Here is a 64574-nt window from a genome sequence, read left to right on the forward strand (position 1 = left end):
TCATTACGAGGAAACAATGCATTGAAAAAGAGCCTTTTAAATACATTTCTCGCCATTAAGACGTCCAAATAAATACGAAAAAACACAAGATCGAAGATAACAGGTAATTAAACTAATACAATCCGACAGAAGGCACTTATCTTTTTTTTCATTTAATTTGACACGATAGGTCTTTTAACATTGTTCATTTGTACAGTATAATAAATATAATTACGTTATTTAATTATTGCATCTGTATAACTTGACACAACAATGTTATGCCTACTACAAGTAAGAAGAGTTCCTTGGATCAATTCATCTCCCATTTATCATATTATTTTCAATAAAATATTTCAAAACATATGCCCTTCATGTGTTATGACATTTGCCGCAATCATCATGCTTCTCGATATAAATATATAGTAATGAATTTATTAGCATTTCGACAGTTTGGTAATTTTCTTCAAAACTTGATGGAATCTGAGGGTTTGAATTTTAGGTATTCTAAGAGTATGGTGACGAAAAAGGTCGTAAAAATTAATGACAATGACATTGACTTTGAGGATTTTTGAGCATTGGGTGGTTTATGTCGTTTACAACCATGAGGGTTCTTAGTTTTTAAATGAGTGTTAAAAAGTCACGTAAAATTGGCCTCAGTATATTGGCACATTTTACTTTTGATGTTCACATTGCATGTAGCCGTATGGCATTGCAGTACCTAGCTCCTTAATCCAGTAATTACGTTTCCTGTAGAGAAGTCCAGAAGCTCAAACGATTTATTGTGTAATATGTTTTGCCTGTTAAATCACTTAAACAGTCCGGAGATGTAATAAATGTAACAGATTTTAATATGCACTATTTTAATCTGTTTTATGTTTGCTTGTATAGATGATTTCACATAATTCATGTGGATTTATAGAGCAAGATCTAGTAAGAATCGTCATTTATGCAGGAGAAACACGTATTTTGTAATTACATGTTATTATATACATATTGTATAGGTAATTGTATTAATTTTTTACGGTTTTAATAAACAGGTACTTTTGCTGTAATGTTTACATTTATGTATTACTTTTTTTTTATATCAAAAAGATGTGTAGACAGGACAAGTTCTTAGAATCTATAACAGTTAAAAGCCTTGTGTATTTGGGATATATGTCACTTTTGGAAATAATGATTCAGACAGGTCACTACTTATTATTGTTTGACAGATAGACAATCTAGTCACATTTATGTATAGCTGGATTAAATTGGTGATAAGGACAAATCTATTTTTCGCTTTAAATACACTCTTTGTTATATAATCTATTATAGGCTTTATTTTTCTCATCAAAAAGTATATATAGTACAATACAGAAGGATTCGTTATTATTTCTAGTGTTTGTACATGTACTTGTTATTTGTTTTCAAAAATGTCCTACAATTATAAACATGTCATCTTTCTTACACTTGAGAAATGCTATTAATCAGTCTAACAAGATTTGTTTTTGTTTTGAACGTAGAGGAGATTATCATAGATCAGCAAAATATGAAGTAATCAATTCCATTAAAAATACATATTGTGAGGACATTAATGGGCAAAATGAAACTAACCAGTTTTCTTCACTTAATATAATAATCATATGTTCTATATAACTAGAATGTCTTTCAACGTAAAACGCTTCGTTATAGGTTAAATGTATTGAATTCAGTTATCTTCGTGCAAGGCATCAAAACTTAGTAAAAAAGGCTGAAACAACTTTATACCCAATTGAATTTAATGTTATTGTTCATTGGACAATGCAGTTTTACATATCTTGATTTTGCTTACATATTAAACGGTCTTTTACATATCACAAGATCTACTAACTACATGCATTTATTAATACAGAATGCAATGTACCTCTACACAAGATAAGTTACATAACCTGGGTATGCATGACAATCCATACACCGTTTGATTCAAACCAAGATTGGAACCCTATGAGGTGAGTAATTTAATTTTGAAGATACCCAGTTAATAAATACTGACTTTGCAATACAGTTGAATATTTTTTCATCTTGATTCATGTACTGTTTATATGAAATATAGTAATAGATTTGCTTTGACTATTATGCTTAACCGGTACAACCAATTCTATATAAAATTCTGACTTTGATCTTTTAATCAGGAGTTTGACCAGGAATATGGCCAATTTTTTTCTTTTTTACCTTATAATCATAAAGTTCGGGGGATACATGTGGTCGTTTTTTATTAAGGTAGTAGACCTGGGGCACCCCAAAGTTTTCCCATGATTCAATTTTCTTTAAATTTGTACATGACATTACACTAACTGCATCACATGTCAGTTTTTTAAGAAATTTCACCGTGCAGATTTTGAGCAATGAAGACTAAAATATTGGGTTATTTTTAACTGTGAATCATTGGCAAACTGAACCATATCTGGTATTTAAGGATCATTTGACAATATATTTGAATGAATAACTGGATATTAAGTCAAATACACTTTAAAAGGATTAATATTTCAGATTTAAAATCAAATTTTATTCTTTCCATTTTGTAGAAGAGATACTAAGCATTCAATGTAACAAAATAACAAAAAGGTGGGGTCATTTTCAGCTGTTGGCTTATTTAAAAACCTCTATTTTGCAAAAAAATTCAAAATTCAATTTTCGTACAAAAACTGATAGTACATGGATTATTCATATGCGAATCAATAAACAAATGTTCAGAAAAGTTCAAAATGTAGTTTTTTTTAATGTTTCAATGATATTAGGGTAAGGCATTGAAATTTGTTTTGATGATTAATCATTATGGCTAAAATAATGTTAATATAGAATAAGGTTACGAAGTATCAAACTATGATGACTTATATTGATGAAAGGGCATTTCCAGCCACAGCTTGAGTCAACTACAGTTGCAAATTAATTTCAAAACACAAATATGTATACTTCTGCACGAAGGGACAAACATATATGCTAAACGTAGTTCAATGCTGGATAGAATCATATGCTGAACAAAGTAACAAATGAAAACAGAAAGCTTAACGTCTTATAAGGAATTAAAGGAAATGTATTTTATTAAACTCTTAAAGGTTAAGGAGTTATAAACTGACACTCTTATTGGTTAGCCGTACTGTCTCATGACAGAGATCACTTAATATTTCAATTTTTATATCATATCTAAAGGAATATTGATTTGCAGTCAAAGGTATAATTTCAAACGTTTTCCCACCTTATTACATTTATTCTTCAATGTACCCATTTGAAACATTAAATCAATACTAAGTTACTGGGGCTGGCATTTTTATTCTAGAAGTTGAACACTTTCTTGGATTTATTTCCCTTTAACATCAGTATCACTTTAAAGCTTGCATATTGGGAGTAATTCAAACGCTCTAGTGACTAAAATCAATTTGGATGACCTCCCTTACCCCAGGTCTACTACTTTAAATAACAATTACCTGAACATTAGGAAAATTTGACAATTGACAAGTGTTTTAATATATCTATCTTTTATTGATCTGTTCATTAAATTCATTAAATTCCCGCTGATCGAATTATTTTAAACCTTTTTATCTGATTGTGTATACTATATATGCCCAAACCTGTATATGCGTGAGGAGTAATAATACAATTACCAAAATGATAAAATCTAGGCGAAAGTCAACAGGCATTGTCAAAAAGAAAGTCCGTAAAGCAAATGGCAATATCAGGGTAAAACCAGGAAAGTTGGAAAACGCCGCAATGGTCATGATTTAGTACAGGCATTTCAAAATCAAAAGTTGGTAAAACCAGGTTTTATATAGCGCTAAACATCCCGCTTTGAATACGGTTCATTATTTCCTGGATATTTCTACACAAGTTGGCAGCAAGAGATTCCAGCCAGTCAAAATCGGTAAAATCAGTAGTCAAAACAGTGCAGAATATATGGACAATAAATAAGTCAAAATAAAAAGAACTAAATATATAAAAATTATCTAAATTCAAGCCACGAGATTGAACTTTAATTGGTGGGAAGGTGCGTCAAGTTCAAGAAGAAATTACAATATATAAGTAAAAACTACAGAAAGTTAATTTGTAGACAACCATCAGGTTTAATAAGTTTTTTAGAGACAGAGTATTTTTTGCAATAAGATATGGATATCGGAAATAAAACTTTCTTTTAGACAGCGAAGGAGATATTTTCTGATATCCATGACAACTATGATGCTAGATCATGGCAACCTTACCGATGTAGCTTTCAACATTGCATTTCATTGAACAAATGTGGTAGCAACAGTAAAATTTTGTACTCTATTTAGCGCAAAAGTGTACGGATAATTTTCAATAACTTGTATATTAAACATTTTTTTTATTAATTGAATAATTCGAAATAGTTTTCTTGTTGAAACAATAAAATTTCTGAAATATCAAACATAGTACAGTGATCACACAGTTCACCAAATAAATCAGACTGGATATAAAAAACAAGAATATGTGTCGGCTATTTTTTTAGAGATTAGGTTTAAGGTTACGGTGGAGTCTTAAGAAGACAGAATGGTCGCTATATATTTTATACTGAGATGACAACTTTTGTCAAATTGAGCGTATTAAAATGACGCGGAGGTGTAGCAACTTTTCCTAAACAATAGACTATGGCAATACATTTTCTTGCAGTTAAGTACCAGTCCATCTAACATTGCCTACGGTAGCGGTGATTCATTGTTAGAAAAAAACACCGAATAAATACTGACTTTTCAGTCTACGTATGCTAATTTTCAAATACAGATGGTCCTGTCTGTATTCAGATCTGTACTTTTGAAATAATCATACATTCATCCTCCACTTTGTTCAACCGAATCCAAATAAATAAAAAAGGAAAACTCGAAATAATTCCACATATACAATCTATATATTTGTTCTTCTAAAATATGTAACAACCAAATGACAATGTGATCAGTCACTGTATCTGAACAGGAAAAAAAATAATTCCGTGGGTTTTTGACATGCATGATTCGCCTCCTGTCTGATTTATGTAAAGACAGATAGTTAAATGCTATGCGGATGATGAATTTTTCCATGCGTTTCCAATTCATTTTGTGGCATTGTTGTATATAAAGTTGAATAGTCAAACGAGTAGAAGCCAGATTTAAGATTATTTAAAAGATCTTAAGAGTTTTCTTAGAATCCATGCATGATTAATACTAGTACGCGAGTAAACAGTTCTTCAGTATTTTTTTGTCTTCCTTGACTACGGACAAAATCTTGTTGAACCCTTCAGACAGCTCTTTCGTGACCAAGTAGATGATCCTGCTATGCACTTTTGCTGGTGTAGATTTTTATGTAATTTGGAAGCCAAAAAAAAGTTTAGTCCTCAGACAACTTCAGAATATTTAACGAGGGCTTGTAGTTATCTAGTTTTGTATCCTTGTTAAACGTTTTATATTTAGGAGTTCTTGAATTATATTTTATGCACAACTCTTTTATTTATCATTCGAAGCAATACGCTTAACATACAAAAATATTGTCATAGGCTTTAGCTGTAGAGACAACAACATATCTTCCATGAAGAGAGGAGAGGCATTTTGCAGCTTCTTCTTCTAATACTGATTTAGGTCATTCATGCAGTGTTTGAGGTTTGGAATGTGACGTTGTGCCAAAGACCTAACTGTTTTACCCAATCTGACAGTGAGTCAAATTTTGGTTCCTACAGTTGCGATCACTTCTAACCTCTCTTCGATCCTGTCAGGATTCACAGTCATAGAACAGGTCTAAACTGTCAGAATCTGTTCTGACCCGCGACACACCTTGTTAGGGTCTGTGAGGACTTCGCACAAGCTCTGTCATAATTTGTCAGGAACTGTTTCAAGTAGAACAGATACATGGATTAGAAGAGTTCCTGACAGATTCTGACAGTCATTAGCTCGGGAATACTTATCTGTCTGAATTGCATGCGATACTTGTACGTGATTACGAAAAAAGGCGTAGCACCCGAATCCCGATTTGTACGACGGGAAGAAAGAAGCTATGTTTAAACTTGATTTTTTTTTCAATTTTTTACCCGACTTTTAGGTATGGCATGCAGTACCAACAGAAATTATTGCCTGCCGTACTTGCTACGCCCCTGACTTTACAGAATTAGGACTGAATTTTTTTTGGTTAAAGATCTAGACACCGGTATGATACAGATTTCCTATATATATTGACATTTTTAAACAGTTATACAGAAATTTTAGATCTTTATGGAACTTTAAAGTGTTCACACTCATACAATTCGAAAGAGTAGGACAATTTGAGGAATTTTGATTGAAATATATTAGTCTCATGGAAATCAAAAGTGCTCGCATTCATACATTTTGCAAGAATATGATATTTTTGTCTTAAAATAATATGTTGCAGCCACCACATGATAGTTCTATTGAAACATTTAGCATTTTAGTCGATAATTTTAGACCCCGAAATTAGGATAGTTTAAAGATAATACGTCTTCTATATAAAAGAGCACAATTTGTTCCCATTGGAATACCGACTGTTTGTTGAAAAACACGTCCACCACACTGGACAAATATGTTGTCGATTAGAAATTCCAGCATTTTGTAACCATCTTCCTCTGTATATTTGATATTAGATGATTTTGAATTATTTCTTATAAAGTATGAGGAATCTCTACCAAGAACTATATATTTGTATCTAAGTGTACCATCTTTTTTGGAAAAACATCGATGTATAATGTTTTTAAGTCGGGATTTTAACTGAGTATGGGGAATAGAAGTATGCAGTGTTGAAAAATCATAGGCTTTAATGCTATTATATTCAGTCTTGAACTGATTGTCTCCAAAAGATCTTTCGAATTTTTCAGGATCCACATTGAATTAATACCACTACGGGAGTTACAAGTGTTGTGGTAGGACTGCAGACCCTCTTTGGCAGTTGTGAGTATAGACGTTAAATTTTTTGAAAGAGGTTCGGTGGTACATTTTGCAGATCCAGCTATGAAACATTGTTTGTATGGATTCTTGTGAAGTTTAGGAATCCAGTACATAAATCACAATCATCGTCCCTGGTAGAGAGACCAAAAGAGGAAAGCACAGATTTATGGTTTTCCACAATCTCTACTTTGGAGAGAGTGGTAGCAGTATAGGTCTTATCACTGCTTTTATTTTCTACGTCTACCTCTGATTATAAACATTGGATATAAAACGTTTTGCAGACAAAAACAATGTTGTTTTGGGCTTTGTATGTTGGTACGACAACATATTTGTCATGTATAGTAGAAAATGTTTTTGCTACATCGAGGTCTTTGAAAACTGATGTGCCTTGGCACTCATTGATCTACTTAAAACTTTCATTCGTTTCAAAATTAAAGACCTCACGGCCTTTAACCACTCTGACAGAGAATCAATGTCTTCTTGTTCTCGTTTTATCCATTTTCTTCCATAGTCCTCGACAGCATCCATAAGAACTTTAAATTTATGGAGTGTTGTTCACGGTACTTGGGACCTTTAGAAAGGATATTACGCAGAGATTCGTTTTCGATAATGGTTAAATCTCCCGTAACGACGTGACCAGAAGGACCATATTTGAATGGAGAGGTTTTGCAAGAACAGTCAGGTGGTTTAGCCTTGAAGTCTTCAATCTCGAGGTTCTGCAATAGCCTTTTGTAATTGAAAATTTTGGATGCGACGGGTGAAGTATAGGAATATGAAATAATTGGTATGGATTTGTCTTTGAAGTATGGGGGAATTTTGCTGGTAACATTTTTGTGATGGAGTATATTAGCCAAATTAATTGCATCTTACCTTTGTTGACAAACGGTAGTGGAAGAAATGATCGTTTTTCTTTATCTTGACTTTTCACACAAACTGGTTTAAAGAGTCTGTGGAAACCAATATCCAAAATGATGGCAACAAGTCTGTATAATGATGTAGGGTCAGAAACAGGAGTATCAAGACTTGTTTTGTAAAGGGAGTGTAGTAGAGTGAGAGGTATAGAGTAAAGGTTGGTTCTAATATGATGAAGTCTAAGAGGTTTTTGTATGAAAGGAAGGAGACCATCTATGGAGACATCATGTAACTTAGGTGACGTATAATGGCGATGGCCATGACTCCTTTCCCGTCTTGGATTTTTGTCAAATAAAGTCATCACATTTATGCTATTGTTATATTGCCTTGAAAGATTTCCTATACTTTTGATGTTGTCATTGCATCCGTAAGGTATTGCAGCACCTAGTCTGCGTATCCAGTATTCCTCTCTTTCCCTACGATAGTTTTTACTTAGAACGAGACTGTTCGTAGGATGGTAATTTTTTTCTAAAATACGAACTTACATGGAGAGGATTGAATGATCTTGTTGATTAAAGCGTTGATAAACTGTGGGGAATTTGGTGGAGTTAATTACCGAACGATGACCGCACATTATTTTATTTAATCGTTCTTGCGTTTCTCCGACATATAATAAACCAAATAAGTTGCATTCTAATCCATATATTAAGTTTGTTGATTTGCAACTTAAGTATATGGCATTTTAGTCAATAACTTTATACCCTCAAGCAAATTAAAAGTGTGCACACTCATACATTTTGCAAAAATACGACATTTGTAAAGAATTGTGACTCAAACTAATATGTTGAAGCCAACATATGATAGTTATAATGAAAAATTTAGCATTTCAGCCATTATTTTAAGACCCTGATGGAATTAAAAGTGCTCGCACTCATACATTTTGCAAAAATATTACTTTTGTGATGAATTTTGACTAGAATTTATATGTAACAGCCACTATATAAGATTTATAATGAAAAACTTAGCATTTTAATCAATAATTTTAAACCCTCATACCAATTGAAAGTGTGCAAACATATATTTTGCAATAATATGACATTTTTAAGGATTTTAACTAAAAAAATGGTGTTGCAGCCACTACATGAAAGTTATATTAAAAAAATTAGCATTTCAATCATCAGTTTTAAACACTCATGGAAATTAAAAGTGCTCGCGCTCATGCATTTTGCAAGAATATAAAAAAATATATTGACTCAAACTAATGGGTCGCAGCCACCACATGATATTTATATTGAAAAAAATTTGCATTTTAGTCATTAGTTTAAAACACTCATGGAAATACAAAAAGCGCTTGCATTTTTACATTTTGTAAGAATATGAACTTTTGAAAGAATTTTGATTCGAATAAATGTGTCTTAGCAACTATATGATAGTTATATTGAAAAAAGTAGCATTTTAGTCATTAAATTTAGACCATCATAGAAATTAAAAGATTGCGCACTCATACTTATGCTGGAATATGACATTTTTGTAGAATGTTGACAGAAATAAATGAGTCGCAGTCACCCACATGATAGTTTTATTAACAAAATAAGCATTTTAGTCAAAAGTTTTAGACCCTCGTGAAAAATAAAACTGCCTGCAATCATACCTTTTGTAGAATTTTACTAAAATAATGGTGTTACAGTCACTAATAAAATATGAAACTAACATTTCTAGATTCTACATTTATTCTACATATAAGACTATTGACTATTGTAAATTTTAACATTTTGAGAATGATTTGTGGCCCTTTGTTATCAAAAGTAGCGCTAGATTTCACTCAAAAAGTACTTTGTCAATTTTGGACTTCAAGAGAATTACCAAACATCTGAAAGTTATCTGTTACGAATTTTACACTTATAACAGAAGCATAGACCTTTAATTTTATAATTAAATAATTTGACTTAATCAATATCACAATTGTATGACAGAATGTAAAAAATATACATGTAAACAATGATAATTTTTGAACGATGAGTGACTGGACGGTGATCGACGAAAATTGGAACACGAGCAACGATCGAGCATGGAGTGATTGTGGGACGATGATCACGACGGTCTCTCTATATATAATTTGAAATTCAATGTAAATTTTGAAATCAAGATTTGTTTCCTAATCGGATTAACTAATTTACATTAGTCACACAGTATCATTCATTAATCGCGGACTTCCTGTTCTAAATTACGTCTCACAGAATAAAAGGATTTAGTGTCAGGAGCTGTCCAGGGCCATGACAGTTTAGAACACCTGTTCGTATTTTCTTTGTCATGACCCAGGACAGTTTCTGTCAGGATATGTCAGGGAATAGGGCAAAATGTGTCCTGACCCAGAAATCCTGACATATTCTGACAGAATTTAAGAGAGGTTAGAAGTGATCGGAACTGTATTTCTCCTCTTTATATATCCAAGCTCTTGCATTATCTTCAACTGCGTCCATTAAAATTTAAAAATTATGGACCAGCTTACTTGTTATAGTTTTTTTTTTAACTTTGATCAATGAGATATCACTTTTCGGTGATTCCCATTTAAAATAGTGTTCAAATCACCAGTGATGACATACAAAGAGAGGTTGTAATAAAAGACAATTTGGAACTGAAACAAATTAGAGAAACCTCAACATACGCCGCTACAACTCGTTGCTTGTTCATATTCAAAATGTTACGGTCATTGGTGTTAGTGTTACTATAGAAGTAAATAGAGACAATTTGACCATAACCTTCATTGGCAAATGGAATGTGCAGATATTTTCTGTTGTTGTTGTGAGCTCCGATCTAACAAGTTTGAAAAGTCGGAAAGAATCTACATCACAAACAGTACTTACCAATCTTTACATGGATAAAGAAGTATCTATGCCTACTATTGTATAATAAAACTACTGATTTATTACATACATTATTTGATCATATACACATGAAATGATTTAAGTTCATGTTTAGACTCATTAAAAATTAATTTCAATATCATTTTATATGACGACAGAAAACTCTCTCTTTAAATTTTGTTTGAAAAAGAAATAATTGGAAGAAAATGTTTTCAGAAAACCACTTTTAAGGAAGAATAGCGAGTAAAAACTGTTATCAAGAATGTAACAGGATATTTTGAAAATAACAAGACAAACACAAAAAAAAAATTAAAATATGTTAGATCAATAATCTTTCTTTATTATTATTTTTAAACGATTCAATAGACACGTATTTTTAACTAATAGGAAAATAGTGAAAGGTCCCCAAATTTTCTGTAACATCGGCTTTATTGTCCAAAATAAGTTCAGTTACATCTTTTTTTAGTTTCTTAGTACTCTTCATAATATATTGTCTCTGAGATAAAATAGGTAAATCTATCGACACAAATATTAATCATGATCTATCTTAAATTATACCTTAAGTTCGAATCGAAAGTATTTGGAATTGTGTACAACGATATTACTATCAGCGAACAATACTTACTGAAAGAATGTTTCTCTCTCGAAATTTTTCTTAGGGTTTATAATGGACAGACGATTCTTGCAAAACATAAAAAAAAGCCTGATTCATTGGACGAATGGTGAAAACCCAAGACTGGTACTGTCCACTATCGGAGATTCCAGCAGATTTGTACCAAAGCCATGGTTGACCCAAGTTCTCCAGTTAGGTTTGACAAATACCGCTAAAGGAGCAAACAGTAAGCATCATTCAAAGTTTCTAGTCAATCCTAATTGTCGTAATTTCCGATTGTATTATCTGATTGCTAGTATTATCTGGATGGTCGTTGTTTTCCATTCATTTCCATTGGGTTTTATAAATAGCTTTACAAACAAGTCTTCAATGCATTCAAAATATTATCCAACAAAAAAGGATACAAATTATTTTAAATAATTTAATTTCGATTCAGAACATTTAACAAAGACTAGTACTGCGCTGACATTAAAACATATGTATAAGCTTCTTATTTAGCATTTCTATATCTACGATAGTTTTGAATGTGATTATTTGTTTTAGAATGCCTGATCATTAGCTATGGATCAAATGGAAAAATAAGTCATGTAGTTAAGGAAGCAGTGAAAAATTATGAAGTATTGGAGGAAAAAAAGACAGAAAATATGAATGGGGATACAGGTAGTGAACAGAAAAATGATGAGACTACGGAAAAAAGCGGAGAAAAGAAACCCAATGAAACGGATGGAAATACTGAAAGCAGTGGAAAAAAGGAAACGATTTGGTTGGTTGAAATCAAATCTGTAAGTTCACTCTAAATAGTTATTTGTATTTTTGTAATCCAAATCTAATGTAAGTTAAGAGTAAATTATACCTATAAGCTTTGTTTTTATACTTTTCAATTAATGTAAACAAACAAACAAACAAACAAACACAAAAGAAAAGAAAAAAAAACTTTTACACTTTTTCTCAAATTTTGAGAAGAACTAACTAAATAATATTATCTGAAAAAAGTGGCGATATCTCCAATTGAATTTAGTTGCTTTAAATTAAACCATAAAAGTGCTATTGTTTGCTATTTCATCTTATGAAGCCTCGTTCTTGCAACATTTATTTTATCTATTTATGTTATTTTCTTGTAACATTTATTACAGCTTGTTTCACTCTCAAATAGAATTGCAGCATCTATAAACACTTATTTTAGATTTCACGAAAAAGACAAAAACTAAAATTCGGAACAGGGCTTTAACTTCAAACTCACAGAAATCAATACGATTAAAAACAAACACAGCTATAACTTTGTTTTAGTTAGAATATAAAAACTCAGCTGCATACTTGAAGTTTTCTAGTGTATTTTACCTAGATGCCTTTTTTTCAACAGTCAAATAAAAGAATAGATTATTTTAAAGTAAAGTTTAAGTAATAGTTTCTGATTTTATTGAAAATAAGGTATTTAGTTTTCAGATTTAATTCAAACTTCTATTTTTAAAATAACTTTGCAGAAAAGCCAAAAACTGATGATCTTACATGAACAACAAAGTCAGTATTATATAACAAATAGTATTATCCGGTATATGCACTTGAAAACTATTGTGTGAACTTGAAAACTGGATCAAATGTGCTAGAATTTGAAAATAGGAGAACAGAAATATTTTAAGCATTTGTTTCGTTCAATGTGTATGCTCAATATCAATTGATTTATTCATGGTCATTGTATTCTTCGCCATCTGATAGAAAAAAATAATCAATGGAACTAAGGTTATAACGGTAATCAAAAGAATGTAATCCAGGGACAAAGACCAGACATGGAAAACAAACCCAACAAACAACATAAAGTAACCAAAATCATACATACAAAGTAACAAAAATAAATGAGCAACTCGGACTCCACTAAAAAATGGGAGCATGGACCAAGTGCATCGGTAAAGTAAGCATCCTTTGCTTTTCTAGAAACACTCGCCGAGTTGCTCATAAAAAGTCATCAAGTCCGGGGTAGACGAAAGAGGAAAGGAAAACTATGATACGTTGAACAAATCAGTTTTCATGGCGCAGATGGATACATCGTAACGAACCACGAGTTCATGACGACCATAAATTTTTTTGTAGTGATGACTTCAATCTTGTAGCAACAAAACCGTGCACCAGGAGCCTATTTGATGGAATTCTAGCGTGATACAAAAAGTCTGCGTAGTCTCGGCAAGCTCTGGCATGACATATGAGTTGTGATTTGAACACTCCATACGCAGGTGCAGGGATGTTGCCACAGATGAAAGGAAAGTTGACAAATTTGAATTAAAAGTCATCACGTTTGTCGTAAAGTTTGGTCAATAGGTTTCCTTTCCCATCGATTTCTAAGTGTAGGTCAAGATATAAAGCTGACTTCACAGTGTCTGTAGTATTCTTTATCTCAAGTTCTTTTGGGAAGATGCGATGTATCAAAATTAGAATTGTTTAAAGATAATAGGTCAACTATATAGAGGAAACTGAGATCAAATGATCTAGCTAAACGATCTTTTTCTTTTGGATCAGATCAGCTATAAAGTCAGCCTCATAAGAGTGAAGGAATTGGTCAGCAAGTAAAGGAGCACAATTTGTTCCCATTGGAATGCCGACCGTTTGTTGAAAAACGCGTCCACCACACTGAACACATAAGATGTCGATTGAAAATTCCAGTATCTTCTGTATATTTGGAAGATGATTTGGAATTATTTCTTACAAAGTATAAGTAATATCTACCTAGATATATATATTTGTATCTAGGTGTACTATCTTTTTGGAAAAAACAACGATGTATAATGTTGATAAGTTGGTCTTGTAACTGAGGTTGTGGAATAGAAGTTTACAGTGTTGAAAAATCATAGGTTTTAATGTTATTATATTCTGATAATAGTCTTGAACTGATTGTCACCAAAAGATCTTTCGAATTTTTCAGGATCCACATTGAATTAATACCACTACGGAAGTAACAAGGGTTTTGGTAGGACTGCAAACCATCTTTGACAGCTGTGAGTATTTAAGTTAAAAGTTTTGAAAGAGGTTTGTTGGTCCAGCTATATAACGCTGTTTGTATGGATTCTTGTGTAGGATATGAATCCAATACATAGACGGTAAATCACAGTCATCGTCCTTGGTAGAGAGACTAAAAGAGGATAGCACAGATTTGTGGTTTTCCATAATTTCTTCTTTGGAGAATGTGGTAGCAGTGTAGGTCTTATCAATGCTATTATTTTCTACGTCTACCTCTGATAATAAATATTGAATATAAAACGGTTTGCAGACAAAAACAATGTTGTTTTGAGCTTTATCGGCTGGTTCGAAAACATGTCATGTATAGAAGACAATGTTTTTGCTACATCGAGGTCTTTGAAAACTTGGCACTCATTGGTCTACTTAACACTTTCATTTGTTTCAAAATTAAAGACCTCACGGCCTTTAATTCCTCTGACATGGAATCAATTTTTTTATCCATTTTCTTGCGAAGTCCGCAATGGCCTCCATAAGAACTTTAAAGTTGTAATTCCAATTGATGGAGTGCGATTTTTGGAACCTTTAGAAAGGACATTACGCAGAGATTCGTTTTCAAATCTCCTGTGACGACATTACCGGAAGGATCATATTTCAATGGAGAGTTTTTGCAAGAACAGTCGGGTGGTTTAGCCTCGAAGTCTTCAATCTCGAAGTTCTGCAATAGGCTTTTGTAATTGAAACTTTTGATGCAATGGGAAAAGTATAGGAATATGAAATAATTGGTATGAATTTGTCTTTGAAATATGGGGGAATTTTGTTGGTAACGTTTTTGTAATGGAAGATGTTAGCAAAATTAATTGCATCTATACCTTTGTTGACAAACGGTAGTGGAGGAAATGATCGTTTTTCTTCATCCTGACTTTTCACACAAACTGATTTAAAGAGTCTGTGGAAACCAATATTTAAAATGATGGCAACAAGTCTGTATAATGATGAGATAGGGTCGGTAACAGGAGTGTCTAGACTTGTTTTGTAAAGGGAGTGTAATAGAGTAAGAATAAAGCTTGGTTCTAATGCGATGAAGTCCACAAAGGTTTTGTATGAAGGGAAGGAGACCGTCTATTGAGACATCATGTAACTTAGGTGAGGTATAATGGCAATGGCCATGACTCCTTCCCGTCTTGGAGTTTGGTCAAATAAATTCATCATATTTATGCTTTTGTTATATTGGCTTGAAAGATTTCCTTTACTTTTGATGCTGTGATTGCACCCGTAAGGTATTGCAGTACCTAGTCTACGTATCCAGTATTCCTCTCTTTCCTTACGATAGTTTTTACTTAGAACGAGACTGTTCGTAGGATGGTAATTTTCTAAAATACGAACTTTCATGGAGAGGATTGAATGATCTTGTTGATTGAAATGTTGATAAACTGTGGGGAATTTTGTGGTATGTATTCCCAAAGGATGACCGCACATTCCTTTGTTTAGTCGGTCTTGTGTTTCACCGACATTCATTAGACTGCATAAGTTGCTTTCTAATCCATATACTAAGTTTGTTGATTTGCAACTTAAGTCATCGTGACTTTTTGTATAGAAGGTTTTGTTTGTAAGAGAACTAGAGAAGTAATTGTTGGTTATAAGAATGTTGCATGTTTTGCAATTTTTATTACCACATTTAGTAGTAGTACAATGTGGTTCGTCATTGTTGTAGTCAAATATATCATTTAAGATGATGGAACATGGTTTGATTATTTTTGAAATAGTCAGAATTTTTGTACTGGAATAGATGGTCTCCAGACTGAAGGTGTGATTGGATACTTTTTGTTCTTTAATTATATTATAATGAAAGTTATTAGAAAATAATCGTTTTCTCATTCTATAAATAGTTTCCACTTTAGGTTTAAAAATATATTATCTAATGGGATTCTGTCTGTTCTTCATTCAATATCACCCCTTCTACAAACAGGCGTACCTTAAAGTTCTGTCTTGACCCTTTGTGTTTTAATCTATGGAAGTGATGATGCAGATAACGTTCAAAACTTGACTATCTTTTTTGTAGAATACAAATGTCTTTAATGCACTTTTGAATATCCGCACATTTTACTGAAAGTCGAGAACTAGAGAAATTATTAGAGCTGTTATCGATTTATCTCTTTCTGCAGGTCGTGTACCAATTCACTTTGAAATTGGTCGTGGTCGTCTGAAAGAAAATAAATTTGGATCTCTTTCATAGGTTGACATTTGTTCGATTATTATCTGAAGTTATTTTATCGTGTGATTGTTACCTAATAAATGCTGATTCCTAATTTTCTTAAGGCGAAGACAATTGGCACCTGATATTGATGCAATGACATTTTTGATTTATCCACACTTTGAATTCGATGTAATATTTGAATAAATTTAAGTTAATTCCCCCAAGGATTCGAACCTCATGACATTCACAACAGCACAGACTGCACTGTCAGAGCTAAATATGTTTTAAAAATTTCGAAGGAATTCACTATTTTTGAACATTTGCAGTCTCGTATCGAATGACTAGACCATTGGTTTATCTAATATATAGGACGCTGTATTCACTTTACATGCGAGTGAAAGAATAGATTTTTTTAATTTGCAATTAAAGTGCATATCTTCTCCCTCCACTCCAATTAAAGAAAATTACATTTGTAGTTTTATCAGTAACCCAATCTACCACACTGAAATCATCAATGCTTTGGGCAAATGTACAAAAATTGTTACACCTCTTTCGATACAATATTACTACCTAGATAGAGGCAAAATGGGAAGGACTTTTTTGACAGCTTAAATTGGAGATGTACTAGTTAGGAGTAGAAATAAAGTTTTGTAAAGAAACTGTCAAACTGACTAATTCAATCCATTCATTTTACAAAGTCGATATATAATCAAAATTCTAAGTTGACACCAAAAAAAGGGCATTAAGGAAATTATGATTTACTGATAGATTAAAACACATTAGTGTTTGTTATGAGTATGACATAAATCCTTTTTACAAAAATAAAAGCAATTATAAGTTATTGTTATCATTAAGATTATTATATTGAACTTGTCAAGAGTTCTTTTTTAAAAATATATTTTAGAGCAACAACAATGAAAGGGATGAATTGACACATCAGAAGGAATGCAAACCAGGGGAACAATGTTGCAAAACTTGTTTAAAATATCTGAAACTAACTGACGATACATATATTGATTTGCTTCATGAAATATCTGAGGAGTATATGCCATTTGTGGAACTTGGACGAAAAAATAGTTAGTAGTTTATGCCAAACTATTTAGCCTTAACGGGTAAACCTACTTTCCGCTAAACTGCTATTGTACTTGAAACATTTTATGTGGCAAAGCACAAACCCATGACATGTTTATCTGTGCCTTCAACAACAAGAACGTAATGGCGGATCAAGGGTTGTTGGACATCATGCAATTTTTTGCTATTTGGTGAATGTTTGGGTAAACAATCAGGGCCTGAATCCACTATGGACCGAATTTTTAAAACCGCTAGGCCCCAATTAGAAAATGAAAACGTTTGTATCGATCAGGTCTAAAAAAACACGAAATAGCCAAAATAACATGAACAAAACATTAGTTAATGAGCAACCCCGGATCCACTAAAACCTGGAAGAATCGATTAAGAATTATTTTAATATAGCAACATTTGTAAAAGCAATTTATGTAAGAGCACAAACGAACAGGCCACTCATAAAAGACAAAATGGTCTACCATAAATTCCTGCGGTATCACAGAAAAGTAAGATTTTTTAAAATAATTAGGCGTAGAAAATCAGAGAACATGACTCTTAATTATGTCATATCTTGCTAAAAACAACCTGTGACGAAATTTATTAAAACTACAAAAATAAGAATCAATACAAAATATTATAATATTTCTAGGGAACCATGATTTGAGCGCAAATCAAAAGAAAATATTCTAAGGATAGAGACTAGACAAGGAAAATAAATTAGATTAAATTTAAATAAAAAAAAAATACACATAAAAAAAACAAAAAAAAAAAAAAAAAAAGCATGGTTTTAAGTTTATTATGTTATCTCCTACTGATAAGCCTTATCAAGAATTTGTATTCACAACGTATCAGAAAATGCATTAAATATGAAAGTGGTATTACTTTTCAAGTAATAAACATCGTACATCTTTAAAGTAAAACAGAAAAGAAAAAAAAAACCAATGTTCTAGATTGTCTTAATAATTTGTATCGTTATAATATTAGTTTTTTTTTTAATTATAAGCTTTAAAGTTAAAAAAAAATACGGAATTCTGAAATGTAAAAATTGAAAAAATTCAAGTCGATTCACAAATAACATTAACACAAATTGAATTTGAAGTTCATCCCCTGTCAGTGCTTTGGATTAAAAATATATTATCTAATGGGATGCTGTCCGTTCTTCATTCAATATTACCCCTTCTACAAACAGGCGTACCTTAAAGTTCTGTCTTGACCCTTTGTTTTTTAATCTATGGAAGTGATGATGCAGATAACGTTCAAAACTTGACTAACTTTTTGTAGAATACAAATGTCTTTAATGCACTTTTGAATATCCGCACATTTTACTGAAAGTCGAGAACTAGAGAAATTATTAGAGCTGTTATCGATTTATCTCTTTTTGCAGGTCGTGTACCAATTCACTTTGAAATTGGTCGTGGTCGTCTGAAAGAAAATAAATTTGGATCTCTTTCATAGGTTGACATTTGTTCGATTATTATCTGAAGTTATTTTATCGTGTGATTGTTACCTAATAAATGCTGATTTCTAATTTATTTAGAGAGAAGACAATTGGCACCTGATATTGATGCAATGACATTTTTTATTTATCCACACTTTGAAATCGATGTAACATTTGAATTAATTTAAGTTAATTCCGCCAAGGATTCGAACCTCATGACATTTACAACAGCACAGACTACACTGTCAGAGCTAAATAAATTTTACAAATTTCGAAGGAATTCACTATTTTTGAACATTTGCAGTCTCGTATCGAATGGCTAGACCATTGGTTTATTTAATATATAGGACGCTGTATTCACTTTACATGCGAGTGAACGAATAGATGTTTTTAAATCGCAATTAAAGTGCATAAAAAAAAACAAAAACAAGAAAAAAAGCATAGCTTTAAGTTTATTATGTTATCTCCTACTGATAAGCCTTATCAAGAATTTGTATTCACAACGTATCAGAAAATGCATTAAATATGAAAGTGGTATTACTTTTCAAGTAATAAACATCGTACATCTTTACAGTAAAACAGAAAAGAAAAAAAAACAATGTTCTAGATTGTCTTAATAATTTGTATCGTTAAAACATTAGTTTTTTTTTTAATTATAAGCTTTGAAGTTAAAAAAATACGGAATACTGAAATGTAAAAATTGAAAAAAATTCAAGTCGATTCACAAATAACATTAACACAAATTGAATTTGAAGTTCATCCCCTGTCAGTGCTTTGGATTAAGGGATTTCATTAGTGTTAACAATATTTAAAAATAATATCAAATATTTTTACATCAAGACATTAGTTCTATCCAATAAAAAGATTATTTGAGTGACACATGACTGAATACGGCGTCTTCAAACATAAACGTATAATTAACGATTTAAGCAAAAATGATCATTTTTCAATTAAATCTCATTCATATTGTTTATATTATTTTTCAATTTTTCTTTAAAATTTAAACATATAAATTAGAGAACACAATCCTTAGATCGACATACTTTCGTTACAGAGCTGAAAATGCCTGTTTTAGTGATCGTTGCTGAAGGTGGCCGTGAAACATCAACTCTCGTTGAAAAGATTCTAATTCATGAAATACCCATATTAGTTATTAAAGGATCTGGAAAACTGGCTGACCTCATATCCGATTGTTTGGACAACACCTATTACTTAAGTAAAGAAGAATGGTTGTAAGTATCTTAGGTCCGACTCAGTTAACGTATTTTCTCACTTATTAGTTATGTTTCTATTTATAAGAAATTCTCTGAAAACGCTAGAATTTCTAAGAAAATGTTAGAGGAACATACTAAATGAAACTTTTCGTCAAAATATATCGCTGATGTATTCAATTTCATCTATATATTTAAACATTGCTGTGTAAATTTACATATAATGTTTAGATAAATTAAAAAAATTACTTTTAGTATAGCAGAAAGGAAGAATGTAGGTTGGATTCGTTATAAACCCCTGAACGCAGTTCCCCTTTGATTAATTGTGGTCATAGATATTGATACTTATAATGTATAACGCATCAAGGGAACAACTTCAAAATAAAAAAAACAGTGTTCTTAACCAGAACAGCATATCCTTACTAATAAGAAAGAAAAGTCAAATAGGAATCATAATTATGTAATTGGTAAAAAAAACCCAAAAAAACTTTGACTGTCTGGTCTTTAACTGTAGTGGAGTCAAAGTTGCTCATTTAATTTTATTTCTTTAAACGTATTATTTTGATTAACTTAATGTTCTTTGTTATGTGTCTGTTTGCCTGGACTACATTCTTTTAATTTATGCCAGAATCTTGATTCCCTTGATTACTCTTTCGATTGTGCACTAGAAAAATTTATATTAGACTAAGATATCTGATCTTGGTTTATCTTTGGTTTTTATCAATAAGAGTCATTATCAATGACAAATGTAATTCTTCATGAAGCATTTTAAGCATAACGATCTAAATATATTATTCCAGGAGAAAGACATTAAGAGTGAAAGCATCACTTTTGTTTGGCATTAGCTTTGATTCTGAAGCTTCGGAAGGATTAAAGAGTTGTATGGAAACTGTAATAAAGAAACAACAATTTGTAAGTTAAAATTGTAACCCATACGATGTAAGACAAGTTAACAGTATAAACTTACTTTGCATTGCATCTAGAATGCAAAAAAAAACTAATCAACATTCAGTTTAATCACTTTTACGAATGAGAACGCGTCATGTAGCAATTTGATTGACCATTCAAGACAATACATATATTAATGACCAGTTTCCGTAATAATAACTTTTTTTCCTGCTGAAATGCACCACTCACTAACATTCATTAATGGGGTCCTCATATATTTAATATCAAGAACGTCTATTGAATATTGTTGACAGTTCTTTGTTTATCAAATCGAAAATAGGTTACAATGAGTAATCAAGGGAAATCAAGAGAATGTTACTCAGGGATAAAGACCAGACATGGAAAACCGACACACACAACAAAGAATATAAAATAATCAAAATGATACGTACAAAGTAAAAAAAGTAAACGAACAACTCAGACTCCACTAAAAGCTGGGAGCATGGACCTGGTGCACCGGTAGTGTAAACGTCCTCTGCTTTTCTAGAAACACTCGCCGATTTTCTCATAAAAAGTCAAGTAAATGGTAGAAAAAGGGGAAAGAATAACTATGACACGTTGCGCAAATAGGCAGTGAAGATGCAGATGGATCCACAATAATGATCCAAGAGTTCATGATGACGACCATAAACGTTCTGAAGGGATGTTGCCACAGATGAAAGGAAAGTTGACAATTCTGAATGAATAAACGTTTGTCGTAAAGTTTAGTCAATAGTTTTCCTCTACCATCGATTTCACAGTGTCTGTATTTTCCTTTATTTCAAGTTCTCTTGGGTAGATGTGATGTACTAAATCCCCAAATTAGATTGTTAGGATTGTTTAAAAATAATACGTCATCTATAAAGCGGAAACTGAAATTAAAGGATCTAGTTGAACGATATTCTCTCTTTCGTATCAGATCAGTTATAACGTCATCCTCATAATAGTGAAGAACTATGTCAGCAGGTAAAGGAGCACAATTTGTTCTCATTGGAATGCCTACCGTTTGAAAAACACGTCCATCACACTGGACAAATATGGTGTCGATTAAAAATTACAGCATTTTGTAAACATCTTCTTCCGTATATATGGTTTGGAATTATTTCAAACTATGAGAAATCTTGACCAAGAACTATATATTGATTTCTACGTGTACCATCTTTTTTTTAACTGAGTATGGGGAATAGAAGTATGAAGTGTTGAAAAATTAAAGGTGTTAATGCCATTGTATTCTGATAATAGTCTTGAACTGAATATCTCCAAAAGATCTTTCCAATTTTTCAAGATTCACAATGAATTAATACCACTACGGGAGTAACAAGTGTTGTGGTAGGACTACAAACCTTCTTTGACAGCTGTTAATATAAAAAATAAAAGTTTTGAAAAACGTTTTGTGGTACATTTTGCAGATTCAGCTTTGTAAAGTTGTTTGTATGGATTCTTGCGGAGTTTAAGAATCCAGTACATAGATGGTATATCACAATTATCATCCTTGGTAGAGAGACCAAAAGAGGATAGTACAGATTTATGGTTTTCCACAATCTCCTCTATGGAGAGACTGGTAGCAGTATAGGACTTATCACTGCAATTATTTTCTACGTCTACCTCTGATAATAAACATTGGATGTAAAACGGTTTGCAGACAAAAACAATGTTGTTTTTGGGCTTTGTCTGCTGGTACGACAATATATTTGTCATGTATAGTAGACAATGCTTTTACTACATTGCAATCTTTGAAAACTGGTGTAGCATTGCCACTCATTGACAAATGGCAACTGACCATTTAGTAAATAATGGTACAAAAATTAATAGTCATCACGCTCTTTATGGAAATGATTCCTATATATTATTTGGAAAGACAGTCACACGCACTGAAGGGAAAGCTTTGTCTGTTACTAGGTTGTTTACTACATGTCTGGGAATATAAGAGTCGGCTGCTTTTTTAGTAACATCCCAGAACTTACATAAAATGTCACGTCCTGGTAGACGAAATAGGAAAGGAAACTATGTGACGATGGACAACTCGGTTGAAATGGTGCAGATGTATAGTTATGAGTTGGGAAATAAAAACTCTGTATGCAGGTGCTGCAGGGATGTTTCCATAGATGGAAGGAAAATTGACGAAAATGAATGAAAAGCTATCGCGTTTTTTTTTTATACTTTTTGTATCCAGGTGTCCAATCTGTCTAAGTACTAGGGAACAGTGCCATCTTTAAACATGTAGATGGATTTAAGAATGGCCATTTTCTGATAAATAACTTTAGGTTGTCATACACCTTTCTCATGCTGTTTTGTATGAAATTCTAAGAGATGTCACACCATATTTATTTTCTCATCCGTGTTGTGCCGTAAACGTTTGTTTATGGACTAAGGAGGAGGCTCAGGCGAACTGTTTTAACAGATTTTTACGTAATCGAAATTCTCGAGAGTTCAGAAGTGCAAACATATTGACATTGGTCAACCCAAATCACATACTGTCATAGTTATTCAGTTTAAGGCCTTATAAAACTAATTAAACCCCACACCAGATTTCATATGCCTGTCCACAGACCTAAGACGTTGGGTATTAATGTGCCTTTCTATCGTTATATTACTTTTTAGTTTTATTTTTAAGAAGTGTCATCGTTCTCTCTCCGTGAATTGTTTTAATTTTGTTGTCGGGGTCTTGCAGAACTTACACAAAAATGTATTTATAGTTGCTGAGGGCATTTGGTGACCTCTGAATTTTTGTGTTTTTTTTATTATGAGATTATTCACTGGTGCGTTTTGTTTTTTGTTTTTTTTTTGCGTTCCACCATATCCGGTTTTTTTTTTATTTTGTCTTAGTTAATAATTAATAAAGTAAGAAAAAAAGAAATCATTAGAAATAACAAAAGTATTTTTTTAATTTCCTTGTATCATTAAGGTATTACAGCAATGTTCTAAAATTGTTAACACGTAAATAAATTTCTTTTGATATAGCAATTTTGTTGCAGGTCAATATCCTAGATATCAATACACACGACGAAACACACTTCCTGGGTGCAGTCAGTAATGCAATCATACGTGCATGGGCTCAAGGTGAAACTACTGAAAGACTTGTAACAGTTGACTATACTGTAAATGATGCTAAAAAAGAAAACAGCAGTTCATCAGGTAATTGCTATAAGAATCAAAATAATTCAATTCAATGAAATATGTCTTATTTCATATGAAGAGAAAGGTTTATGCATAAAGGTACATCTTCCCTCATGTTTACTTGCAATTGTACAATGTACTGTACTCAGAAATAACATTCCTGACTTTTGTTAAAATGGAAATAAATGTGGTGTGGGTCCAAAAATTATATTGCATGCAAATCTGAATAACAAGTGCTTGTCGCATTGTGAAATGTGGGAAATATGAGTTGGATGATATAACAGCCAAAACCAAACATTTCATAGTTCAAACTGAACTGGACTTATGGAAATCACTTTTCTATAATACCCCTCAGTGCGTTATAACAAAAAAGAACCAGCAATATTTTGGTATTATTGACTTGGTCAGACAAATCGAGCAACAAACATGGTGACCAAGTTTTAACACTGAGTTGAAACCACGTATTCCAAAAATAAAACAAAAAGCAATTGGAGAATAAAGCAACCTTCCTGTTTCGACTAAGTGTTTTTCCATAATGTGTCATTAGTTTGAAGTTGTAAAATGACTCCCTATTATTGTCATTCATGGAAGATGATACATGTCTTTTTTATGTTAGTACTTATTTTAAGTAAGATCAAATTATCTTTTTTTCATAATATCAACAAAGGTCTAAATGGATCGGGCTTCTAGGACGGCATCAAGTTTAAATGTTTGTTCCTTAACGATCTGTATTGCAGATTGTAGCTAATATCATAATTTTAATAGACAGGAAATAAGCTGTATGATAAGGCGTAGGCAAATTCCCTCTGTTGTTAACATTGGTCAAAGTAAATGTACTATAATTGAATAATTTTGTTCTGCTTGATCTAAGATACCAGATTTCTAACTTCCAGTTGAGCGATTCAGCCTATTTTTATAGTATTAATATTATGGTGTCCATCTTCAAGCACACACATATGCAGTGCAAATAAATGTTAAAAACAACATATTATTCTGCTCACTGAATTATATCCCTTTTTAATAACAGTCGTTCGGTAAAATATGGCATACTTTAATAAAATTTAAAAACGTAAGTGTTCGTGACGGGAAGTTGAATTGCAAGATTATTGTTACAAATAACGGGATTGATATCCAGGTACATTTTCAAAAAATGACCCACTGAAATAAGATGGATGATAATGCATTTTCGAGAAGGAACTTTTTTACGTGATTTTCCCATCATCATATAATTTTTTCATGACTAACATATTAGATACGAAATAATACTTGATTTCAATGAGTAAAGTAGCATGCCGTAGTGCAGACAATAACTGCGTGTCAGTTTTTCCAATAACGCTATCTTTCAGATGTTCTGTGCGGTCCACGTGGTCAATGTTACCTTTCGTTAAATTGGCCTTACATAATTTGTTCTATGATAACAAAAACAAAATATCAAATGTCGCTTGATCCATTCTCTCATTCAAAATTATAATTTTGATAAGGAATGGACAGGGCTTGTTAAAAATGTCAAAAAGTAGGTCATTTATTAATTTCGAACATTTCATTACATTAAATTGTAAATCAACAGCATACTTTACGCTACTGATGTTAAAATCATGAAGTTTCGTCTGGTTAAAAATATATTTTAGTGACTTGCACGCAAAATACCATTACTTCTAGCACATCAACCACCCGTCTAAATTTGGAATTTCTTTTCAATTATTGTACATCTACAGCCATCACGATATTTTTTAGTGATGCTGATATAAAAAAGTGACAAACATACTCTGAAGAAAAGTAACAAATACATACTTTTCGTACTAATATTGTTTTTTAGTATTTAGTGTTTATATAGTGCAATTTATAATATTTAGTGAAGGGCATAGATTATAGAAAAATATCGGAAAGTTCAAACAGAAGTAAGCCAGAGGTAGTAACTCCAGACAACATACAAGCTCGTAATTCAATGGACAATCACTGTAAAGTGTATCCTGCAATATCAGTCACGGCAAATAATGCAAAAATAGAAGGAGAGATGACCAAATTCATGACGACGTACCAGTAATCACTTACCCCTGCATCCTTGCCACTCTACTTTTACATTGCATACCAGTTTATACAGGAATTTCCTGAAGAGGAGAAAAAGAAGGTATGGCTGGATAAAACTAATTCTTCTCAAAGTATATGAACAATGTATCTGTTGTAAGACAGTTATTTAAAATGAAGGATTGTAACCACTTGCTGTCATGTATATATTATCTTTTATAGCGACAACTCAGATACATAAAAAGTTTCGTCAAGTACACTACCTGAACGTGAAAACATTACATTATGTATCAATGTCTTGAATGACTACATAGCAATATCTATATTCAGTTTTGCCATGAATAATACCTTTACTTTGAAACCTCTTTTAATCTGTTAAACATGTGTATCCGAAAGAACATGACCAAGTCTTAGAACAGCAGTATCAGTACAAGTTTTCTTGATTATGATAGTACACTAGAAAATAGCAGTCTTTATACTGTTGATAACAATATTGAGATAATTATGATTTTCCTATTGTTAAATGCACGTTTCTAGATGGTGACATTACTCCTATGGTATTTATAACTGTTCCGTTCTTCATATATATTAGAAAGTGGCAGTTATAGATTCATTACAGCAAAAATTGTGCGTCACAGATTGAGGTATAGATATTACCCATACAAATTTTTGATACAAAGAAAAAACACTGATTTGCAGGTTCTGAAATGAAATTGTGTTGCTCGGCCTGCATTCTACGACAAAATTCTTATAAAAGCACACTATTTCAAACAGAATCCGATGTTATTTCCAACTGCCCTTTACATGTTCAACTTCAGAAGGATACAACTGTCAATTGTCAGCAGAACTTTTTTTCGTAAATAGATATATTCAATTCCTGATTGCATATATACGTAAAAACACAATATTTTTAGCCCTTGACGTTATTACTCGAACTGTAGTGCCAACTATTTCTTATACTAGTAGGTTTTATGGTTTCTTTACACTTTGATATGTGTGTTCTACCTTTAGTTTAATAACTGTAAATATTCTTTAGGTGGACATCTTTTTTCGTCTATATGTTGTATGTTGAGATATTTCATGAAGGGAATTTAATGTATAATTATTCAAATTCATTTTTTCTGTTGGTTGTTTCGATTCTTGTTCGGCCTTACATTAATTGGGGATAATTAAAGCCTTAAAAACTGGTTTAAACCTGCACATCAGTTATCATGCGCGTTTCAGAACATTTTAAAAGTATGTTAACAATTGGTGAAGACTGTGAAGGTATTTTGTGTTTTGGATTAAGGTTATATCAATTTGTTGCGTTATACCATATCCATTCCTTCTACATTTAATAACAAATGTTACGTTTTGTGAAGTAGAAATAAGAAAAAATGTAATATTTCGTTCTATTTGTTTTATTGTAGAACTTCCAGATTCTTCTCACACAAGCCCTTGTTGCTGACAGAGTTGAATACGTAACAGTCTTACTACAGGAAGAGAATGTAGTATTTGATCAAAAACAGTTTCAATACATTTATAAAAAGGTATATCTATTTCACTTTCTGGTATTTTCCTTACGTTGTATGTGTAACTGTTTAACTGCATCATTTTTTTTTCTTTTATGGAAAGGCATTTGTTTCACGAAATCGAATAAAGCATGTAAATGTTAAAAATATACAATTAGGGAACAAATACTTTCCTTTCAGGGACTGGCATGCGATTGCACTGACAAAGGAATAGATTGCCAACACATATGGTCGATCTTACAGGTATTTTTTGTTTAATGCATCGTGCTTGTAGATATCACAAAATAATTGTATAGCAAGACTAAGTGTAAAACGTACTACCGAACACATAAATAATCGATTAATAAACTTCGATGTTCTTCTTTTTTAATTACAAATGTCTTGATCTTGGTATCGTCAATATCTGAACGTTAGCCATTAGAGATATTTATAATGATAATTGTTTAAAAACAAACATGTTAATTATAATTCTACTTGATTGTGTCAAAATATTTGCTGAATTAATTTAATTGTGTATTGTGATATGTTTCCTATAATGCTATTTTTTTACACAGGACAAATCTCAAAATTCGTCAAAAATGCTTAAAGAAGACATCCCGGAAAATGGTGGTAAGAAGAATAATATTTTGTCACCCGAACAAGCAGGACGACAGCTTTGTCAGATGTTTTTACATTATCCTAGGAGTATGTTTATAAATATACTGCCTGCAAATATATCACACGTGTTGTTTTATTTTATGTAGTACCTATCCTAATGTTTCGTTGTATGATATCTAGAATAATTCATTAACGTATCAGTTAACGATAAATTAAAATATCATTAAACGAACTCATAGACATTATCTAGATAAAGACAAAGTTGAATATGAACACAATTAAACTTTATTTGTGTTATAGTAGCATATACTCTATAAAGTCATCCATGTCAAAAAGAAAATCAATTTATAGGATTATTTTGCAAATGATAAACTTCAGAATCTTATGACAACAATAAAAAAGAAGAGCCAGACACCAACACTAACAACAGTCATGGAACCGACCCAAAAAACGCCAGCATCAACAACAGTCAGGGAACCGACCCAGAAAACGCACGCATCAACAACAGTCAGGGAACCGACCCAAAAAACGCCAGCATCAACAACAGTCAGGGAACCGACCCAAAAAACGCCAGCATCAACAACAGTCAGGGAACCGACCCAGAAAACGCCAGCATCAACAACAGTCAGGGAACCGACCCAAAAAAACGCCAGCATCAACAACAGTCAGGGAACCGACCCAAAAAACGCCAGCATCAACAACAGTCAGACCATCATACCAGGAGGAACGAACGGCAAACAAGGCCAAAATGAAAAAAGCAAAAATGATCGCGATATGTACCAAGACCTGTTAATTTGGCCTTTATTCTGCGAAAGAAGAGAACTCGCCACCTTATTTTGGTCAAAATGTCTAAACCAGCTAGGTAATAATGATTATTTCAATAAATTGTTTTTATTAATACTCCTGCTAAAAATAAATTTATTAAAACATCTTTACTATCCGTACTTTATTTTTGAAATGGACAGAATATTTTTAAAAGTACAGACACATCAGTGACTATATCTTTGTTTTAATAAGTAATGTAGTAATTCTAGTATTTGTGTATTTTTTTTGTAATTCAAAATTGTCTTTATTTTTCACGAAGTTCCAAACTGTCTGAAAATTTCTTAAGAATTTAACTAATGTCCCCGTCCGCTGGTTATTGTTAACAATGACAATCATTACATTAAAACTGTGAACCAAACAAAATTAGCCATGACTCAAGGGACGAAGAAAAGAATAGTAAAGCATCAATATAATATTTAACAAATGATATTGACCGCCACATCTAATTGAACTTAATTAGAATTCATTTTTAATATTGCTTATTTTGTTCATTTAAGTAAGACATGACGCATAACAAAGAAGATTTCTTTTAGATTAGAAATTGTCTATTATGAAATGTGCCCGAAACCATTTCAAGTACAAAGTATGGAGAATATAGTGTGTATTTATGATGAATGTGCTCTGAATAACTGTTAAGAGAACGAAAAAACATGATTTACTTGTGTGGCCTTTATATGCCCAATTACGTAATAAGCTTTTTAATCGTTGTTTTGACGCTGATTTTATGAATATATCAGAAGACGTAAAATTATTGTTTTTATTCAAAAATTCACACTGCCAAAATCTGCCATGATATTTTAATTCATAGAAAGAATGTTTTATTTGAAAAGTGAAGATTATTATGATCTAAATATTAGTCTCTCTTAACTGTTTAAAGGGTGGCTCTCGATTGTATGTAGTTTTATTACTTTAAATGTTCATTATATAATTTATTTCATATTTGTATATGAGAGGTGAGAATTAAATAAATGTTTTGTCTGTCTTTCCGTACAAATGAATTTAAAAACAAAACCTTAATCTGTAACAATATTTTTGGTCCTAAATGCATATCGTACCACCAGGTAATGATTAGCAATTCTGGTAGATTGATCACTCATGTTTTTTGTTTCACTTTTAATCACATTAATATTTTTTTTTGCTTAAAATCACTCTTTCTAGGCTACATGTATTTGTAGAGACAGCAGTAATGGCAAGTTGTTTGCTAAATAGAATAGCTGCAAAAGCAAGGCATGGGAAAGATCAGACATTGCACACTTCCATCAAAGAACACTCTGAGTATACAACTATGAATTTAAGATCAATGCTATAAAAATGTAACATCTTATACCTGATACAATATAAATGTTATCTGAATTTGGTTTCCAATCTCTTTGAAAAGTGAAAACAGGTATCCTTTTTGATTTATGCAAAACAAAACAGTTCTTTGAAAGTTTGGATGTAATATTATCGTATTGTTGTGAATCTAGTCTAAGAAAGAATTGTCCTTGCGTCTACGTTGAGTGTCAGCTGAAAAGCCCGATGACCTCTTTAAAGTAGTTAAAATGTTATATTTCACCAACCAGCAGTCAGATTTGCCTGATTCTTAATTATATATTATATATCAAAATTTGCAGTGTTGTTAATTTCAAAATCTTTTAAACAGTTTAACTTCATTACTTCATAATTGAACTCTCGGTTATGGATTTGTCTTCCTATTTCGATTGCATTGGTTTTGAATACTTCTTAAGTGTAATTACTTTCGGATTTAGATCTTCATATATATTTGATTCTAGTGCTGATGATTAGAGGTTACTCCTCGAAACACAGCATATCATATAATACTATAATTTGTAGTTTTGTATTTAAAACAAAAATTTAAAACTTTAAAAACCAATTTTATGAGTTAATACATAAAAAGCCAACACGTAACATTTCTCCTTTTTAATATGATAGAGATAATGCCTGCTTAATAACGTACATTCTGGTTCCACTACAAAGATTTACGTAGACGATTGACGTTTCGTGTCACATTAAAATAATGCTTAACTGTCTGTTATTTGCACTGTCAATTACAGTTTTGTAAAAAACACTAAATGCGTTTGATATGCAGTCTAAATGAATGTTCTTTATTCGAAAGAACATCTTTTTCATGGAAGTTATTCTTTTGTCCAAACGATCTTTTTCATATTATAACATCAAGTAGCTCAAAATGTATTTGTTGCAGAGTATTTGCACAGAGATCATTTGATCTTTTGACAATTTTATATGAAGAGAAACCAGAAGATGCTATGAAAATTATAGTAACAGAATGCACAGTATGGGATATTGATGTCATGCCATTAGAATGTGCGTATGATAATGTGATGTTAGATTTTATTTCTCATAGTTGTGTACAAAGGAGTCTAAACAAAATTTGGTATGAAGATATTGGAGCTACCTTAGGAGACTTTTGGTGGGTACGTTATTATTATTTTTCACATTACGTAATAACACACTAAGTCTGATCTGTATCACGTGCTATGAATCTCTATTTATTGCAACTAAACAAAGCCCGATTTCAAGATCAAGAAAGAAATTTAAATTTCATCTTTGTATATGTACCTTGTGTGAAGTTTGGAAAAAGCAAAAAATAAAACAAAAAACAAACAAACAAAAACAACAACAAAAACAACAACAGTAAAGGACGAATCACGCCTGTAATTTTAAAATTGATACTTATTGTTTTTTATAAATTCTATCGGCTACATTTTCATTTTTCCATTATTCTTAATGCCTGATAATTTCTATCTCAGGCTACCACTGCGACACTAAAAAAAATCGGCAAATTCCAACCACAATGTTGCCGCACATTGACTGGGCCGTCGACGATCAACATGATTACGTCAGTTTGAACGTTTCGACAGAAAATCACTTTTCTTATACTGTGATATTCCACAAAACTGTCGCTATTCTGTATTTAATACCACTTTTGTTTTTTTATATAAATCCTATTGATTTTGTTTTTGTCTTCCGAGACGCGTCGCGAGGGGACATGGAAATGCCGGGCATCCGTCCGCGTTTTCCGCATTTTTTTACGAATGCTTTTACCAATTGATTTCGTCTATTGTATGTAGTCTTACTATGCAAAGTTACAGATTAAGTTCGACTGTAGTTATGGTTGAATGATTTTTATAGAAGTTACGACCCCTTGACTTAGAAAATTTCAGTGAATTTAAAGATTTCTGCACCTTTTTGTAACTCTGATATCAATTAATTTTATCTTTTGTATGTAGTCACCCTTTAGAAATTATAGATTAAGTTCCACTTTGGTTATGGTTGAATGATTTTTACCGAAGTTACGACCCTTGAACTTAGGAAATTTCAGTTAATTTAATGTTTCCGCACTTATAGTTAAATTTAAACTTACGTTGGTACATTGGAACGCTGTTTTATTTATACAGAATGGACTTTTTTGTGGATGTAAAAAAGTATCCTCCAACACATCACAGAAGTTACCGAATTTTTTTAAGGCACCTCTTACTCGATTTCTCGTTCACTACGTAAGTTGTGTAAAATAGGTAATCCAGAGTACATATTGCGCACCATCTGCTGTTCTAGCGTGTTCATCGTTGTTATGTTTCCTTATTTTTATATATGTTTTGTTATATTTTCTTATATGACGTCTTCATATCGTCAAACAGTATATGTCGGTACAACCCCATCTTTAGAACCTGCGCACTGTTTCTTGTCTTTTGTTGTTGCTTCGAGACAAAGCACTCTTTTACAAAAACGTTTACGCAATGATTAATGGCTGAGAGGTTATCTTATTATATCTGATACTTATTCAATAGATGATTTTTCTTGGATTTGTGATTTATTTCTTAATTAATCCAACTTTCATACGAGGGAGGTTAAACGGAACAGTCGTTATTTTGACTACGCCTCGGGAATTTTTTGTCACAAAAATTACCGTATTTGTCATATTAGAAAAGAAATAATTCCTCACAGGGGGTAGATTTTTACTCATTTTAACATGAGTTTGCTGTCGCTGGGTGTTAAATAATCGAATATAAATGCCGTACCCATGTTAAAATGAGTACTAATCTACCCCCTCCATGAATTATTTCTTAAATAACTTATTCTTTCAATCCTATTCGAGAAATAATCATTTTGCTGTTCAAATATTATGCCGTTGGAAGGGCTAAACCTTCAATTGATTATCGCCTTTTCCAATAGTGCTAAATTATAAGGAATGCTTCCTTTATCTTAATATTTTTTTCTAGGATTTAGGACTTGCATGATATTCATTTTTATCTCGCAGCCTTTAACGGCTGTACATTGATTAGTGCATTTACATGTAAATTAATAAAATCTGGCTTCAACCTTAAACTTGACCAGTTTTAACCACGAACTTTTGTTTAAAGTTTGTTTTTATTCTGTTTTTTTTTATTTTTATATTGAGGGTTTGCATCTCATAAAATTCATTTCTAAATAGTTTGATTGACATACTTTAGGAGAAGTTTACTTTCAACACAAAAATATAAACAGTAAAAATATCCATAAAAATATAATAATTTTTATTTTGATTTGAATGGATAAGACCGACACATTAATAAATATTTTTTTTAGTTTTTTTTAGATTGTTTTTATGTCAAGTGTTCCTATTTTCTGGTAATATAATTGGCGTAAGTGTAACACGCAGATTGTTGTATTGGACAAATATATAGATTTTTTTACTTTTTACTGTGTACAACGAAAAATATTCTTTGTCTTGATTTTATGAACGGAAATTCGTACCGTTACATTTTTTCTTTCAAATTTGTAGATACTTTTTACTGCTGCACTAGTGGGCTATAGTACATTTTTGCTGTTTGAACTATCTGATTATGAGGATGCTAAGTCGATAAAGATATATGAATGGCTCATATACATTTGGTTGGTTGGTGATATCATAGAAGAATATAGAAGAGTAAGTTCACATCTTGTAACTATATGTTTAAAACTGAAATAACAATTTACAAAGCAAAGGAGGTAACCAACTATTTGATTGGGAAAAACATTCATTACATGTATTTGGAAAATAATGATCTATCGGCGATACCCCTTATACCAAATATAAGGTAAACAACATTTGCCTTTTGTTTAGATTACCACCCTCTATGCCAGAGGTTAGGTAAACAACATTTGCCTTTTGTTTAGATTACCACCCTCTATGCCAGAGATTAGGTAAACAAACTTGTCTTTTGTGCTGATGACCAGCATGACTAGCACGATATTAGGCTAGTAATACAAATCTGTTTGTTTGTTGGGGTTTAACGTCCGAGCAGCAATATTTCCCAGTTTTTAGTGGAGTCCGAGTTCCTCATTTGATTTTGTTACTTTGTATGTATGATTTAGTTACTTTATGTTCTTTGTTGTGTATGTCTGTTTTCCTTGTCTGGTCTTTGTCCCTGGATTACATTCTTTTGATTACCGCTATAGCATTGGTTCCTTTGATTACTCTTACAACGTCATTGTTGTGTCAAAATATACTAATATACTAAGCTTTAAGTTAAATAAACAAAACATCATTTTTTTCATTTATGACGGGTATCAATTGTATGTTTAGATGGACAAACATATTTTAAGGTCATAGTCAAAGTTTTTCAAAGACGCCAAATAGGACTAATGTAATACCACAAAATGATTGTAGGCACGTGGATTGCATGCATATTATAGTGAATTACGACAGAAATAGACACATACATTTTTTCCGATTGAATCAATATATCTTCTACTGAAAAGAAAATAGTGTTTAATTATGAACATCGCTGCACTCAACACGATAAAAAAGCAGATTTATCATGAAAGGAGGAGAATTTTAAGGTCTTCAGAAAAAAAAATCCTACTGGGATCTATATTTTCTTCTTTCATATGTAATTCTTCCTGTAGGTTATCCCTTGGAAAGAGCGGTTTAGTGTACTTTTAAGCAAGGAGAAGAAAGACGGTGCGGCACCATTGAGTCAAAATATGAAATATAAGCTTTTTAGATACTTTTATGATTTTTGGAATGCATTGGATGTTTGTTCTTATCTCGTAACATTAGCTGCGATTTTAGTACGCTTCTTCAAAGAAAGTTCTCGTGACGACAGTGGAACAGGTAGCTACATTGTTGGAGCAAGACTGGCGAGACGTTTATACAGTCTTAGTCTGTTTACAATGTACATGCGATTTCTGCATGCTTTATTGATGTCTAGAAAACTTGGCCCTAAAATTATTATGATAAAGGAAATGGTAAGTCTGCTACATGAATACCGAATGAAAACATTATAAACATAACATATTTTCTTGTAAATTATTACATGTTTTTGACAGTGGCATCATTTATTTAATCACAACACTTGTTAAATTGTGATCGAAATGTTCAAGCATGATTTCCGAAGGCGCAAGAAAAAAACCAATATAAAAAATACTAGTCTTCAAACTATTTCAATCTACTACAGTAATGTATGCTTTAAAGAAAATGAAAACATTGAAGATATACGGTGATTTAATCAACAAAATATATCAATAAATAATAAGTAAATATATACTTAAGATACTTATGGCAACCAAAAGTGTATAAAATGTGTTTATTTATATATTATATCTTGTAATCATTACAACAGTTAGCATTGTATTATTGGGAGCGATCTCATAGTTGCATCGTTCATGTTAAGACATAACTGTAGAATTTCTATTTGCACCTGAATTTTTTTTTCGTCTGAAAAAAACTTGTTAGATTAAATATCCAAAACCTTTGCTACTTCCTCACTGCCATTGTAAAAGCAGATGATCTATTTTGTTGTAGCTGAAAGATTTGTTCCGTTTTATTGGAATACTGTTTGTGTTTATGATTGGTGTTGGTGTTCTCTATCATGCCAATATGTATCCTGCTCATTATGATATGTGGAATAGGCAAGATTGGACATACTGGAGGATCTGGAAAATTATGTACATCCCATACTGGCAAATATATGGAGAATTGTTCCTTGAAGAGTTTCAAGGTATTCATTATCATTTGCCTACAATAAAGCTCCTCATTTTACATGCATCCAGATTAAGAAGTTAACATTACATATTTACGAAACCGTGTAATATTTTAGCAGTTTGAAGATGCTTTAAATTATAAGATTTACTTATTTATAACATCATTAATCCTGATGTATATACAAATAACAATGGTATAGTCAATTTGCTATCCACATTAAAATTGTTATGTACATGCAACACAAAAATGCATTAAGTTCCACACTAGGTTGTATTTCGCATGACTTCAAAAAAGTACCTAATATGCTTCAAACACTAGTAAGAAGGTAGTTACAAATTCAATGAAATATCGATTTATTTATATTTACAAGCTTGAATACGTTGCCCTTATTGTGCTCCACTGCTACATGCAAACATAAGGAAATAGATTATATATAAAGCTGAAGATAAAAAAACAAAACGTTACACAAAAACTTAAAGCACTAGCAGTATTAACTCCCATAAAAAAATGGGAGTGACATCAAATGCTTCAGAAGGGTAGGCATTTCCTGTTCCGCCAGTGGCAGCTCTTATATTGCAAGCGAGTTTAATCCGGTAATAGTCCAATTTTACGGAATGCAAGCCATATTAGTAATTTTTTTTTTAAAATGACATGTCACATCAAAATTAATTTACATTTTGGCGACATCATTCAATTATACAAAGAATAATGACGCTGTTAAAGTAAATAATGCGGAAATAGTCGAGATATATAAACAAAATCAGACAAATTAAATCAATAGAAATAAAAAAAAATAAAACTATTTCCTGCCGTCCACTATTCGATTGGGGAATAACCTTCCGATCGAAACGCGCAACTCCAGATCATTACATATCTTCAAAGCGCGATGATTCGAACGAGCACCGACGGCCAGTATATTATAATATTGGAAGCAGGCTAGGTCAGGTATTGCATATCTGGTTGCGAATGAACAATTGTTCACTCAACGAACACATGGTCAGGCGTAACCTCGTGTGTAGCCCAAACTGTATTTGCGGACAAATTGAGTCAAACTTTTTCTGAAGTTGCAATCCTATATTATAACAAGTAAACGATTTGTAAACGCTTAAAAATATAATTTATATACATGCTGTCTTGTGTGTGCATTATATCGAATTTTTTCTATCATTATTTTTCTTTCTCCTTATATTTTCCCCAACAAGTTAACCCTTTCCAATTTCATTACACATATAGTACATGTATTTGTAAAAATTCCAGAGCATCGGCTTAATGTATTGAGATATAATATTTTGTCCTTTATTTGGAGACGGATTAGCACAAGCCATATGACTTGTTTCCCAATCATGTTATGAATAATACTATTGTTTGGTTAAAATTGTTTGTTCACGAAAATGAAGACAGAATGATAAGGATTAAACGAGACTCGCTAAATATGTTTTAGCGTTTAAAAAAAAATGCATTTAATCTACTTCAACACATGAAAGACAGATCTGGTTCATATTAACCCCTCTCCGTTTTGATCCACCTATTATGTAATGGGGTTTCTATATACGTGGCTCCAACAATATTTCCTTAAACCTCCCCCGTTTTAAATATCGCTATATGCAGCTCCTGAAGCAGGTATGGGTATAAAGGAAAACCAATGCGAATGAACATGTAAAAGAAATATTCCACGATATCTTCAGCGTGCTGAATATTGTGTATATTCTTTATAAAATGGTTAAAAATGTTCAAATGAAAGCAATTTGTCTTTTATTGTCTGAAACATACACGTACTTCATAATTGCGTCAAGCATGGTACATGTACAGTATTTAGAAAGATGATGATTGTAGTAAACGTGGAGTATATTAGGATAACTGTATTATTTTATGAACTTCGAGTTTATTAAATGAAAAATTAAAAAAAAAAGAAAAACAGATAATTCGTTTTCAATGAAAATCTATGATATACTTGCACTTATATAATTACTTCTTTACTTGAAGCAAACAGTACAACTCCGTGCACCACTGTCCAGTCAGAGTGGGAAAGTAACCCGGATTTTGAACGTTGCAATGAGTATGACTGGGTACTTATAGTCATTGCTGCGTTATACCTTTTGATATCAAATCTACTTCTGGTAAACCTTGTTATTGCATTGTTCAGGTAAGTACATGGTAGTCCGTCCACGTTTGATTTAAGAGTTCAATCTATTAACTAATTTTTCACTTTACCTGCTGTAATAGTACACTATCAAAACCGCGTCTATTAATGAGTCGTGTGATTTTAATATTACACATACTCCCATGAAACTGCCCGTTAACAACTTATACAATGCGCAGTAAAAAGTTTTCATTAGATCAGAAAAAGTATACGAAGTTGTGAAAGCTTGCAATAACTCAAATAGGTATATTTCATTTGTATCTGTTTTTGCGTTGATTTAATCGAAAATATTTTCAACTCACGGACTTAGACATGATGTTTTAGTGTCAAGTAATGATTTTGACGTCGAAAAATTAAAGATTTCTTTCTTAAATAGTGGTAGAATGCCCCCTCCCCCACCCGTTTCACACTAAGATACACAATTGGATGTAAGAATCTTAATTAATTTCACATTTCAATTTCCTTTCCTGAAAACGCTTTTTGAATGTTGGAAATTTTAATATTTCAAAAAAAAAAAAAAATAAAATAAAATAAAATGAATAAATAAATAAATAAAATAAAATAAAATGATCGCCACTTTCGTCTAAGCTTCTGATTTTGATCACCTTATCGTAGACTGGTTCCAAGGGAAAGAGTGGTTAGTTAAAGATATTCAAATGATATCACTGTAATTCATATTTTGATTTTCATTTTCCGACATTCAAATATGTCATTTTAGTAGGATAACAGGCTATCGATTTTTGAAAGTTTAATGCACTTTACGGGTTCATTTTTACTTATCTATTATATTTTTTCAATTGTTAAATTATCAAAATTTATTTTTCAATATTTTTTTGTAAAAAACAGTTGTTTAAATTTTAGTACCCGCAACGAATTCAAATTTATAGATATGTGGTGATTGGTCGAGACTCTCTAAGCTTTGAAGGGGGCGATTCCGGTCGTCTTCCAGGTATACCGAGGTTTTCAAAGTGCTGATTTTTGGTCGATAAAATGTTTGTCCACTGTGTTGGACGCGTTATTCAACAGACAATCCACATTCTGGTGGGAGCAAATTGTGCTCCTCTGCTCCCTGACCTGTTCCTTCACTCTTATGAGGCTGACTTTATAACTATATAGATATAGTTTGAGATAGGGGATACTACACAACACTATGAAGTCGGCCTCATATCTTGATCTACACTTGAATATCTATGGTTAAGGAAATCTATTGACCAAACTGTACGACAAATCGATGACTTTTCATTCCGTATTGTCAGTTGTTCTTTTGTATTTGTCAGCGTCCCTTCAGTACCTACGTATGGAGTTTTCATATCACAACTCATACTTTGTGCCTGAGTTTGCCGTAACCACGCAGACTTTTTGTACCACGCGCTAGACTTCTTACAATTAGTTTATGAAACTGGGTTATGTTGCTACAAGATTGCTGGTATCACTGCAGAAGTGTTATAGTCGTCATCATGAACTCTTGGATCGTTACGATGTATCAATCTGCACCATGAGAACCGATTCGTTCAATGTGTCATAGTTCTCCTTTCTTCTTGTGCCTATCCTGGACTTGACTTTTTATGAGCAGCTCGGCTGATGTTTCTAGAAAAGCAGAGGCAATTACACTACCGGTGCAACTGGTCCTTGCTCCCATTTTTTTTTTTTTTTTTTGTGGAGTGCGAGTTACTGTTATACTTTTGTACTTTGTACGAATTAATTTTGGTTATCTAATGTAATTTGGTGTGTGTGTCTAGTCTGTTTTTCATTTTCATGTCCTTTTCCTTGATAACATTATTTTGATTTCCGCTAGAATCTTGGTTAACTTGATTACTCTTACACAAAGGCCTAAATTATACAGATTTATTTTGATACATCGAATTTACAGTTTAAGCAATAAAAACGGTTAAATGTGTAAAAAGAAATTGCTTGCATCTCGGGTTCGCGATTGTTACGAATTATAACATTATATTGTACTTCTACTACACAACATATATTCCAAACCTTCCTGCTCAAAATAGTGAGACTACACTGATCTCATTGATTTGATGGTGTAATATATTGTTCCTTACTATCACATTATTTAGTTGAGCTAATTGTTTTCCAGTTATCGATTTGAAATAGTTCAAGCTAATTCTGAGAAACTATGGAGGTATTGGCGTTACAGCGTTATTAAGGATTACAACACAAGAATTCCGGCACCACTAAACCTTGTCATCAGACCCTTTATAATTTTGTACAAATGCTTTAAGATGTGCCGTAACTGTTGTAATAGTAATGATGTTAACAGTAAGTTCAGAAGTTAGTTTTTGTAATACTATGATGCTATAAGTTGAATGATGGTTATTTCAAGATTTGTTGTTTTGCAAAATCAATATTTTCCCCTCTTGCAAAAATTAAACGATTAGATTATACATGTATAACTTTCCCAATGCTGAATAATATTTTGACCTACTATTATATCTATAAACTATAATTTAATCTCTTCTTGTCTTTTTGTGTTATACCACACCAATTTAATTTTCAGTTCCATGCATGTGCGTGTACATACTTTTTTCAAATGAAAAAAAATCGTTTTAACATCCATCTTTACACATGTAAAATGTCATATTATATCAGATATGCATGCACCGTAAGAACATTACTATATGACTGCCTAGAGGTGAATGTGAAGGGAAAACGAAAATGTTAATATGGAAGTTCTGCACCAAAGGAAACATTACTTAATAGGATAATTGATTTGAAGGAGTGAATAACCAACATATTATAACGAGTGCCGAAGAACGTCTACATTTAACGAGTGTGTGGAACTTGTTCCGTGCACGAGTTGAATCTTCAAGCGTTTTGGTACGAGTGTCTATATTTTGGTTATTCAGTATAACCAATTGATTATCCTATTTATCATATAGCTTTCTACATAATTTATGGATACTTTCAACATGAATTTTAAATTTTAAATTCTGTTATTGGCGGATTGATATCAAAGTTGTGACGTTTTGACGGGAGAAAGCCCGATAGTGAGCTACCGAATTAATTTCACAGTGTGAATTGTCGAAATTTATTACACTGGGAACATTCGATGAAACACTGCTATATAATAATGTATTAGTACTCAACATAGCTATCTTTATGTAGTACATGTATCAAAACTGTCAAACCCTTAACATACCATTTTAAGTAGCGAATACCGATATTTTGGTGAGGGGTTCTATATACAAAAGGGGCTTCAAGGCTATTATCAATTCTTTTTTGCCTACAGTTTGCAAAAAAAAAAAATAATAAACACAAACATCTTTTGAACAAAAGTAAAGCTCTACCTTAATCTTTCAATGGTTACGTGTTTTTTTCCTCTCAAATTTAGTCATAAACTTTTTTTATTTTTTAAATATGATAGAATCTAACTAAACAAATTCCAAAAGAAAATTTGTATGACCACATATAATTCAAAAGTTGAATGAACAATGTATGAAGTTTCTTTTATCTTTATTAAAGATAATGGAAGGGAAATTGAGCGAATGCAAACGCGTCAGGATATTTGTGTGAACAAGTGTATCCGTTTGACAGAGAAAACGAAGCAACGGCATTGAAATAACAGATAACTGCAAGAGATGCAAGAGATGCTATTTCAGAATCAAACGCTTCAATCCATCTGACACTGTTAATTCATAATTTACAATTTAAGTTTTCCGCTTTTCTTGTTTTGTTGCTTGGTGTATTTTTGTATCTAAAGATTTTTCCATGTTTTATTCTATTTCGCTGTTAGAATTCTTACTGATTTTAGCTAGCTTTATTCTATCACGTTAATAGCTAGAGAAACGTGTTTCGGGGGTTATCAAAATTATCATTAGTAATGTGTAAGCTATGTAAAAATACTTTTTAATACAAATAAGTTTTAATAATTTGTAGCGAACTACGGTACTGATAGTCATTATAAGTTCACGGCTGCATAAAAAGAAATAATTATCCGATATTTTAAAAAGAAAATATAATGATAACATGAAGAGAGTTTAATCGTTCTTTTATATTAATTACTTTTCTATTTACTAATGCGTGTTGTTTGTATGTTTGGTTTTTTTGCTTTGTTTTTGCTTTGTTTTATTTATTTATTTATTTATTTTATTTTATTTTATTATTATTATTATTTTTTTTTTTTTTTTTTTGGGGGGGGGGGTTGATTTACTCTAGTTCGTTTATATACATTTTTATCATAATTATTATTACTACTATTATTTGCTTTCAACTTGTAATTCCATGAAAGTTTTGTTGTCCTTAAACTGAACAATAGGAAAAAAACATGTTCACAATTTTGCTTTGTTCATGAACTAATAGTATTCTTTACACATTTCACAACAGTATTTGGAAGTTGTAGTCAGACAGTGTTTGTTTATATTTTTTTAATTGTACTATAAATCGAATTGATAAATATATAAACCTATTGTTGTATAACAATATAGCAAGACATACAGATGTGTTGAACTTAGAAATAAAGTATTATTATAATTGGGAAGTATTTTGGTATCTTATTGACTACGAAAATTATTTTATATGAATAATTCTCTATAATTTGTTTTTTTTTTGTCTACTACTTTGATGGCTAGATATTTTGCACTTATTATATGATTTGATTTGGTTGTTTTAGACAAAAATGTAGTTAAGAAATCTAACCTAGCTTTTGGTTAACTCATGTTCGTGCAAACTATTATAGTATTAATAAGTGTGTTATTCCGTAATGGACCAGTTATATGTTTAAGATATGTAATAATGGCACAGAGAAGACTGTAATGATCCGAGGCAACGCTATCTTCCTACTAGTCCGAATTTCCTCTGAACCTGCAACCCTCCTCTTTTTTATGTGGATATTAATATGTCGGGTTGGGGTCAGAACAATGTGTCATACAAAAAGTTGGAGATGTAGCGGTATTGCGGAGTACTGCCCTTCAACCACCTTGTAACGACTTTCAAGTTGAAATTGTGCATGTCACACGTACCTAGCCCCGGAATTATTTTCCTGTATGCTGATACCAAATTTTCTACAAAAGTTGCATTCATTATTGAAATTTCAATCATTTTCCATGAGAGACCCTGTTTTGTTGACATTTTGAATCGTAATAAAGAGCTTGTTACTTTTGGAACGGAAGGGTAGCGGACGCATAATTTTTCAGCGGAATTTTGAAATATTCTGTTAGATTCCGGTTTTAAAAATCGTTTCTGCTCCGTTCCGTTCCAAAAGTAACAAGCTCCACCTACTCTCTACTAGCGGTACCGCTAAATCTCAAATTTTTTGTATGGCACATCGTTATGACCCCAACCCGACATATCAATATCCAAATAAAAAAGAGGAGAGATGCAGGGTCAGAGGAAATTCAGACTATCTTCCTACTAATAAGTGGCGTCTACTCCGGCATCTTCCGCCGATGATTTCGCTTGAATCAGAGATCCAAACTATGAAGTTCCTGTCTGTCTCGACTGCCATATGATGTCATGATTTCTTTTTTTGTATTCAAAATGAAAAATAAGAAACATTTTTCTTTAAATTCAACAAGTGAAAATTTAATAAATGAACTCATTAAAATATACAGTATAACGAGAAAAGGTATGTTCTTATATCAAAGAGACAACAACCCCACGGGATGAAAATATCGGCCCAAGTCCACCCATTGGTCTTCAATGAACGACGAGGAAGTCATACCACAGGGCAGGCTGCAGCTGGGCCAAAATATCATTATGCACAGGTACAGCAAAAGAGTTGCCTTTATATAATCAGGTAACATAAATAATAAACGAAAGGTAAAAACGAAGCAAGACATACAGAGGCCATAAATTCTTCACTTCGGACAGGCGCAAAACATGTGGCGGGCTTCAAATAATTTGGCGTGATCACAGCCCTCCTCCTTTAAAATCTGGCCACTGTGGGAAACATATTACGCAATTAAACATACTTAAAAATAAGTTCAAAAAGGTCTGGGTCCCTTGTTACAACTAAAATGATTAAAATGAACATAAATTACGCAAATGTAAAAGCTAATGATTACTAGCAGTTAATTGACATGCCAGCTCCGGACCAGTTTAAAAATTCAACACTTTCACATCCCAGTCTCAATTTGTTTTGTTACTGAATTGCTTATTGCATCGAAGCTTTATATCTGGATGTTTGTCACAAGCTCCAATAATAAATGGTACTTCCTTTCTATTTGCATGCTTCATGCCTCCATTAATGGTACAGTCTTAAATGGCTTCTATTCTTTTCTCTGCAGTTGCAGCAACACTGTACTGTCCACATTTTTCTCTTTTCTTTTTCTTATAGTTGGATGTTATATTTCCAATTTTATGACGCACATAACTCTGGTCTCTGGTCCCTTTCCATGCTTTCTTCTTAAGTTTATACCCATTGTATTTAATCTTTAACTGAATCCCTTAACAATACTGCCAATAATTGATAGCAAAAAAGCAATTGGGACTTATTTGATAAAAAAATCAGTGAAAATATTGTAACGCTTTTTCACATTTAGATAGCTCACTACATCTTTGAAAATATCTTTATTCTGTTTGCAAACTGCGACACTGTTTCATCTCTGGTGTACCACCTCTAAATTTCTTTCTTAACCCTTTTCTTGTAAGCATTTATATTTTCATCTCATTTTCTTTACAATTGAAAGTAATAATTTTCATCTTGTTGCATGCTGATCTATATATTGAATCTCGCGTCCCTCGCCAATTAGCAGAGGACTCAAGTATACAGTCCAATCAGCTTCTTTTCAATTGTTTTCCTATGGCAATTCTTTCAAACCTTTCGAAGTATTCATCCTGTCATCAAACGAATCAATTCAGTTTTGGTGTTTAGCCTACAGAAACTCTTTCTTGGTCGTATCTTACATCACACCCAGCCTTGTGTTTCTTGTGTTACTGGTAACTTTAACATTCCTTGATTAGCTTCCTTAGTATTTTTTTTTTTTGCTTCTCTCTATTTCTGATGCTGCTCTGCTTTAATAAGCATTTTCCATTTTTTCCACTATCTCTTATCCTATCTCGTCCAGCAGCCCTTTCATTCTCTTATTTCTGTATCGCAGCAACAAACTCTCTGTTCTGTACCTGACAATTCAAAAGATTTTCCAATTTCTAAAACCCATATCCCATCTCCCCACAATTTGGGAAGTTTTCAAGTCTTTCTTCTTGTTGATTTGTGTCTGTGACTTGTGCAGAAAATTTCATTAATATGATACATGAAACACAGAACAAGTTCAACACTCTAACAGATGAACACTTTCATATTCTAAAAATATATACATAGATATTCACCACTTATTGTTTAAGTTGGTAGTTACTATTCATATTCAGTACAGACATTGTTCTCCTTATTATTGAATCTTATAAACACCATCATCAACAACTAACTGAAAACTAGCACAACCATCCTCACCAACCCGGATATAATATCTAACAAAAACCTTTTATTTCTTATGTACATAGTCATATATTAAACAATCAATCATAGCCCCATACATCATCACAAAATAAAATTTGATAAATCTGAATAAAAACCGTTTTGATGATATTGCTCCTGCTTTCACTAAATATTGCGTTTGTATTCAAGGATTTCTGTTTGACAGGGTAGTAATGATAATTGTTCTTTACTAGTATGATTTTCCATTGCCATTTTTTGTTAATATCTTGTTTTGGCGTAGAAATTGTGTTATTATTTAAAAAAGGACGTATTATGTAAATAGTGTTTCATTTTTGTACCGAATTTTGTCTGCAACTTTAAAATATAACTAATGTTTGAATACTTACAGATCAATGAGGGCTATTGATCCAGACAAACTGCACATGAACAGATCGTATCTTAAGTTACAAGTACATCAAATGTGTATACGTAGAGTGTAATATATAAAGAATGAATTATTGATGTATTTAATTATATCATTTTAATTTTTTCCCTTTATTTAAGCCTTACCCTATATATGACGAATTCGTGTATTTAACAAGTCTTAATATTAACATACGCTCTTTGATTTGATTATGCAAAATTTATGATTTATTATGATAAATTAAAATCTTGGCCTTACTTGAGAATTGACTAAGTGGCTCCATCAGGTGAGTTAATAGTTTGATGAAAAACTTACATATCTAAATAAAGTGTTGATACTTTTCAAAAAGGAAACTGATTTTATCCGTACAAACAGATCGGTAAGACTTTTCATGTGATTGATTCACTATCACTTCTTCATGCAGCTGTATAATTTTACGTAGCAGCAGTGAAATATTATTTTCGAAAAATCAGACTCTTTAAATACAAAAAACTGTGATAATGACATGATAATCTTTTTTTTTCAAGGAATTGATTTACTGTTTGCTTCAAAATAGGTTTTCATTAATTATTTCTTGTTAAAGCATGCAAAAACAACATACACATGGTTACTGAAAAAGTAATCAAGGGAAACATGATTCTAGAGGAAATCAAAAGAATGTAATCCAGAGACAAAGACAAGACATGGAAAATAGACAATCAAAATAGAGGAACATGAAGGTACTTAAATAATATATTCAAAGTAACAAAAGTAAATAAGTAACTCGAACTAATAACTGGGAGTATGGACCAGTGCACCCCGGTAGGGTAAGCGTCCTCTGCTTTTCTAGAAAAACTTGCCGTATTCCTTATTAAAAGCCAAGTCCGGGGTAGACGAAAGAGGAAAGGAAAACTATGACAGATTGGCCAGATTTAAAACAAATAAGAACATTTAACAGATGATAGTATTTAGTTGACACCCAACATTTGGTAGTCGTTAAGCATTAAAGAACAATCTTGTGCAGAACGACACTTACAAATATTTTTTTTAAAACTTAGTTCAATACTTCCTCGTTTGTCTACCCCGGACTTGACTTTTTATGAGCAACTCGGCGGGTGTTTCTAGAAAAGCAGAGGACGCTTACCCTACCGATGCACATGGTCTGTTTTCCATGTCTGGTCTTTGTCCCTGGATTACATTCTTTTGATTTCCGCATATATTGCATGAAACTTATAATGATGGTTCCTTAGAGTATCCTGCACAAAATGTCCGTTTAGATTTGCGATCGGTTGAAAAACATGGCCGTCGTTACTAAATATAGAACTTAGGGGTCAGACAACAGATTTTTGCATTAATCTCCAAAACCGTTGGGTTTAGCCAAATTCTGCCATAGGTTAAATTTTTTGTGATAATCTGTTGACCCATGTTGGAATTATTGCCCTTTTATGACGTTTGTTTTTGCTGTTTTTGATGCTATTACTTTACATAATCTTCCCCTCAAAAACTACTGTACAAAATTCAATAAAAGTAGGTATTTTAATTTTTTAGGGTATCCTTAACAAAAATGGCTGTTTGGATTTTTGATCAATTAAAACACATGGCCGCCGTTATTAAAATACAACATAGTGGCCAGCCAGCGGATTTTTGCATATATCTCCAAAATCGTTCGGTATTGCCAATTTCGGACAGGGTAAAAGTATTCACCATGATGAGATCTATCTGTGGTAAAATTTTGGTGAAAATCTATTGACCCATGTTAAAGTTTTTGCCTTTTTTGGACGTTTTTTGCTGTTTTTGATGTTATTATTTTCAAACTTTTCTCCTCAAAAACTACTGTACAGAATTTAATGAAAGTTGGTATTTTGTTTTTTAGGGTATCCTTAACAACATTTCGGTTTGGATTTTTGATCGGTAAAAAAAAATGGCCGCAGTTATTAAAAGTAGAACACAGGAGTCAGACTGCAGATTTTTTGCATATATCTCCAAAACCATTAGGTTTGGCCAATATATTTCAATTGCTTAAAAATCCTTATCATAAGGCCACATAAGTCTCTAGGGATCAAAGTTGTCAGACGACTCCATGTAAGGGTTATTTCCATTTAGATGTGAAAAATGACTTTTTTATACAGTTTTCTGCCTATATCTTGAAAACTATGATAGATAGAATGAAACTTTCAATTGCTGAAATGATTCTTATTATAAGGCCTACAAAGGTCTCAAGGGATCAAAGTTGTCAGACAACTCCATATAAGAATTACTGCCCTTGAAACGCAAAAAAATACGTTTTTTTGCAGTTTTCAATCAATAAAAACTGAAATAGATAGAATGAAACTTTCGATTGATAAAATGATCCTCATGATAAGTCTTCATGGAGTCAAAATAGTCGGACAACTTCTTGTTAGCATTATTGCCCTTGAAAAGAAAAAATGTAACCAAATGAGCGATTCAGGCTCCTGGAAGCCTCTTGTTTATATTTGTATACCCATCCTCTCACTGATTTATTGAATATTTTGTATTTGAACAAATGAGTTGCAAAACTATTATCTTTATAGCCCGTGAAGGTCCGGGTGTTAAAAGAATAGGCCTGCAGCAGCACTAAGCTTGTCGTAAAAGGCGACTAAATAGTGCTCAGAACCTTAGCCGGGGGCTAGTGCGCTCTGCCCACAGAGTAACTGAGATGTGTGCCCCAGGTGGTTGAATGGGGTACCCCTGGCTTGTTACATGCTGGGGTTGTCAGGCTATAATACGGAAAACCTGACCGCAAACCATAGTGGTGCACCGTGTTGGGAAAGATGCCATGTTCCTCGCACGTTAAAGAACCCTAATGTAGTATTCTCCCGGAGTAGGAACCATAGGGCTCCGCCACAGGAGGCTAAATTGCCCGACCCTACCTACCTCTCCCTATTTCCAGTGGCAATCAAAATTTGTCGACCCCATTGTCCTTGTGTCCCATCCCTTTTTCATTTCATCATATTTTCATGTTCATTTTATCCTCAATTTCATGTTTACATCGTCTGAATGTAGCTGAAATATTGCTGCTCGGACGTTAAACCCCAACAAACAAACAAACAAAAATTATCTTTATATAGACCCAATACTTATTTCTGCTAAAGGGTTATGGTTAAACGATAAAAGCATATTAATGTTTGGGCAGATGAGGACAACTTATATTAAATACATCACACCCATTACTTTATACCAATTCTCCTTTTTTTCCTAATAAAAGACTGAGTATCCATCCTGCTTTTAATTAATACATTATTACTAAAAAGAGTAAAATTTATCACCTCTATTTTCGAAATTATTTTTTTCTAATAAATAAATTATCAGCTTCCCTTTACTATTTATTAACATTGCCATCATCAATCCCTATTCCTCATAATAACTGAAATAAATAAAGACTGATAAATGACTTTTATAATGTCTGATGAGACGACTTTTTGGTGTATATGAAACCCATTGTTTCAACAACAACCCTTTTGTTCTACTGTTGCTGATGAGCTGAAACTCCTTCAAACACAGCATTCATCATTACATAATTCGCAGTATTTATGTACAATTGATTGTATTGTATTTAGATACAACTTGGATTATGTCTTTGCTGGAGAACAAATGGTCCCATAAGGTATTCATCAGCTATGTAGTCAGATTTGTATGACTTGAGTTATATCATAGATTATTTACGGAAGGGAGAAGGAAGAGGTACCAGTATCGTATTGCATATCCCTGAGCGGATGTACGTCAAAAAATAGATGCTATAAAAATATAGTGCATTTTCTTTTTTCCTCTCTACAAACTAATGTTTTTTTCAAAAGATATGAACAATGAATTATAAAATAGAGCAAACATCACACTGTAAGATGAAGATCTTTTGTTAAAAGAAAATCTAACATAATAACATAAAAATGTTCCACTGAAAATGTAGGGAAAATGGCAATTTAAAGTTCAAGCCTACTTTTCTGTCCGATCTTCGTGGACTAACCCTATTTTCTTTGCGGGAAATTATTTTTTTCACATGTCCTTAGAAATGCTACATAAGTGAAAGTTTTATTGAATCAATTTACATATTTTTTTAAAAAATCCTAAAAATATGCATTTCACCATAGAAGTCTATGGGAAAATTAATACGATACTGAGACCTAGTAAGCCAGTTTTTCAAGTAAAGTTGGATATTCAGCAAGTGGTCTTTACCAGGTGAAAAAGTAGTACCCCAATGCGGGTAACACTTTTAAGATGAATTAGCCAACTGTTGAACCTGATTTTTTATGGCAGCTCTGTTTTTTGCATTTATGGTTAATCTTTACCAAATTTGGAAATGCATTTTGTTTTCATGAATTTGTAGGATATCAGTTCAATAAAATTATTATCTTGACTATTTATGATGAGCATATCTATATTCAGGTAACCTGAAGCAAGTAATACTCCTGCATAAAGGATAGTTTTCAAGTTACAACACCTTTTAAGTTTGTGATTAGGACATGAAAATAGTCATTTTCCATACATTGCCTCTTATATATGAAAAAATGAATATTTTTTTTTCTTCAAATAAATAGCTAAAATGAGTTGCCATATAACTGTGTGGTTGATTTAAACACAGAAATGTTACAAAAGTCAACAGCCAATTTTTTAGTGGATTTTTTTTAGTGATTCAAATGGACAGATTCTAGTGCGGCAAGAAAAATAATGGTGTTTTTTTTTTCATTTAAAAACTGTTTTTTTTTTTAAAGTGTCTAAAGCAGACAAATGTTATTATAATATTTATACCAATTAACTATTTTTCTTGCATCATAGCTATCTGTTTTAAAGAAAAAAATTTTTTCCTGTCATATTGAGGTCCATTTGTATCTGCCTGGGGTACCAAAAATGGCTTAAAATCTGTATTTTCTGCATATGAAAAGCTATATTTTTTTTTAAAACTATGATATTGGTATAATTTTTTCTGGATTTATTATAATTGAAATGACCATATCTATAGTTTAAAACAGTTGGTTGTACCGGTACATATACTTTACTTTAACCAAGAGGCTCCCATGAGTTAAAGACAAAAAAGGAGGTTCGGATATTAATATTTCCATAAATGGAACTCACAAGTGGAGATTAAATAATGATTTGGAACTTATAGTACAGCTCATGTATCTAACATGTCAGAATAAGTCACAAATTTGCTTAGTTTGACTAATGCAGCAGCTTTTTATCAAAAGTAATGTTTTCTGGCTAACATTGAGATATTAGTCTTATGCCTGGAATAGGGTATCTATATAAACATTTTAATAGAAAACTCATGTTTGTAGCAGGGCAATGATATTCTGAATTTTCTGTATGAAAATGAATACCCTAGCAGAAAAAACAACAGCTTTTATGATTATACTGAAATGATTATTAGTAATAGGTACCACTATCGTATTGCATATCACTGAGCGGGTGTACGTCAAAACATGGATGGTATAAAAATATAGTGCATTTTCTTTTTGCCTCTCTACAAACTAATGTTTTGTCAAAAGATATGAACAATGACTTATAAAATAGAACCAACATCACACTGTAAGATAAAGATCTTATTTAAAAGAAAATCTAACATAATAAAATAAAAATGTTCCACTGAAAATGTGAAAGTGAAAGTAGGGAAAAAAGACTACTTTTCTGTCCGATCTTCGTGGACTAACCCTATTTTCTTTGCGGGAAATTATTTTTTCACATGTCCTTAGAAATGCTACATAAGTGAAAGTTTTATTGAATCAATTTACATATTTTTTTAAAAAATCCTAAAAATATGCACTTCACTATAGAAGTCTATGGGAGAATTAATACAATACTGAGACCAAGAGGCTCTTTTTGGCATAAAATACAACTTAAAATTAATCAGTGTGTTTTCAATGTGTTTATCGTGAATTTGAGGTCTTGAATCCAGTACAAATAAGAAAACATAAAGACTTCTGATAGTTCTTGCATATAAAGGCGGAAAGACATGTTTGACATTTACCATAGTTCAGATATTCTGTCATTTTTGTACTTTATGGTCATTTTCTGGTCATATTTTTGGTAAGGAAGTCATGTCCACACTCAATAAAAAAATTAATATTTAGTAAATAAATTCATTATTATTTGGTTTATCTTATGTGAAAATATAAAGTTGTTTCTCGAGTAAAAATATGTCAAAAGAAATTACAATTCTCGGGATTTTTTGTTAAATGACGTATTATTGTGGCACCATTGTGACGTCATTACATTGAATGAATGCTACAAAACAATCTTTTTATAATATTTAAATATTTTACTACATTGTGATCAATTTTTATGTCATTACAACAAAGTTGATATTTTTTCAGAAATATTGATAACCGAATGCCCCTAAACAAAACAAAATGTAATTCAAATTTCCTGACGCCCTGAGGCTTTTCCTTTGTGTTGCACGCGGTAGAATTTCTCTTTTCTAGGTTTGGTATTTTATCTCTAAATGTTTAGTATTAAGTACTTTTTGTGCACATTTTGTAAGATCCCGATCCTCCAATGTATTGGCAATACTTATATATGATTGGCATTATTGTAATAAAATTAAAATGGTTAAAGTAAAATAAATTGTACAATTTCGCGTTGTGTTGACCACTCATCGAAATAACCGAAGAAGCAATATGTACATGACGACAATTGATAGAAAATCCATTCGCATTTCATATATATTTTTGTAATATCAAAGAGTAATCAAGGAAACCAGGGTTATGGCGGGTGGTAATCAAAAGAATGCAATCCAGGGACAAAGGCCAGACATGGAAAACAGACATACCAATACAAGAACATAAAGTAACTAAAATCATACATACATAGTAACAAAAAACAAATGAGCAACTCGGACTCCACTAAAAACTGGGAGCATGGACCAAGTGTCCTCTGCTTTTCTAGAAACACCCGCCGAGTTGCTCATAAAAATTCAAGTCCGGGGTAGACAAATGAGGAAAGGAAAACTATGACCCGTTGAATAAATCAGTTTTCATGGTGCATATGGAAACACCGTAGCGATCCACGAGTTCATGATGACGACCATAAAACTTCTGTAGTGATGACTTCAATCTTGTAGCAACATAACCTTGTTCCAGAAGCCTATTTGTTACAGTTCTAGCGCGATACAATAAGTCTGCGTAGTTTAGGCAAGCTCTGGTATAACGTAGGTGCTGTAGGGATATTGCCACAGATGAAAGGGAAGTTGACAATTCGAAATGAAAAGTCATCACGTTTGTCGTAAAGTTTGGTCAATAGTTTTTCTTTACCATCGATTTCTAAGTGTACGTCAAGATATGAGGCTGACCACAGTGTCTCTAGTATTCTTTATCTCAAGTTCTTTGAGGTAGATGCAATGTATCAAATCTCCGAAATTAGGATTGTTTTAAGATAATACTTCACCTATATAGCGCGTAAACTAAGATTAAAGGATCTAGCCAAAAGATATTCTGTCTTTCAGATCAGATCAGCCTCATAAGAGTGAAGGAATAGGTCAGCAAGTAAAGAAGCACGATTTGTTCCCATTGGAATGCCGACCGTTTATTGAAAAACACGTCCACCACACTCGACAAATATGTTGCCGATTAAAAATTCCAACATTTTGTAAACATCTTCGTCTGTAAATTTGGAAGATGATTAGGAGTTATTTCTTACAAAGTATAAGAAATCTCTACCAAGAACTATATATTTTTATCTAGTGTTTTGGAAAAACAACGATGTATTATGTTTTTAAGTCGGATTTGAACTGAGTATGGGGTATAGAAGTATACAGTATTGAAATGATAGGTTTTAATGCAATTATATTCAGAAAAAAGTCTTGAACTGATAGCCTCCAAAGATCTTTCGAATTTTTCAGGATCCACATTAAATTAATACCATTACGGGAGTAACAAGTGTTGTGGTAGGACTGCAAACCCTGTTTGACAGTTGTGAGTATAAAAGTTAAAAGTTTTGAAAGGTTTGGTGGTACATTTTGCAGATCCAGCTATGAAACGTTGTTTGTATGGATTGTTGTGGAGTTTAGGAATCCAGTACATAGACGTTAAATCACAATCATCATCCTTGGTAGAGATACCAAAAGAGGATAGCACAGAGTTATGGTTTTCCATAACAAATGAACAATATGCAAATGACGGCCATAACAGGAAAATCCATCGACAAATATAAACAATAGTTGTAGAAACAGTCTAATATTTGCTAATTTGACATTGACGATGAGACTAATATAGCACAATCAATGAAGACGCCGCAAACCGTAAGTGTGCATTATCAAACAAGTTGACCCCAATGTTTTGACGCAGACAGTTATATCACATCACCGGCCAGTGTGTATATTTAAAACATTCAATTTGGACGCCAAAACAAAACTAAGTTTATGAAACGACAATGCAAGGACTAAATGACCTTAAATGCGTTTTCATTAAACACAATACATGATAAATTAACATTTTTTGTTCTAAATTTTGTGCAACCTAATTATACTGTAGTGTTATATAGAAATAAACACAATGAAGAGTAACAACAGATCAATAGGCGGGCTTGATTTACTTGTAACTGCCGTTAGAGATTTTACCTAATATAACAGGCGAAAGACTTCCAAAACACTCTGAAGAAATATAGTTCGATACAAAAATACAAATTATGTATTTCCATATAATATAGATCAGCAAAATCTCACATTAACGTTATAATGTTCCAATGTGACCTTCGGCTAACGCCTCACCCTCAACAGAATTTACTGACTGTCTGAATAACAAAAGACGGTTAACCTGGAACTTATAACTTATAATATCTGACTAAATGGTTACAGTGTCATCGACGTCCTACATAATCAGATCAACTTTGCAATTGAAATGTTATGTGTTCAAATACATATTGAAATGAAAAACAAATAACAAAATTCCTATTGCATGCTATGCTACATCAACAATCGATGAAATCGATGTCTCTTATTAATTCAATTTAGATTTGCTATACACTTTTTTTCATAAAAAAAGACTTGATTTATTATTTCATTTGTCGTGATAGTAATTGCAAGGACATTGTTTTAATGGTCGTATATTCCATTTTCATTTCTTTGTTTTAAATATAAGTGTTCATAATTAAGAGTCGTACCGTAAAGAGGATTTCACCTTTAAAGAAACTCACGACCCAGACAGGAAACGTGAAATGAAACGTTAAACATATCAGGACTTGCTGATTTGGACCATATTCTGCGGTAGAAAAGAACTGGCTTCGTTGTTTTGGTCCATATCAGCTAGGTAAATATGTTGTCTTTAAGAAATGATTAGTGTTGTTGATAGTTAAAAAAGAAAAGGCCAGTGTCTTTTTTCATAAGATATAACCTGTTATCATTATCTGACCATACGAGTAAGTGAACTTTTCGTAGTAAATAAATAATTACAAAAAGATTTCCCTTGAAATAAACATTCAAAAGGTGGTTTAGGCAAAATTATGAGAACTTTATAAATAAAAATATGCATGGAATGATAACAAAATCATATTTTTTTATTACATGGAACATTTTTTTATTCATTGAAAATATCTTCTTGAAATTTAATTACATGTATCATTCTCGAGTTTGCATATATGCCCCTCAGTAACGTTTTGTGTATTTCTCTGTGATGAAATCCGTATTTGTTCATTATGGAGAAGCTTCAGTACTTGAACTTGTAGAAACAGCAGTTTTGGCAAGTTGGTTGCTCCGGAAATTAGAAGCGAGTGCAAGAAGCGGAAAAAACTAGATATTGTACAATTCAATCAAGGAACATTTTGAGTAAGTAGTTTAAGAACAGTAATGGTTTAGAGTAGATCATACCTAATATTTCGAGTATATATATTTTCCTAGATTTTTTTCTCAAAAAACGGGAGTAATGGATAAGTGAACAGAAACCATGTTTTAAAGATAAGAAGGAACTACATACAGAGAAAATGCTAATAAAACCTCAATGAAACATGATTTGATGTTTTTCGTCCGTTTTGTTTCTTCTAACCACCCAGCAACCAAATATACCTTCAATAACACCCAGGAGAGCCTTTCCTTTCTTGACATCAATTTTAATATCTAAGATGGCAAAATTTCCTCATCAGTTTTTTTTTTTACAAACCCACGGATGAACCTTGTTACTCAAATGATAAATCCTTTCATCCCCAGTCATGCAAATAAGCCATTGCAAGTCATTATTTCTGAGAGACTTCGCCGTATTTGCAGCCATGATCAGTTTCAGGGCTCATTCTGATACAATGTAAACCTTTGTTGTCAAAAAAGGCTATCAGAACAACTTTGTAGATCGAGAGTTTGGATCGGTTAAGAGATCTGAGTCTCTGGTAAAGAAGTTGAGAAACACCAGTGACCGTGTTCCTTTGGTCTTGATATATCATCCACACAATGTTGTAACTTAGAATATCATGATTCGCAACTGTAAATTCATAGTTCTTAAAGTTGAACACATGTCACCAGTATTCACCGATTTGCTTCAATACTGCCTATTAAAAAGGAAAGAGTCTGAAAGCGCACTTCTTTACGAGTTCTTTCAAGGGTGCCACTAGACGCCCCTACCAGTTACAAGGGCACACTGTAAGCGCCCATGCCGTTCAATATGTCCTTTTACATGGGAAACTGACGAGGTTGTTGGGCCAGGCATCGTTTTTAGTTAAAGGACGGTTTCAACTCTACCTCAGAAATCCTCATTTACGCTGTGGTTTGCAAACGTTTTCGGAGGAGGGGGAGGGCAAACCACAATGTTGACGATATAGAAGTAACTGTCCTTTTGGAAACATGTTCAGGCGAAAAATAATGAAAGTTCCTCAAACAATGTATCATCAATTTATTGGGACTGCTCACCCTTTTGGAATGAATGTCAAAACCAGCATTATTTAGTCACCATAACACGGTTTGCAATTGCTTTTTCGTCAGCCACACTTACAATTTTTAATTTTTTCTCTTGAACTTGACACAACAATTAAGTTCAATATTGAAGGGCCTCTTGTCTCTGTCGTGTGGGTCAGCAGTTGACAGTCTTCTTTTCGTTACTTTTTGACCCTGATGAATGCCGTAAGGCCAACAATTTGGGCCCATATTGTTTAAATTTGTTATGTTTAATTTGTATGTAGTTGTTGTTTCCCTTTAAAGGTCAATACTCATTATTCTTATTTGCGTTTAAGTTAACCACTTTACAACATATATCATTCTTATGTTACAAAGATGACCTCGAATGAACACACTTATAAATTTTAATGTAAAAACATAGGTCACCAAACTTGATTTCGAAATAATTGAGCTTAGTATTGCATATGTAGGGAGACTTCACTATTCACCAACATTCTTTCATATTTCAAAAAGGAAAATAGGGGTCACCAAACTATTTCTTGTAATATTAAAACACTGAAATTTTAATTATTTCTATCGAAGTTTCCGAACAGTTATCTCTCCTAAAGAATTTTCCTGTCAAATATATCCCCTTGGAAGAGACTTTTGACAGTTAATGATCGTAATTTTACCATACAAACTTTAGCCCTTTGACTGCCCAGAGTTTTCTCTAAGAGAGTGCCAGATCTGTTTTTAAAAATGTTTTCTGAGCTGTTGTTCTATGACGTTTCGTCGTGCAACAATTGTACAACGTTACAATGCTGTCTCCGATAAGAGGCGTCAAGAGGTTGGAATGAATGCCACGCACTTGTTTCAGATTACCATTTTTTTTAAAATTACTTTTCCCTTGATGAGAAATCTGAAAAGATTGACAAGGCAGCTAAATATTAAACATTAAAAATCAATTACAAACTGTGAACATAAATGAACAAAAGCAAACGATACTGTCTACATGCAATGACCTTTTGAAAGAATTAAATAATCGAAAAAATATGCTACATTTACCTATATTTTTAGTAGGCTTTTAACTTATATTGTACATGTAATATTTTTTTCCCGATAAATTAACATAAAATGGGCAGTGAGTACTATTAGACAAAATGATTTCATGGAAAATGTTATTCACCCGATTTCACCCGATACATGTAAAATATTTAAGTCAGTTTGCATCCAATTGTCTTTCTATTCAAAGAAAATTTTAAGAGGAATTTCATTTAAGAGCTTCAAATAATATGAACACTTTTATCGAAAGATCCTTTTTTGCAGGCATACGTGGTCATAATTTTAGTGCATCATACACATACTCACATGTAATGCAGTATAAAAGGACTAGCGCAAACAAAACACTGGGTGACAGACATGAAACATGCATGGCGAGTCCTACCCATCACACCATATATATATATATATATATATATATATATTTACTTTTTTTGGGGGGGGTGGGAGGTAAGTGAGGTTCTATTGGCGAAAGCTCATATTTTCAAATGAATACATGTACACTGTTTATTGAATTGATGCAACTTCTTGTCTAGCACTGAAAGGTATATAAGCATTTCATAAAGATGATATGATGCCGTAAATGTTTTAATCATTATGATAGCCAGTACATGTAACATGTAACAGCATCAGAGAGAAACTAGTTGACGTTAGGCCCACCAGTCATCCAGCCGGGTAAATTAAAAAAAAAATATATAATTGATTGATAAAATGACTGACGGACCTCCAAAACTTTCTTTATGGACCCTTCCCTTTTTGCCTTTCAATGTCACGTTTCGTCGTCACAAAGGCCTTGCTACTGTGACGTCAAGAAAACAAAACGTTTTTGACGGGGCCGATGCAAAATATTTATTTGCGTTATTTAATTTCAGCCACACAACAAACGAACAGTAGATATTGTTTTGTTAATATCTTGAATTTAAATACATGTAACTTGAATTAATATTTTTGCAATATTCAACTTAAATAATGAAATATTTCAATATAAATATCATGTGTTTTACAACTCCTTTCGGTGCATTCATTTTGTTCATCCTATACGTGTATGTGTAAAGTGCTTGGCTGATATTGTGAACTCATTTTATTACGTCGCCGACCACGAAGTGGCGGTGACTTATTGTTTTTACTGTGTTTCTTATTATTATTAAGTCGCCAAACGAATATTTGTGACTTATTGCTTTTGATCCGTTTCTTATTCTTTTTCTTCTTATTATTATTATTATTACTATTATTATTATTATAATACTTTTTCTTCTGAACGTCCTTGCGATTTTTCAGAGACCATTTATTCGATTCATACCAAACTTGGCTCAAAAATCAAGCATGTTCAGGGGGTGGGCAAGGTACTTCCGGTATTTCAAAATGGTTGCCGATTTCAAAATGGCCAAAACAAAACTCGAAAAAATGATTAAAAATTCCATAAAAATAAGCTCATTAATTGTATGAGAGAAACTCAAAAAGCTGTTCTTGACTTGCTGACACCATAAGCGTAGACATTTTTTTTCTGGAATACCGCCATTTTTTTCAAAATGGCCGCCAAAATCGGCAAAATTTCAGCATTGTTCGATTTCAATGAAAATTGATATCTAGGGTAATCATGACGTTATAAATTCAATGGCGGCTTTAGAATTTGACTGAATTTTTTGACTGACTATTTGCCGGTTTTGGCGACTTTTGTGTTTTGCCTGCAAACACGGCATCACTTGTCATTATTATTATTATTTTAATTATCCTGTCATAAAAATTGATAAAAGTGTCCGCCTTTTTTCTCAAAAGTGGCTGAGCCGATTGGAATGAAACTTTTCAAGATGTTAGAACTACTCTTTGAAGAATGCAGAACCTCAAAAAAAATTTTCAGCTCCGCCATTTTTTCAAAATGGCCGTCGGACTAAAGGTACCATTTTTTTACACCGGAAATTGGAACAATATATATCTCGAAAACCGCTGTTCAGAATTTGACGAAACTTGGTGTATAAATTAAGCTCAAAATTAAGTCCAAACAAAATCACGAAAAAATAATCGCGTGCGTCTCGGCCACCATTTTTAAAAATGGCCACTAACACCCTCGAAAATTTCAATTTGTCAAATTTTGATGAAAATTGATATCTAAGTTCTTTGATTCGTCCCAAATAATAATCTGCGGCTGAATTGGCAATTTGAGCTAAGTGCCAGACGCCATTTTCAAAATAGCCGCCACTGCGTGCGAAAATTAAAATTTTTCCGATTTTTATGAAAATTGATATATAGGTTCTTTAAGACATCCTGATTAATAATTTGCGGCTCAATCGGCAATTTGAGCTACGTATAGGTTGCCATATTCAAAATGGCCGCCACTGCGCTCGGAAATTCAAAGTTGTCAGATTTTGACGAAAATTGATATCTAGGTTCTTTGGATGCCCCGATTAAGAATCTGCGGCTCAATCGATAATTTGATCTGCGTATCGACCGCCATTTTCGTCGATTTCGACGAAATTTGAAATCCAGGATTTTTACGCTGTCTCGATTAATAAAAAGCAGTTCATCTGTCGATATGTTTTTCAAAACACAGGTATGGAAACGGGAGGCGACTTCTAAACGTTTCGTGAAAATTAAATTTAAATTTTATTTGTTTTGCAAGAAATGATCTTTTTATTTGTAATAAATAAAATTATCATTGCACCTGTTTAAGCTTGTTCGCTCAACGGTCATTAGAACTACTGACAGTATTGTTTGAAGATAATCCTTAGTTTGCTATGAAAATTGTGACGGAAAATTGCACAGTTTGGGATATAATGGTTAATCCTTTAGAGTGTGCACATGATTATGCAATGTTGGATTTTATTGCTCATACCTGTGCTCAAAGGTGTCTAAACAAAAACTGGTATAGAAAAATATGAGCAACTCTGGGAGACTTTTGGAGGGTAAGTTTTTTTTTACAATTTGGCAGCTCAGTGCATGCAATATCATCATTTACGGAACACTTAAAGGAGATATTGTCCCACGACCATGGTTGAGGATAATATCTCTTTTCGTGTTCCATAAAATATGATATTGAATGCAGTAAGCTGACGTAATTGTTTTATTACTTTAATCTGTAAAAAAAATTAAGTGTTCCATTGAGTAAATATCTCTTTAAAAATATCTTTTGGAAAAGTATATTTAATTTGGTCAATCAAGAATGGCCACTTTTTGTATGTGTTTTGTCATGTCCCTTTTTTTAAAAGTGAGCAAATTCATGCAGATGACTAAATATATTTGATCAATTGATATTTACTGTGATAAATTTGCTACAAAAACACTGTTATTATTAATGAATCCTTCAATGTAAACCACTGACGTCAGCCGTGCAATATCACATGAAATAGAAGCGTCCAGTGTGCAATATCACAAAACTATGGATATGTCAGTATTACATAGAAAACTAAAATCACTATGCTGTAAAACAGACTTATACTGTACTTTTTTGTTACTTGCATTCGCCATTGTTGCTTTGGACTAGATAGATGTTAGTCTTTCTTATTTGATACATCGCATCTACCCCAAAGAACTTGAGATAAAGGATACTACAGACACTGTGAAGTCAGCCTCATATCTTGACCTACACTTAGATATGGATTGTAAAGGAAAACTATTGACCAAACTTTACGACAAACGTGATGACTTTTCATTCAAAATTGTCAACTTTCCTTTTATCTGTGGCAACATCCCTTCAGCACCTGCGTATGGAGTGTTCATATCACAACTCATACGTTATGCCAGAGCTTGCCGAGACTATGCAGACTTTTTGTATCGCGCTAGAATTCTAACAAATAGGCTTCTGGAGCAGGGTTATGTTGCTACAAGATTGAAGTCATCACTACAAAAGTTTTATGGTCGTCATCATGAACTCATGGATCGTTAAGGTGTATCCATTTGCGCCATGAAAACTGAATTGTTCAACGGGTCATAGTTTTCCTTTCCTCTTTCGTCTACCCCGGACTTGACTTTTTATGACTTTTTGTTCATTTAAATTGGTTTTCCCTATTCATGTTTTCTAAATTCTTGTTAATGTGTTATCTAGTATCTACTTCTATCTAGGATTGATCCCAGTATATGAACAATGTTCTAGTGAAATCTTGATTCTTCTAAACTTAATTTCACGAGTTATAATGTTTTCCTGTTAAAATGAAAATGGTTGGTATAAATATACAGAGTATAAAATTAAAAATCATTAAAGCATTGTAATGAAGCTTGCGCCACTGTTTCCAATGAACAATGTCTCTGGATCAATGGTATCAGATAAAACTGTTATTAACTTTTACTGAAAATTTTTTATGGTGTTTCGTTGTTTCGGAATCTTTAGTATATTAACCTTTGAGAATCTGTCCTTTTCAAATTACGAATTGTTTAATATGTTGTGTACTTTGTGGTCTAAAGTTTAATACTGTAATAATTAAAACATTTTGTCATAAATACTTCTTTGTGTTATTTAAAAAAGAAGGCGTAAAGATACAAGTACCCATCGTGGATTGTTGATTAAGAGTGACTGGAATTTTTTCAAGTCCAGTTTCCTGTTGTCTTTCAACAATTGAAACAATTTAGTTGTTCCGTTCATAGTTTATTCATATACACTTTGAAATGCTGTATAGTATTGTTTTTGTCTTGTTTTGTTTTGTTTTTGTTGTTGTTATTGTTTTATTCTTGGTTTGTTTTGGTTTTGTTTATATTTTGTTCAGTTTGTGTTTGTTTTTGGTTTTGTAGTGAACGAGCCTTTAATTTAGCTCTCATTCACTTAAGCCAGAAAATAATCACATACGAAATAACACACAAAACAAAACAAAACCAAGCAGCTCTTAAAACCTTTCTGCAAAATTCTCTCCCTGTATGATCCAAGCATACAAATGTACATTTGTTTGTAACTTTCCATTGTTGATATAATGAACAGCAACATTTTTTTTTCTTTTTTTGTAATTTTCATGTGTTCTTTGAATCATCTATTTGAACAATACAATTTATTATATATAAAATTTTGATCAATAGTGAGTTAAAATGATCATCTTTTCTTAAGAGCAAACAATGTAGAATGTCGTCGTTGAAATTACTCAGAGATATTTCATTTCCTTTGAAATCTTCGATGTTAATTTTTATCGAATGATATACTGCCGTGTTATATCAAATTCAAACTAAAATCCCAGCCCTTTTTAATACACAGTGTTATTTTTTTGCCGATATTTGATACAGCCCCATGTTTTATGTTATTTTTTTTAATTTTCTAAATTCAATTTGTCTATTCCGGATGGTTTTCCACCGTTTCCGCATTTCTTACTTTGTTTATAAAACTGTTGAACAGAATGATATCACTTCTATTCTGTAAATTGTTGTAATGCTTTTGTAACTTGTGTTTGGGAGCGATATTATTGTAGCTAGACTATTTATTACCGGGTTTTACTCATTTGCAGAGCAGGATAGGTTTACCCTTCTGGAGCACCTGATGTCATTTCCTGTTTTTTGTTGGAGTAAATCAACATTTTAGACTTCAACAGTTCTAGAAGGAGCAGGAGTGTTGTAGGACTAAATAATCTTGCATTTTGAATTTTGTAATCCCATTTGTCCCTTAGAACTTGTATTTGAGATTACTACAATAGAAACACATTGCTTATTGTAGGTGGTCTTTTACCTTTGTGTTTTTTTAAGGGGAACGCGTTTAAACATTAAAAAAATTACTTTTCTGAACCTTCGAGGATGCCTATTTTTAAACCTTTGGTTTTCCTATAATCATTTGTTTTACCCTGAAGCTATTTCATAATTTGATAATATATCAATAAATATTTTAGTCGAAGCTTCATCTTTATTAAACATTGATATGTCATGATCAGCTGTTGAATTTAGTCATTCAATTTAAAACATTTATTCGGAAAAAAAATCGAAGTGAAAAAAAAAGAATCAAGCCTTGGTAAGATGTCTTAGTTCTCTAACTTAGGGGAGCCTCCTTTAGTAACGATTAAATTCAACTTTCAGATGTCCCTTTCTCGCACCCAAACGGGTGTTAGATTCTTGATATCCAACATGCTAATGCCAGTCTCTCATAGATAATTTCATCTTTCCTCAGATTTGACTTTCAACGAGCAAAATGTACATATTCAATACTTTAAAAAAAGTATGAATAAAACACGAGAATATGGAAATGACAAAGCATGTAAAGATCTATTTTTAGAAAATTAAAGGTAAAATATAACACAGTTTCGACATTTTGAAGTTGTATCGCCTGAGAAGGAAAACTGACATTCAGGATTTATCAACAAAGTTTCACTTATCCAGTAATGTACACAACTGAAATGCGCAAAACCAAAACAATCCAGTGTATCAATAACAAAATAATAAGTATCGTACAAGATAACTAACGATGAAAATTCACAAAGAAACATAGGACTGAAAAATACAAACAGAACTGAAACAACAACTTAAACCAGCAGTTTGGACAGGATTAAGAGGTCAACCAAGTTGTTTGTTGATGGCGTGTCTAGCAACATGTACTATCAAATTAAAACAAATTGTAAGCAAAAGCCTCTCACAAATAAAAAAAATGTCATTTTAAAATTTCCTTATTTTGGTATTTGTAGAAAAAATTAATCCTTTAGTCACCATAAGTACTACTTTTATAAACTTGTAAATGAATATAATTTTGTCATATTGGCATGGACAAACTTCGACATAGTGTTGTATGTTTACTACAGGATAACAATGATACGACCATATTTTCGTCGTGTTTCATGAAAGACAACAATTCGTGCGCTGAAATTACTGCGAGCATGCAAACAATGAACCACAA

General features: G+C 32.3%; 1 protein-coding gene and 1 pseudogene across 3 annotated transcripts; both read left to right on the plus strand.

Annotated features, from left to right (window-relative positions):
- Positions 1-872: 872 nt before the first annotated feature.
- Positions 873-28981, plus strand: LOC148622398 (uncharacterized; annotated as a pseudogene). The gene is made up of 13 exons (XR_015920889.1): positions 873-909; positions 1850-1946; positions 11245-11424; positions 11742-11980; positions 17243-17414; positions 19896-20073; positions 20853-20964; positions 23955-24114; positions 25950-26224; positions 27531-27650; positions 27813-27875; positions 28187-28316; positions 28608-28981. The product of XR_015920889.1 is annotated as an uncharacterized LOC148622398 (transcript).
- LOC148622399 (transient receptor potential cation channel subfamily M member-like 2) lies at positions 28934-42650 on the plus strand. 2 transcript variants are annotated; one of them, XM_088572287.1, is made up of 10 exons: positions 28934-29091; positions 30213-30329; positions 31258-31489; positions 32474-32572; positions 33838-33981; positions 34944-35285; positions 35842-36037; positions 38005-38164; positions 40251-40432; positions 41636-42650. In XM_088572287.1, exons 1-10 carry the CDS (start codon positions 29075-29077, stop codon positions 41728-41730), a joined length of 1584 nt encoding a protein of 527 aa, XP_088428413.1. In that variant the 5' UTR covers positions 28934-29074; the 3' UTR covers positions 41731-42650. The 2 variants fall into 2 exon arrangements, with proteins under 2 accessions (XP_088428413.1, XP_088428415.1); XM_088572289.1 differs by having other exon boundaries at positions 28954-29091; positions 30230-30329.
- The last annotated feature ends 21924 nt before the right edge of the window (positions 42651-64574 follow it).

The sequence above is a fragment of the Perna viridis genome, chromosome 3, assembly GCF_037379345.1.
Source record: "Perna viridis isolate PV_CMFRI_1.1 ecotype Kerala chromosome 3, ASM3737934v1, whole genome shotgun sequence".
NCBI classification, from domain to species: Eukaryota; Metazoa; Mollusca; class Bivalvia; order Mytilida; family Mytilidae; genus Perna; species Perna viridis.

Coding starts and splice junctions, on each gene's coding strand:
- LOC148622399 (XM_088572289.1), top strand. CDS start 29,004: ATGTACCAAGACCTGTTAATTTGGCCTTTATTCTGCGAAAGAAGAGAA. Junction 30,330..31,257: donor TCCATCAAAGAACACTCTGA/GTATACAACTAT, acceptor TATTTGTTGCAG/AGTATTTGCACAGAGATCAT. Junction 40,433..41,635: donor TAATAGTAATGATGTTAACA/GTAAGTTCAGAA, acceptor TCTTTATTAAAG/ATAATGGAAGGGAAATTGAG.